This window comes from Phyllostomus hastatus, unplaced genomic scaffold (genome assembly GCF_019186645.2).
Source record: "Phyllostomus hastatus isolate PE091 unplaced genomic scaffold, TTU_PhHast_1.1 phas_contig_64, whole genome shotgun sequence".
Classification (NCBI taxonomy): Eukaryota; Metazoa; Chordata; class Mammalia; order Chiroptera; family Phyllostomidae; genus Phyllostomus; species Phyllostomus hastatus.
Window position 1 is genome coordinate 145,254 of NW_025333928.1, and position 72,089 is coordinate 217,342.

At 39.2% G+C, this 72,089-nt stretch overlaps 2 protein-coding genes across 2 annotated transcripts; one reads left to right on the top strand and one right to left on the bottom strand.

The window, feature by feature from the left end:
• Positions 1–20,211: 20,211 nt before the first annotated feature.
• On the top strand, positions 20,212–29,267 carry THUMPD1 (THUMP domain containing 1). The gene is made up of 5 exons (XM_045849278.1): positions 20,212–20,537; positions 22,151–22,325; positions 23,250–23,498; positions 26,756–27,203; positions 29,164–29,267. The coding sequence occupies exons 1-4, from the start codon at positions 20,304–20,306 to the stop codon at positions 27,175–27,177; spliced, it is 1,080 nt and encodes a 359-aa protein (XP_045705234.1). The 5' UTR covers positions 20,212–20,303; the 3' UTR covers positions 27,178–27,203; positions 29,164–29,267.
• Positions 29,268–31,519: 2,252 nt separating this feature from the next.
• On the bottom strand, positions 31,520–50,981 carry LOC123825613 (acyl-coenzyme A synthetase ACSM4, mitochondrial). Its single transcript, XM_045849169.1, has 13 exons — positions 50,766–50,981; positions 48,623–48,833; positions 46,650–46,857; positions 41,208–41,351; positions 40,298–40,454; positions 38,472–38,551; positions 36,917–37,040; positions 36,173–36,253; positions 35,942–36,043; positions 35,129–35,256; positions 34,937–35,036; positions 32,748–32,867; positions 31,520–31,606 (listed from the first exon to the last, which is right to left on the bottom strand). Exons 1-13 carry the CDS (start codon positions 50,964–50,966, stop codon positions 31,520–31,522), a joined length of 1,743 nt encoding a protein of 580 aa, XP_045705125.1. The 5' UTR covers positions 50,967–50,981.
• Between the last annotated feature and the right edge of the window lie 21,108 nt (positions 50,982–72,089).

Sequence of the window (72,089 nt, forward strand, 5' to 3'; positions counted from 1 at the left end):
ATAGCTTTTTTTTTTTTTTCCTGTCTATTTGCTTGGAAAATTTGTTTCCAGCCCTTCACTTTCAGTCTTTGCAGGTCTTTTGTTCTAAGGTGGGTCTCTTGTAAGCAGCATATGTTTGGATCCTGATTTCTTTTCCAATAAGCTATTCTATGTCTTTTGATTGGAGAATTTAATCCATGTATGGTTTTGATTATTATTGATAGGTACTTATTCACTGCCATTTCTTTTGTACCTGTGTTTCTCTCTCACTCTTTTTCTTCCTTTTTTTAAAGCAATCACCTTAGCCTCTTTTGCAGAGCTGGTTTGGAAGAGGTGTATTCTTTTAGACTTGTTTTGTCTGAGGAACTGCTCATTTGGCCTTTTATTTTGATTGACAGCCTTGCTGGATGGAGTAGTCTTAGTTACAGGGTTTTGGTTTTCATTACTTGGAATATTTTTTTTGCCATTCTCTTCTGGCTGGAGAGTTTCCACTGAGAAGTCATCTGCTAGTCTTATTGGGGATTCCTTGTATGTTCCTTCCTGTTTCTCCCTTGCTGCCTTTAAGATTCTTTTTCTTGGAATTTTACCATTTTAATTATGATATGTCTTCAACTGGGCCTCTTTGGGTTCCTCTTGATTGGGACTCTCTTTGTTTCCTGGATTTGTGTAACTTTTTCTCTCACTAAAATAGGGAAGTTTTTCATCATTACTTTTCAAACAGGTTTTCTATCCCTGGCTCTTCTTCTTCTTCTTGTGGTATTTCTAGTATATGGATATTATTACATTTCATGTTGCCTTGCAGTTCTCTCACCATCTATTCATTCTTTCTGAGTCTTTTCCTTTTCTTGTTCTTTCTGGGTGTTTTTCTTTTTCTACCTTGTCCTGCAGCTCACTGATTTGACCATCTGCTTTATCTGGCCTGCTTATAATTCCTTCTAGTGTGTTTTTTATTTCCAAGATTTTATTGTTCAGTTATTCTGGGTGTTTGCTTATAGTTTTTATTTCCTTTTCTTACTGAAAAGGAAGAGTGAAAAAGGAAGTTTTCACTCAGCTCCTGGTAGTTGTCTGTGAGTTCCTTGTGTATCTTTATAACTATTATTTTGAATTCTATATCTGATACTTTGGTTACCTCTATTTTGTTTAGCTCTTTTAGTGGGGTGTCTTCCATGCCTTTTGACTACATGTTGTTTTTTTGTCTCCCCGTTTAGGTGACTCTTTTTGTTGTTTCTATACTTCCTGATGTTTTGCTTTGCTAGCTGTCTTTGGAGGGTCACCTTCTATGGTAGGAATCTTGGAAATTCTATGGGATTCAGTGGTGTGATCTCTTTGATCTCCTTGTCTGGATGCTCTATAGGTTTACCCTTTCTTCTGTTTGTGTGAGCTCTCTTATTGTTCTTGGGTTTTTACCTTTCAGTGGTTCCTTTGTTGGTGGTTTTTCTCCTCCAGTAGGTATACTGATGTTCACAGCTCCCACATATTCTTGCATGTGATCTGTGGCAGGGAGTAGGCAAAATGGATTAAGACAATGAGAGAGTATTTATTTAATGGTATTTAAAGTACCAATTAGTGGAGAAGAGATAGGAGATTCTTTGGATAAGTATGGTATTAACAGTGACATTTCACCCAACTAGCCACTTTCTATAAAAGGTGAAAGAGATAAGACTCTTATTAGAGGGGAGAAGGATTGTAAGCAGAATCCAGAAAACAGAGCACTTGTGCAAGGTGAGATGATGAAATATAGTGAGAGTAAAGGATAAAAAGTAGGTGCAGTGTGTGAGAGAATAGAGTGAACTACAGCAACAATAAATCCCAGGAATAAAGTGAATTGGGCTAAGATCAGGGAGAGTTGCTATGTAGTATTTACAATTGTATGTAACAACAGTTATTTACAATAGTACTGGAACATCAATAAAATGACAAGAAATATATGATTTGGATAACCAGAGTAGAAAATACATGGTCAAAAGTAGTGTGTTAATGGAACATGAGCAAAGTGAAAGAAGGAAAATTAAACTACAGTAAAGAGAGAATATGGAGAACCAGTCAAACAATGCAATTAAATAGAGATTTAAAATGAAGAAAACCTAAAGAAGAGAAGTAGAAAAATACTAATAAAAGAAAGTAGTGAAATAATGAAAAAAATACATATAAACAATAAAGTGCCAGCTCTATGGGATAGCAAAGTGACATTTGTCTCAGTTTCTCAAGTTTTGAAGCTAGCCTTGTGCTCCCCATTTCAATCTGTCTCCGAACCCTTTGTAACTCCGTATCTTATTGTTTCACTTGGGGGCAGATAAAAAAGGAAAATAAAAAGAGAGAGGAAAGAAAAAATAAGCTTCCAGCTGACTTTAAACCCATTGATTGAGTTCTGCTGGTCTTCCTGGATGCCACAGGAAGAATGAGTCTGGGCTTCACTTTTCTCCCTTCCTATGGTTTTGAGAGGATGGGAACCAGATCTGGGCCATAATATTCACAGTTTCCCAGCTTCCATCCCAGGTCCTCTGTGAGCTGCCAGGCTCAAATCAGCCACCCTGTCTCAGGTGCACAGCACATGTCAAGTCCGGATGTGTGGTTCCAATCAGCCACTCAGTCTCTGGGTGTGCAGCATGGGTCAGTCCCCTAAATCACCCTTGGGGCAATCCAGCCACTGCTTGAGAGTTCCTTACAAAGCAGCTTCCTGTAGTTCTTAACAAACACAAGGCTTTTCACACAGCCAAACTTTCTAACCAGTCTAGAGAGTATCCAGGTCAGGGTCTGACATGGCCCAACTCTTCTTCTTTCTCTAGGTGTTGCCCAGCACCCCAATTTCTCTAGTAATGACCTAGCCACAGTGTCCACAGTTCCAGGGAATGTATACTGCTTCTCTGTGTCCCCCACTCTGTCTCTATTCCCCCAAGGACTGCCAGCATCCAGGTCCCTCCTGGTGAAGGCTGCCCTCCCTACTCTGGTAGGGGAGAGATCTGGTGATCTAACTCTCCTCCCCTTATCCTGTGGCGGGCATGGGCTTGGGGCCATAGTGGCCTAGGTCCCTGCGCAGATCCCAGGGACCTTACTGTCCCAGCACAATATCCTCACTTCCTGTTTTTCAATGTCCTCTACAATTTTTGGCCTCCTAATTTCATATAAGCTGGGTTTCTATTGGCTGTTCACTCTGTTCCTCAGAAGATGGGCTAGGTGTCCCAGCTGGGCACAGGGAGAACTGCGCTCCTCTCCCACCTACCTTGCTGCCATCTTCTCATCCAGATTATATATTTCTTATCAACTATTATTATTCCAAATTCCACTCAGCCTCCTTCCCTGGTCTTAAAGCACTTCCCCGTCTCTGAGCTTTATTACTGTTGTTGTAAACTTTTCTTTCTCACACACTATCCCGAGTTGCTTTCCCTTACTATCATTATTTCTCCTCCATCTAACCTCACACAAGCACTCTTCTTTCTTAAGTGGGCTCACATTCTTTTTCTCCTCTTAGAAGAATCTTATTTCTTTTCTACTTTATATACACAGTGGCTACTTAGGTGAAATACCAAGGTTATTGTTGTACTTCTGCAAAGTAACTACTATTTGTTCAGTACTTATTTTGACTTTACATCTCATAGAATACTCTCCTGATGCCTTAATCCATCTTGCCTTCCCCCTCCTTGACCCTGATTGGTTGAATGAGGAATTTTATGTAATTGTTTTTTCTTTCTCTCTGTTTTTTTTTCTTTTTCCCCTTCTCTCAACCTGGGCTTTACTCCTTACTCTTATTACTTTGCTTCCCCCATCCTCTCAGAATCATTTTTCTTTACTATAGATATCTCATATTCATTTTTCACTTCTCTACAATATTATTATTCCCTTTCTATCTTTATTAAACTTCCTTTAACTGTCCTTGCTATCAACTCTGCTATGGTTCTTCTGCAATTTTGTTCCCAATGATCCAGTGCCTTTTCAATTTCACTTCAAACCTCATAGTATACTCTTCCTTCTTCTAACCCCATTGTTATATCACCATTTTGTCTTTTACTTATGTTGTAAATTTTGTTCTCTCCCTTTCTTTGCCTCAGTACTATCCCTACTCTTATCAGTTCTCCTCCCCCTTCCTACTCAACAACATTTTCTCCTCTTTTAGTCATCTCCTATTCCTTTTCTCATATCTTTTAATATACACAATCTCTCTTCATCTTTATTAATCTTAGTTCAATTGCAGTAGATGGCTGATGTGGTGGTGGGGTGATGCAGACACTGGCCTGCAGTGTCCACGGAGTTATGGATGAGACATGAGACATTCACAGGGACTACCTAGTCCTGTGTGTAGGAAAAAGGATGGCATAGCTGCCTTCTCAAGGGGAGGCCGCCCTGATCCTTCCTTCACAGGGTTTTTATTGGCTTTTAATTTGCCCAGGAATACAGGTAAAGTTCATTAGTCAGGTAGTAAGGATCAAACAATAGATAACATACAAAGAACTCTGAGGGCCTTTCTGAGTGAGGGTATATTAGCTAACGGGCTATAGAACTCTGGGAAGCAAACTCATTTCCTGCTCAGACCTTTATCATTTAATAAGAGCATTCTTAGTGAAGCAGGTCGTACAGGAGTATAGGTATTCTTTCTCAGGCCTGATCACATGGGGAAACCAGCCCTTTCCAGCACAGGGCTGCATCACCCTCTGCCATTGTTTTAGGATTAAGTCAGGCTGGGAAAGCAAGGCAGCCAAGAGATAGGAGACTTATTGCAGGCAGAATGAGGACTCAGGCTTTGTCAAAGCCGAGGGGCGAGGGTCCATCACCCCCTTTCTCCATAGTCCCCCCAAGTCCTTCCCTCGGGCCTCTATGTGATTGTGCCTATCTTAGGTTGTTCCCCCCTTGGGGAATATTACCCATCATTGGCTAACTTATCAAGCATTGGGGGCCAGTTATAAAAAGAGGAGTAGAAGTGGTGCTCCTGCCAGGTAGATAAGCTTTGTCTCCTTAGTGGCTTATGGTCTGAAGGTCACTCACTCAGCCTTAGCCATGGGGGGTTATAGCTCCTGAAACCAGGCAGGGTGGTTCCCAATGTGGGGGAGGGGAGTCTTTTCACTGGCATAGGTTTGGTTGTCTGGTAATACTGCTTTGTTAACCAACACCTGTACAGCAATATAGAAGACAAGGTGGGAGTTGTGAATATCAGTTAACCCACTGGAGGGGAGAACCCAACAACAAAGGTGCCACCAATAGGTAAAGTCCAAATACAACAAGAAAGCCCACAAAAATGGAAGAAAGGGCAACCCTAGAGCATCCAGAAAAGGAGATCAAAGAGACTGCACCACTGAGTTGACAGACCCTTACTGCATATGTTTATCCCATGATATCTGCTGGCATAGCACAGCATCTTGAATCACAGAAACAAACAAACAAACAAAAAAACATAGTCAACTAAAATGGGGAGACAAAGAAAGAACCTGCAGTCAAAAGGAATGGAAGATTCCCCAATGAAAGAGTTAAATTAAATGGAGGCAAACAAACTATCAAACAAAGAATTCAAGAGAATAATTATAGGATGCTCAAGGAACTCAGTGATAACTACAAGGAACTGAGTGGAAACAGCAACACTATGAAAAAGAAATAGAAACTATAAACAAGAACCAGGAATAAATTAAGAATACAATATCTGTAATAAAAAATATACTAGAAGGAATTACAAGCAGGCTGCATGAAGCAGAGGACTAAATTAGTGGGCTGGAAGCCAAGGCAGAAAGAAATACCCAGGTAGAGCAGCTGCATGAAAAAAAAAAAAACCTAAAAAAATATGAAGATAGCTTAAGGAAACTACAGGGCAACATGAAACTAACATCTGAATCATACGAATTCCAGAAGGAGAAGAAAAGGAGGAAGGAATAGAAAAAAATGTTTGAAAAAATAATGACAGAAAATGTCTCAAACCTGGAGATTGAAAAAGTCATGCAAGTTTAGGAAGCACACAGGGTCCCAATCAAGATGAATCCAAAGATGCCTACACCAAGACACATCATAATAAAAAAAAAAAATTTTAAAGACAAACAGAGAATTTTAAAGGCAGAAAAGGAGAAACAGGCAGAAACATACAAGGGAGTTCCAATAACACTAGAAGCTGACTTCTCAACAGAAACACTCCAAGACAGAGGACAATGTCAAGAAATATTCCAAGTCATGAATATCAAAGGCCTGCAATCAAGACCACTCTACCTGTTACAGAACACAACAAGGGGGGCCTGGGACAATATACTATTATTTAAAAGGCCCCCAGGTCCGTCATGTCCGCCGCCCTAGGAAAGACGTCTCTCAATGCCAGAGATTCGTGAAAAGGAAAGGAAATGTTTATTTAATGCTATACAGACTTCAAGTAGTGACCTAATGTCTTCATCAAAAATCCTAAAGTCCCTTAAAACACCCACAAACAGACAGTCCTTCCTTCCTTCCCCCTTTGCCCAGTCCAGAGTACCGTATCTCAGGAAAGGAAACAGAAGTCCATGGCTCAGGCAGTCCTCTGGTTCTTCCCAGTTAATACTCCATCTCGACTGGGAGACCTCCCTGGGTTCCCGGCAGCCTCGGCTGAGTCGCCGGGATCTCTGCTAAAACCAGGTGGTGGTTCCCCTTCTAAAGCTGTGGGGGTTCCCCCTCTGTCCAGGCCTTGTGGTTCTCCCTCTCAGGGCTGCGGGAAGGGGTGAGTCCCCACTCTACCAAAGCTGCGTGGTTCTCTCTTCTCTCAGGGCTGCGCATGGCTCTCTTTCTCAAAGCAGCATGGTTCTCCTCCTCAGGGCTGTGCATGGCTCTCCTTCTCAGGGCTGCGCATGGTTCTCCCCCTCTCAAGGCTGCACATGGTTCACCTCCTCAGGGCTGCGCATGGCTCTCCTTTCAATGGCCGAGGTCCTCCTTATTCTGCTAAAGCCACATGGTTCTCTCTCTCTGGGATGTGCATGGCTCTCCTTCTCAGGGCTGTGCATGGTTCACCTCCCAATGGCCGAGGTCCTCCTTATTCTGCTAAAGCCGCATGGTTCTCTCTCTCTGGGATGCGCATGGCTCTCCTTCTCAGGGCTGTGGGAAGGGGAGAGTCCCCACTCTGTCCAGGCCTTGTGGTTCTCCCTCTCAGGGCTGCGGGAAGGGGAGAGTCCCCACTCTGCCAAAGCCGCGTGGTTCTCTTTCTCCTAAAGCAGCACGGTTCTCTCTGGGATGCAGGAGTCTCCACTCCATCAAAGCCGTGTGGTTCTCTCTCAATGGCCGCCAAGTCTTGGTTTTTAAATCCCCGCAGTCAATCTTCCTCTGCAGCCTGATTTCCGACTCCTCCCACACTCAGCTTCACTTGCCAGAATTCATATCCTTCCAGCTTTACTGGGCTGCCATCTTGAGTCTGGGCAGGCGTGGCCCCATGTCCTGGAGCCAATCTTCTCCAAGCTCCCACGCAGGTGCTGTAGCTTGGGGGGATCTTCCCCCAGTCATGTGTTGGTGGGGAAGTTGCTTCCATTCCCCTGGCTCAGAGATGATCACAGCTATTTAACATATCTAAGGGACCAGCCAAAGGCTATAGATATGTTAAATGACCACGCCAGAGGGTAGCTGCAAGGCTGTTGCTATGCAAAACAGCTCTCAATGGCCTTGCTCCATTTGTCCCTTCCCCCAACCCACACCCTGGGTGGGGGGATGGAGACATCTTAAAATCTCCTGGACACCTTAAGTTCTGGACCCCATTTCAAATGCCCATTTGGGGTCCCCCCCTCTTGGCTGCACCCTGTAACATACCCATCAAGGCTCTCAATTAAAATGGAAGGTGAAGTAAGAAGTTTCCCAGACAAAAGAATATGCCTCCACCAAACCAGCACTGCAGTAGATTTTAAAGAAACTGCTTTAAGATGAAGAAAAAAAGTGTGACAGAGAGGAACAAAGGTACAAAGGGGGAAAATGAGTAAGTACCAATCAATAATAATGTTACATAAAATGGATTACATGCTTTAATCAAAAGGCATAGGGTAGCTGAATGGATAAGAAAGTATGACCAGAATATAATGTTGCCTACAAGAAACCCACCTCAGAAAATAGACATATATAAACTGAAAGTGAAGGGTTGGAAAAATATTCCAAGCAAATGGACAAAAAAAAAAAAAAAGGCCAGGGTAGAAATACTTATATCAGACAAAATAGACTTCAAATCAAGGGCCATAAAAAGAGACCCAGGATAATTCATAATTCTCCAGGGAAGAATCCATTAAGAAGACATAAACATTATAAACATATATGTGCCCAACAGAAGAGCACCCAAATATATAAGGAAAATCTTGGGGGACTTCAGAAAGATATAAACAGGAACACTCTTATACTAGGGGTATTAAACACTGCATAGTCAACAATGGATACATCTTCCATACATACAAAATATCAACAAGAAAATTCCAGCATTGAACAATACTCTAAATCAAATGGACTATATATATATATATATATATATATATATATATATATATATATATATATATATATAGAGAGAGAGAGAGAGAGAGAGAGAGAGAGAGAGAACCCTTCATTCCAAAGAAGCAAAATGCACATTCTTTTCAAATGAACATGGTACATTTTCAAAAACAGACCAACATTAGAGCACAACAAGTCTCAACAAATTCAAGATACCTGAAAATATATCAAGCACTTTCTTGGACCATAAGGACCTGAAACTTAAAACCAACCTCAAGGAAAAAAGTAAAAAAAAAATTCAAATTCAAGAAGATTGAATACCAAGCTATTAAATGACAAATGAGTTAATAATGAGAATAAGGAAGAAATAAAAAAAAAATTCTGGAAACAGATGAAAATGAACACACAACAGTCCAAAACCTATGCTGCACAGCAAAGGCAGTCCTAAGAGGGAAGTTCATAGCAATATAGCCCCACCTAAAAGATAGAAATATTTCAAATAAACAACCTAACCCTATACCTACAAGAATTGGAGGAACAACAACAAACAAAGCCCAGAGACAGTAGAATGAAGGATATTACCAAGGTCAGAGCAGAATTAAATGACTTAGAGACTAAAAGAATAATTCAAAGGATCAATAAATCTAGGAGCTGCTTCTTTGAAAAGATAAACAAAATAAAAAAGCCTTTAATCAGATTCATCAAGAAAAAAGAAAGAGGACCCAAATACATAAAATCAGAAATGAAAGAGATTACAACTGATACCACAGAAATACAAAGGACTGTAAGAAAATTCCTAAAAAAAAAAAAACCTGTATGCTGAGAAATTTAAAAACCAGCACGAAATGGACAAAATTCTTGAAAAATATAATCTTCCAAAACTCAATGAAAAAGAAGAAGAAGAAATTCCAATAACAGATAGTGATATTGAAGCAGTAATGAAAAACTCGCAGCATACAAAAGCTCTGGACCGATTGATTTCACAGGAGAATTTCACAAAACATTTAAGGAAGAGCTAACCTCTATCCTTCTCAGATTATTCCAAAAAAATTAGGAATAGGCAAGACTCTCAATTTCTTATTATGAAACCAGCATCATCCTAATCCCAAAACCAGATAAAGACACGACAAAGAAAGAAAACTACAGACCAATATTGTTGATGATAATAGATGCTAAAATCCTCAACAAAATACTGGCAAGCCACACCCAGCAATACATTAAAAAGATCATAAACAAGGATCAAGTGGGATTCAACCCAGGAGTGCAAGGATGGTTCAATATACCCAAATTAATATATGTAATACATCACATAAAAAAAGAAAGACAAAAATCACATGATTATATCAATAAATGGGGGAAAAGCATTTGATAAAGTACAGTACTCATTTATGACAACAACATTCAGCAAGTTGGATTAGAGGGAGCATACCTCAACATAATGAAGGCCATATATCAGAGGCCTACAGCCAACATCATATCCAATGGGCAAAAACTAAACCTTTCCCACTAAGATCAGGCATAAGACAAGGTTTTCCACTTTACTACATCTACTCAACATAGTATTGGAAGTAGTAGCCACACCAATCAGACAAGAAAAAGAAATAAAGGCATCGAAATTGAAAAGGAGGAAGTAAAACTGTCATTGTTTGCAGATGACATGATAGTGTACATAGAAAACCCTATAGAGTTCATCAAAACACTACTCTACCTAATAAGTTAATTTGGCAAAACAGCAGGATACAAAGTCAATATTAAGAAATTGAAGGCATTTTTGTACACCAACAAGCATATATCAGAAAGAGAAATATCAGAGGAAAAAAAAGAAAGATACAAATAAATAGAAGCATATACTGTGTTCATGGATTGAAAGAATTAGCTTCACCAAAATGTTCATACTACTCAAAGCAATTTATAGATTCAATGAAATCCCTATTAAAATACCAATGACATATTTCTCAGATATAGAATATTTCAAAAATTTATGTGAAACCATAAATGACCCTGAATAGTTGTAGCAAGTTTGAGAAAGAACTAAGTAGTAGGGATCACAATGCCTGACAACTACATTACAAAGCCACAGTAATAAAAACAGATAAAACAGAGACATAGATCAATAGAACAGAACAGAAAGCTCAGAAACAAACCCATGTCTGTATGGTCAGTTAATATTTGACAAGGGTGCAGAGGCATAAAATGGAGTAACAATAGCCTCTTCAAAAATGGTTTTGGGACACCTGGACAGTTACATGCAAAACAATGAAACTTGACCACCAACTTACATCATACACAAAATAAATTCAAGATAGATAAAAGAATTAAATATAAGTTATGACACCATACAAGTCCTAGAGTAAAACATAAGCAGGAAAATTTCAGATATTCCATGCAGCAATATTGTCATCAATATGTTCCCTAGAACATGGGACATGAAGGAAAAAAATAAACAAATGGGATTTCTTCAAATTAAAATGCTTCTGCATGACAAAAGAAAACATCGCCAAAATGAAAAGATAATCAACCATATGGGAAAATATATTTGCAAATAATACCTGAGACAAGGGCTTTATCTCCAGAATATATAAAGGACTCACATGACTTCATTCCAGGAAGACAAAAAATCCAATTAAAAAAATGGGCAAAGTACCTGAGGAGACACTTCTGCAAGGAGCATAGAGAGAGGACCCAGAGACATGAAAGAATGCTCAGCACCACTAGCCATCAGAGAGATGCAAATAAAACCAAAATGAAATACCACTTCACACCAGTCAGAATGGCCATGATAAACAAATCAATAAACAATAAGTGCTGAAAAGGTTGTGGAGATAAGGGAACTCTAGTACACTGCTAGTGGGAATGCAGACTAGTGTAGCCACTCTGGGAAACATTATGGACTTTATTCAGAAAACTAAAAATGGAACTGCCTTTTGGCCTGGCAATACCACTGCTGGCATTATACACAAAGAATCCTGAAACACCAAGTCAAAAAAACCTAGGTACCCCAATGTTCATGGCACCACAATTTACAATAGCCAAGTGCTGGAACCAGCCTAAGTGCCCATCAGCAAATGATTGAATCAAAAAATGTGGTACATTGACAGGATGGATTACTACACAGCAGAAACAAAGGAGGACCTACTACCCTTTGCTACAGCATGTATGGAACTGGAGATTATTATTCTAAGTGAAATTAGCCCCATGGTAAAAGATAAATACCATATGATCTCTCCCATAAGTGGGACCTAATCAACACATCAAACAAGCTCAAAAAATGTAACCAGAGACATGGAAATAAAGCACAAACTGACAGTAACTAGGTGAGAGGAGGGAGGGAGAAAGAAGGGGAAAGGTCAACAAGTTACATGTATAAAGGACTCATGGACAAAAATAGAGTGGTAGGATTGAGTGTGGGAGTTGGGGATGGGTGTGGCTGGGGAGAGTGGTGGGAGGAATATGGGGACAATTGTAGTTGAACAACTACAGAAAAAAATCAAAACATAAAAATTAACCATCATGATACACAAGGGAAAAAAGAAAAAGTTGTAGATATGATGGAATATTACTTGGCCATAAAAATGAATGATATCTTACCATTAGTGACTGCATGGGTGGATATAGAAGATGTGCTAAGTGAAACAAGTCAAACAGAAAATGATAAATATCATATCATTTCACTTATATGTGGGATCTAAAGAACAAAATATATGAACAAATAAAATAGACTCATAGACACAGAGTGTGGACTAATGGTTGCCATAGGGGAAAGTAGTTAGGGGATGAGTGAAAGGGGTCAAAGACTTAAGAAGAACAAATTGGCAGTTACAAAATAGTGCCAGAGATGTAAAGTACAACACAGGGAATATCATAGTCAATAATGTTGTAATAGCTATGTATAGTGCCAAGTGGGTACTGGAACTATCAAAGGGAACACTTTGTAAAGTATATGATTGTCTAACCACTATGCTGTACACTTGAAAGGAATATAAAATTATAAGTAAACTGTAATTGAAAAGAAGAAAATACAAATAATAATTTAAAAATACTGGAATAACTATGTCTAGAGCCAGGTAGGTACTTGAACTATCAAAGCAAATACCTTGTAAAGTATTTGTTTAACCACTATGCCATACACTTAAAACTAATACAAAATAATTCTGCATGTAAATTTTAATTGAAAAATTAGAAAAATGAAAAAAATGAGTTACGATAAATCTACTCTGCCTGTGCTCTATAAATGGAACAATAAAGCAAATCTGTTTACAAAAAGGTTTACTGAATATTTTAAGCTCAGTCTTGAGAACTCTGTTAAAAAAAAGATCCCTCTCATATATTACTTATATGAGAAGTATCACACTTTCAAGGCACCTGGTTACTTAAGAGCTCAAAGGAGATGAGATAAATATTGTTTTCATACCTGCTAACACAATACCAATTCTGCAGCCTATAGATCAATTTTGACTTTCAAAAATTAAGAAATACATTTTGTGACACTGAAAGATGGTGGCAGAATAGGTGCCCCAGATTGGGGCAGGAGTCCACTTGCTCCTGCCCCAATCTGGATTTGTAGCTGAACTTCCAAAAAACAATATGAATAGTCAACTGAAACTTAGCTGATATGAAGGTTTAAAGTTGAGGAGTACAGAAGATGCTTTGTAGAGACTGGTAAAAGGGGGTTATAAGCAAAAGGGGAAAGACCCTGTTCATGGCTTCTGTTGCAGCTAAAAGACTGGATGGAAATTGCAACTCCAGAGCTTCCTACCCCCAAGAGCCAGGGGCCTTAATTCCACGCACATCAACAAAAGATCCCTAACATACAACAGAGATGGGGAGAAGGGACTGTATTTTGTCTGTTTGGAGGAAATTTGTGGGAATCCACTGAGCCTGTGAGACTCAGGTTGCATACTTTCAGCATGCATCACTTCCGTTGTTTCAGTGCCAACCAGGAGAGCTCAGGATAGGGGCTGAGACTGCTGAAGAGACCAGGCTGTTCCACCTGGGTTTTGCAGAGAAACCTGTAAACTGTAGCCAGGAATAACTTTGAGGGGTATTCTGTTTTGGGAGGAGGTATTAGCAGAGATCCAGACAGTGACTCAGTTGTGCGCTGTGGGTACTGCACAGAGGCTGATAAGAGGAACTAAAACATGGATGGAGAAGGATCCTGTGCACAGCAACTGTACCAGCTGAGAGACCAGATAGAAATTGCAGCTACAGAGCTTCCTCTTCTTAAGATTGTGAGGCCGGCAATTACCAACCCACAACAATAAAAATGTGAAGAGGAGACTGTGGGGTCTCTGGTGGGAGAAACACTGTGGTTGCACCATACCTGTGAGAAGCAGAGAGCAAACATTCATCTTGAAGTTCCTCTGATGTTTCAGCATCAGGGAATTCATTATACAAGGTCTGTCTGGAAAAAGTTTAGCCGTTGATAGTATCATGAGAACAGTTTTCACAACATTGAGGTAACTAGGTAGCCAAGGAGAATGAACTGGAATGCGCATGAATGAACAATGATGACTGCACGGTATTTATCAGTGGGGGTGGTAGATACCATTGAGGGGGCATGTGTTATGTGTAGCTATTTCATTCAAAATCACTGAGTGAGTAGAGCAATGAATCTGCATCACTTCTTGTGTTAAGCTTGAACATTTCTCCACAGAAACTATGCAGATGATTTAGAAGGGCACAGCTATGGGCAACTAGTGATTGGTAGTTTCATCATGACAGCATGCTCACTCGTGCATCATGTCTTGTTCCAAGTTTTTTAGTGAAATGTCATATCACCAAGGTGAGTCAGCTGCCCTACAGCCCAGATTTGGCACCCTGTGACTTCTGGCTTTTCCCAAAACTAAAATAACTGTTGAAAGAGAAGATATTTCATATGGTAAATGAGATTCAGGAAAATATGACATGGCACCTGATGGTGATTGGGAGAACTGTGTGAGGTCCTACTTTGAAGGGGTTTGAAGTGTCATTGTCCTATGTACAATGTTTCTTATATTTTCTTAAATAAATACCTTTATTTTTTCATATTGCATGGCTGTATACTTTATGGACAGGACTTGTATGACCACAGGCTATGGGAGAAACCATACTGCTGCAATAGTGCCTCTGAGGCACAGGGTAGAGACCCAAACAGAGAACTTTACTAAGTGGGTTGGAAAGAGGACTGGTTTCCCCCTTCATGAGTATGTGGGTAATGCTTTGACCCTCACTGTTGGCCACTCCTGAGTATTGTGGGCAGAGGTGAAAAATTTTTTGGCCTGTTTTGAACTTTCTGCAGCCACATCAAGCCATGCTGAGTCTTTGGGTCCTTTCCCACTAAAACCAGCTGTGTGAAGAGATAAGAAAATTGCACAACAAGGTGTTATGGGACTCGGCCCAGGTCAGTTTGTAGGAAAACTGAGTGCTGCACCAAGCATAAAGTTTCAGACTGTGTCTCCTGAGGAGGCTTCTATTAGGGAGTTAGGCGGGCGAGGGTTGAGTTGTTTTGATACTTCCTAGGGAGGTAAACCCAGCCTCAGGTCACACTATCTTGGGAAGGGTAAAGAGCTGCCTTGCCACTTTTATACAGATTTGCAGGAACAACATTTAATGGAGGAAACTCAGCAGATCAGCCCTGCTAGGTCCCAGATTCCCCAGTTGGGTGCATTACCATAGGGAGAGAAAGAGAAGATGATAATGGAGACTTTCAAAATGTGAGATCCTTGGAGAATATTGTCTGGTAATCAGACAGAGAGCTACAACTTCTAATAGCTTAGAATGAGACAGAGATCTTAGCCTCTACCCATGGGCTGGTCCAACTCCAGTCCCAATGGGAAACTCTTTTAATTTATTCCCTGAAGTCCAGAGCTTCTGAGTTCACTCCTACACAAAGGAAAGTTGAATGTACCCACCCTGAATCAGCATCAAGCCACCCTGAAGAAGCAAGTGCTGGAGTCTCTGGTAGAGATTAAAGGAGTTGGCTTTGAGCAGGGGCTACACTCCCCTCACTCAGCACCCTACAGACTGTATGACCAACAAAGTAGGACACCTGGGGCTCAACCCATGTTCAGGGAACACAGAGAGTCCCAATCAAGATGAACCCAAAGAGACCCACACCAAGACATATCATAATTAAAATGGCAAAGTTTAAAGACATAGAATTTTAAAGGCAGCAAGAGATAGTGACTTACAAGGGAGTTCCCATTAGAAGTTCAGCTGATTTCTCAACAGGAACACTGAGGCCAGAAGGCACTGGTACAAAGTATTCAAAGTGAGGAAAGCTAAGATCATGCAACCTAGATTGATTTACCAAAAAATCCTATCATTTAAAATTGAAGGCCAGACAAAGAGCTTCCCCGGTGACAAAAGGTTAAAGGATTTCATTACCACCAAACCAGCAGAAATGTTAAAGGACCTTCTTTTTTAATATGAAGAAATAGAAAAACATAGGTAGAATAAAAAATAGCAATAAGTAAATACCTATCTCTAATAACCTTAAATGTAAATAGATTAAATGCTCCAATCAAAAGACATAGAGTAGCCAAATGGTTAAGAAAGCATGACCGGTATATATGTTGTCTACAAGCGACCTACATCAGAACAAAAAGTTTCCATAAGCTGAGAGTAAAGGGATGGGGAAAAATCTACCATGAATATGGAAAAAAAAAATAAAGCTGGGGTAGCAATACTTATATTGAACAAAATAGACTTCAAAACAAAAGGTGTAAAAGAGACAAAGGTCACTACATAATACTAAAGGGATCAATCTGACAAGAGGACATACTCTTATAAACATATATACACCCAATACAGGAGCACCTAAATATATTTTAAAAATCTTGGTGGACTTCAAGGAAGATATCAACAATAATACTGTCATAATAGGGGGCTTTAACACACCACTGTCATCAGTGGATAGACTGTCCAGACAAAAGATCAGCAAGGATTTAGTGACATTAAATGACACACGAGAAATAAATGGAAGCATAAATCATGCTTGTGGATAGGAAGAATTAACACATTAAAATGTCCATACTACCAAAGTAATTTATAGATGAAATGCAATTCCTAAGACAATACCAATTGTGCTTTTTCCAGTACTAGAGCAAGTAATCCAAAAATTTATATGTAACCACACAACAGATAGCCTCAGCAATCTTAAGGAAAAAGAACAAAGTTGGAGTATCGTGCTACCTGATATCAAACTATACTACAAGTAATCAAAACAGCATGGTACTGGCATGAAAACAGACATACAGATTGAAGGAGCCAAATAGAGAGCACAGAAGTAAATCCATGCCTATATAGGCAAAGGAGACGAGAACATACAGTGGGGTAAAGGCAGTATATTCATTACGTGGGGTTGGGGAAATTTGACAGATATATGCCAAAAAAATTGAACTAGACCACCTTCTTACACCATATACAAAAATAAACTTTATTTGCATCAGCAAAGTAAAAAGGGAACCAACCATATGGGAAAATATATTTACAAATGATACCTTGTACAAAAGGGTTTGATCTCCAAAATGTATAAAGAACTCACACAACTCTACTCCAGGAAAACAAACAATCCAATTAAAGAAAAATGGGCAAAGTAACTGAATAGACACTTCTGCAAGAAGGATGTGCAGAAGGCCCAGAAACATATGCTCAGCAACACTAGCCATTGGAGAGATGCAAATTAAAACCACAATGAGATACCACTTCACACCAGTCAGAATGGCCATCATATACAAATCAACAAACAATAAATTCTGGCAGGTGATGCAGACCCCGGCTCGTGGGGTCTGTGACATTGTGGATGGGGGAAAGACATTCACACGGACTACTGAGTCCTGTGGAGGAAAATAGCGGGCAGCTTTGCTCTCAAGAGGAGCCAAAAGCTGTGGCCTCTGCCATCACAGGCCTTTATTTCTACCTCTGGGCACATTACCTGATGGTCCTCATTTACTATATCCTGGTTGGCTTTAGGTGGTTACCTTTTTGCAGAAAACAAAGGAGCCAATGTTGCTAATCATATCACAGAAGAGGGATATTTGCAAATGAAAAGGCAAAAGTGGTTGAACCCATTACACTCATCCTTGGAAGGTTTAGCATGGATTTTAGGAAGTTACTTTGCAGTAAATGTCCTCAATTCAGGGTAAGGGAGTTTTTTAGCAAAACCAAGACTCAGAGCAGCCTAGGTACATTGCAGGCCTGGTTCCTCACGGGAGAACCTATCCGTGGGTGTGGGTTCTGTGCATCTCTGAGTGGGAGCTGGGCCCACGCCACGCAGAACGGCCTCCTACAGCAAGGCTGTGGAGAAAAAAGAACCCTACTGCACTGTCAGCGGGAATGCAGACTGGTGTAGCCACTGTGGAAAATAGTATGGAATTTCCTCAGAAAATTAAAAGTGGAACTGTTACTAAACACAAGGGGCCAAGGGTGGGGAGCCTGGAACGATATACTATTACCGAAAGGAACCCCCAGCTTCGTTATGTCTGCCGCCGTATAGGAAAGACATCTCTCAATGACAGAGATTCGTGAAAAGGAAATGTTTATTTAATGCTATACAGACTTAAAGTAGTGACCTAATGTCTTCATCAAAATCCCAAAGTCCCTTAAAACACCCACAAACACACACAGTCCTTCCTTCCCCTTTTACCCAGTCTGGGGTACCATATCTCAGGAAAAGAAATAGAAATCCGAGGCTCAGGCAGCCCCCAGGTCTTCCCAGCAATCCATCTCAGCTGGTAGGCCTCCCTCAGTTCCCAGCATCATCTGCTGTGTCGCCAGATCTCTGCTAAAGCTAGGTGGTGGTTCCCCCTTCTAAAGCTGCAGCGGTCCCCACTCTGGCAAAGCCATATGGTTCTCCCCCCACTGCCACAGCCGTGTTGCCCTCTCAGCACAGTGGCCTCAGGAGTCTCCACTCAGGCAAAACTGCGTGGCTCTCCAGGACAATGGCTGCCGTGTCGAGGCTTAAATCCCCGTGCCAATCTTTCTCTGCAGGCCCTTTCCCGAATCCTACCACAATTGGTTACACTTGCCAGCACTCTCATATCCTTCCAGCTTTACAGGGCTGCCATTGTGAGTCTGGGCAGGCGTGGCCACATGTCATGGAGCCAATCATTTCCAAGGTCCCACGCAGGCGCTGTAATTCGGGGGACCTGCCCCTAGTTACATCTTGGTGTGGAAGTTACTTCCATTCCCCTGGCTCAGAGCATGGCCACAGCTATTTAACATATCTGTGTAACCAGTTAAAGGTTATAAATATGTTAAATGAACACACCAGAGGTGTGTTGCAACATTTTGCAAAGCTGTTGCCATGCAAAACAGCTTTCAATGGCCCTACTCCATGTGTCCCTTCCCCCAACCCACACTTGTGGGGGTGGGGGATGAGGACATCCTAATATTTCCTGGACACCTTGAGTTCTGGACCCCATTTCAAATCCCTATTTGGGGTACCCCCCTCTTGGCTGCACCCTGTTACAAGTGCTGTAAATATTGTGGGGATCACTTCTTAAAGTATATAATTGTCTAACAGTTACAATGTATACCTGAAACTAATGCCAAATAATACTGAAAGTAAATCATAATTGTAAAATAAAATAAAAATTATACTTGGGGTTCAAACTATATATTTTTACTTTTATGTGTATGCTAACCTCTAAAATTCTGGTTCCAGAGGGCAGTGCATGAGCAACTGAAGAGATCCTTTCAGAGATCAATGCCATTTTCTAGCTTCCCTGATGTGGTTTAGTGGGAGTAGGACTCTTCTTAATTTTTCCCTTTGTCATGATTTTTTGTGTTAGTATAATTCAAAAACATTTTTGATCACTTAATATGGACTAGGCACTATACTAGGCACTCAGGATGAAAGAAAAAGTAAAATGAATTTCAGCTAGCTCTTCCCATGCTTCCTGACACCACAGCAATGCTGGCATAACAAGACTGTTCTTCATCACCGAGGACCTCCAGAATTCTGTGCTACCCATCTCCACTGACGTTCTGAAAAGTAAAGGCTGTGCTCACTACATAGGAAGAAGGAAGAAATTAGTGCAGATATACTTTTCTTAAGACTGGTAGATCTCGGGTTGGAACCCAAACCAAAGAACATGACTTCCTGTCCAAATCAAGTGAACTTGGAACAATAATTCACCAAAATGTTAATCACTTGTTATAACATCAGTGTCAGACAAAAATGCATGAAGAATTTAATATGATATTTTGGTATTAATATAAATACATTTTACAAGTTAAAATCTTCCCTTAGAGATAATGTAATGTAATGAAGTTTAACTATGTTTCCTTGTATTGTTTCTCATTGTAATAATCAGGTTTCTGATCTCAATGAATTCCATGTACTTCGTGTTCTGCTTTTCTTTGTACCTCTGGGGTCCTGCAACAAGAGTATTGAAGGAAGTGCATTGAATACATACATTTCAATAAGAGCAAAAAAATATGTAGGATGGTTTGGAAGGCTCCACTGACTTCTAGGAAATATTGACTTCTAAGAGCTATGAGAGTACAAAGTGTGTCTTGCTTTGCTAACAGTCTCAACCTCATTATAGGGCAATTACTAGCACATAGGTGCTTAATAAATTAATATTAATTTAATAAATCAATGATTATGAATAAGTGAAACGGTTCTTCGCAAGCACGGTCTAGATCCAACTAAGCACCAGCATCTAAGTTTACTGGCTGGTTCCTTCCACAGACCACTTCAGGGAAACCACTCCTTCCAGTGGTGAGAACTGTCTGTCAATCCTCGTGAGGACCAGGTAGGTGCAGTAGGCCTTGCGCCACCTGCCAAGATGGAGAAAGACGGGCTTTAGGACCCGGCGACGCACGGAATAAAGCTTGGAGACCGGAGACCGGAATCCGGCAGACCTTCGCGCACCCCTTGACGTAACCAGCCCGCGCCAGCGGAGTAGGGGCGAAGCACGATTTACCCACTGCTGCCACGCACCATGGCGAGCCCAGTTCAGCAACATCCCCAGTCTGGCGGCGGGAAGCGCAAGGTCAAGGCTCAGTACTTGCAGGCCAAGCGTGTTCGGCGCTGCAATGGCGGCGGTGGGCCCCGGCAGTTGGAACCTGGGCTGAAGGGCATTCTCATCACCTGTAACATGAATGAACGCAAGTGCGTAGAGGAAGCCTATATCCTGCTCAACGAATATGGGGACGACTTATATGGCCCAGAGAAGGTACCGGCCCTGGGGCAGGGAGGCCTACTGTAGGTTTTTGAGGGAGGAGTAAAGGCTGCCCACCTTTAGGCGCGTGCGCGAGTTGACCACAAACGCGAACAGGGTGTGGCCTTGCCCTCCCCCGCCCTCCACAACTCCGCCCTCGCGTTGTCTGGTAGCCACCGCCCCCCCTCCTCCCCTCCTCCCCTCCTCCCCTGCTCCCCTCCCCCTCCTCCCTCCTCCTGCCCCTCCCCCCTCCCCCTCTCCCCCTCCCCCCTCCCCCTCCTCCCCCCTCCTCCCCCCTCCCCCTCCTCCCCTTCCTGCTTAGTCTGAGAAAGCTAAGACTTTGAACTCTTTTTCCAATTGTTAATCGCGGTGTTTTCCATCTATAGGTTGCTTCATGTGGTCCAGGCATTGTGTTTCTGAACCTTTTTCAGAAACATTTACTTATTACTTGTAAAGTAACATTCAGGAGGACGTGAGGGTTGAGTAGATTAAGTGGATGGTCCAGTTTCAAAAGAAGTAAACATCATTGGTCCTCACGGTTTTTGCCATATTGTACCAGTATCTGAACGTCATGGCTGGAATAATGTGTTTGTCCTAAGCAGTATCTCTGAAATAGTAAAAATATATTTTCAAAGTAAAAACTTTTGTACCATGTCAAATTGCATGGCCCCATCGCAGTCTGCAAATCTTTGTATTCTTGGTTTGGGATCTGGACTAACACGTGTATGACACCCCAAGAAGGAGGGTTAGTGCAGAAGGGATTTGAATTTAGGCACTATCATTTACTGGCTTTGGGCTTGGGCACGTTATTTGCTTTTGCTAAGCTACATAAAAAAGAAAATAACGATAGTACTTTTTTCTTTAAGATTTTACTTTTTTATAGAGAGGTTTAAAGAGGGAGAAAGAGAGTGAGGAAAATATCAATGTGTGGTTGCCTGTCATGTCTCCCCTACCAGGGGCCTGGCCCACAACCCAGGCATGTGCCCTGACTGGGAATCTAACTGGCATCCTTTTGGATCCCAGGCCAGCCCTCGGTCCACAGAGCCACATCAGCCAGGGCATGATAGTACTTTTTAAGGTTGCCTAGAAAGTTGCTTATATACATGAAATACATCCTTGTATATAATAAAGCCTCCAAAAATATGTACAGTTTTTAGTGCCTGATTGAGATGGGGTGGAGAACTGTACAGCAAGTGCTTGTACTTTCTACAGTGGTGTTTTGAGGAAATTCTTGAACTATTTCTGTTCCCTGTTCCTCAGTGGAACAGAAGTAAGGGTTTTTAATTCAATAATTATTGGTCTAATCTGTTCAAAATGGGAGTGCCATTAAGCACAAAGGTATGTAGTGATGGGACTGAGGTCCATCCTGGAATGATTTATCTGGCGAACACATTTCCCTCTGTCCCAGACTGTCAAAGTGCCTTTGAAAACATTTTGAAATTATATGCTCCAGAGTCTGAGAGAACACCCTCCTTCATCCTCATTTTAGGGAAGTGTAGTCTCAGTCTCTTAATAAAAAGCTTTGTTGTCAATATTGAGCTATTTTCCACTGGGGGTTTCACATAAGTAATTAATTGTAGCTTTTCATATGAGCTGTTACGGTGTTTTTGCTTATTTTATGCAAACAGTTTATAGACAAGGATCAGCAGCCTTCTGGAAGTGAATGCAGAGATGATGATTTGGAAGCTGCCGTGAAGAAAGAAGTTGGTGACATTAAGGCATCTACAGAGATGAGGCTAAGAAGATTCCAGTCAATGGAGAGTGGAGCAAATAATGTAGTCTTCATCAGGACACTTGGGATAGGTGTGTCTGACTAATACACTTTAACATTATTGATCCTGTAATATCTGGACATTTCTCTATCACAAAGAACATTACCTACAAAATGGCTTCATGGTTATGGTTCAGTTTATTATTTGATAGCATCTTCACTACACTGTCTTACCAGTAGGCATACAGAGAGGTAGAATGGGGTGGTAGACATAACAATGACTTAGGAGTGGAAACTTGGTTTTGCTACTTTGTTTATATGCAACTTCAGTTAAAACAATTTCTGTCTAAAAGGAGAAGCTGCTAGTCAGCTCCAAGCTGACTTGGAATGGCTTCAGACTTTAGGGAATGTCCTGGTAGGGCTGACTTTTCTGATTTTTCAAAAGAAGTTGGAAATCTGTAGAAGTTTCTAGGTTTAAATGCAGTTAACTAATTTAAAAGTATTGAAAGCACTGCACAACCCCAGACAGATTTGCATGTTATCAGGATGTGGCCTAAGGACTATACAATAAACTTGTACACTCCATGATTTGGGGCTCCTGCAAATTCTTGTTTGTTTTTATTAAAAAACACATACTTTTGTTAGTTGCTATTTTTAAAGGAAAACAACAGTATGGTTTTATCATTGGCAAAATCAGACATCACAAAAATGTAACTCCACTGTCTTCATGAACAGTTGTTTTTTAGTGAAAGCAGTAATAAGCTGAATAGTTACAATATTAGATAGAGTATTAATATATATTAGGCATTGAAGAAATGTTAGTTGGAAAACATGGTTGGTTAGACTTATTTAAAATTCATTGTGATAATTTCTTCTACTCTATTGTCAACTTAGGTCACTGCCAATGAAAATTCATTTCAGAGAGGTTGGAGAAGCTTTAAATTGTTTGAGAACTTATACTCTCAACTAGTTTGTCCTGCCCTGTTTTGTTTGTTTGTTTGTTTGTTTGTTTTTAGAACCTGAGAAATTGGTGCATCATATTCTCCAGGATATGTACAAAACCAAGAAGAAGAAGACTCGGGCTATTCTGCGAATGTTACCGATCTCAGGCACATGCAAGGCTTTCTTAGAAGATATGAAAAAATATGCAGAAACTTTTTTGGAACCCTGGTTTAAAGCTCCGAATAAAGGGACATTTCAGATTGTATACAAAGCTCGAAATAACAGTCATGTGAATAGAGAAGAAGTTATCAAAGAATTGGCAGGTATGTTTCTCTTAGTGATTTTACATTGGTATCAGTAATAAATACTTGTTCTTATTTTTAAGAAACTTCCACACTTTTCCAAAGAGATTGCACTAGTCTGCATTCCCACCAAGAGTGCACTAGGGTTGCCTTTTCTCCATGTCCTCCCCAGCACTTGTTGTTTGTTAATTAATTAATTTATTAAATATTTTATTTATTTATTTTTAGACAGAGAGGAGAGAGGGGGAAGGAGAGAGAAAAACATCAATGTGTGGTTGCCTCTTACATGCCCCCTACTGGGGACATGGCCCACAACCCAGGCATGTGGGAATTGAACTGGTGACCATTTGGTTCACAGGCTGGTGGTCATTCCACTGAGCCACACCAGCCAGGTGTTTGTTGATTTATTGATGATAGGCATTCTGACAGGTGTGAGGTGGTATCTCATTGTGGCTGTGACTTTGCATTTCTCAGATGGTTAGTGACATTGAGCATCTTTTCATGTGGCTATTGGCCATCTGTATGTCCTTTTTGAAGAAATGTCTATTCAGGTCCTCTGCCCACTTTTTAATTGGATTGTTCATTTTTTTGGTATTGAGTTGTCTGAGTTCTTCATAAATTTTAGATATTAACTCCTTATCAGATGTGTCATTGGCAAATGTTTTCCCTTTTAGTAGGTTGCCTCTTCATTTTTTGATGGCTTCTCTTACTGTACAAAAGCTTTTTTAGTTTACTGTACCCCTATTTGTGTTTTTTTTCTTTTGTTTCCGTTGCCTGAGGAGACATACCAGAAAAAATGTTGCTAAGAGAAATGTCCAAGATTTTACTGCCTATGTTTTCTTCTAGTAGTTTTATGGTTTCAAGTCTTAAATTTAAGTCTTTAATCCAGTTTGAATTTATGCTTGTATATAGTATAAGAAGGTGGTCTTGTTTAACTTTTTTTGTATATATTTTGTCCAGTTTTCGCAGCAACATTCATTGAGTAGACAGACTGTCTTTGTCCCATTATACATTCTTGCTTTCTTTGTCATAGGCTAATTTGATCATATAGGTGTGGGTTCATTTCTGGGTTCTCTGGTTCCATTTATCTGTATGTCTGTTTTTATGCTTGTACCATGCTGTTTTGATTACTGTGGTCTTGTACTAATAGTGTAGTTTGATATCAGGTAGTGTGACACACCTCCCATTTTGTCCTTATTTCTCAAGATTTCTGTTGCTATTTGTGGACTTTTGTATTTCCATTCAAATTTTTGCATCATTTGTTCTAGTTCTGTGAAATATGCCATTGGTATTTTTATAGGAATTGTGTTAACTCTACAGATTGCTTTAAGTACTATGGACATTTTAATAATACTAATTCTTCCTATCCACAAGTATGGTGTATGCTTTATTTATTAGTATCTTCTTTGATTTCTTTCTTCAGTTCTTATAATTTTACTGAGTACATATCTTTTACCTCCTTGGTTTAATTTATTCCTGTGTATTGTTTTTAATGCAATTGTAAAAGGTAGCATTTTCTTAGTGTCTCTTTCTGGAAAGTTCTTCATTGGTATATAAAAATGCAGCTGATTTTTGGATGTTTATTTTATATCCAGCTACTTTACTGAATTTATTTATCAGTTCCAGTAGTTTTTTTGGTGGACTCTTGAGGGTTCTCTATACATAATATCTGCAAATAACAACAGTTTTACTTCTTCCTTTCCAATTTGGATGCCTTTTATTTTTTTCTTATCTGATTGCTATAGCTAGGACTTCTAGTACTATGTTGAATAAGAGTGGAGAAAGCCAACATCCCTGTCTTGTTTCTAATCTTATGGGAACCACTTAGTTTTTCTCCATTGAATATGTTGTTGGTTGTGGGTTTTTCATATATGGACTTTGTTATGTTGTGGTATATTCCCTCTATTTCCACTTTGCTGAGAGTTTTTATCATAAATGAGTACTGGATTTTGTCATGTGCTTGTTCTGCATTTATTGATATAAAGAATTGCCCCATGACCCAGCAATTCCACTTCTGGCAATATATCCAGAGAAACCTAAAATATTAATTAAAAGAATGTATGTATCACTATGTTCATTGTAGCATTTTTACTATAGACCAGATATGGAAGTAACCCAAGTGCCCATCAGTAGACAAGTATATAAAAAAGCTGTGGTATGTATATACCAGTGGAGTACTACTTGGCCATAAAAAGGAATGAAATGTTACCTTTTGTGACAGATAGCATGGATGGATCTAGAGCATATTATGCTAGGTGAAATAAGTCAAACAAGAGAAAGGCAATCTAACTTATATGTCAAAATAAAGAACAAAATAAACAAAATTGAAATAGGCTCATAGGTACAGAGAACAGATTGATGGAGGTGAGAGAATTTGGAGAACTAGGTGAAAAGATGAAGGCATTAAGAAATACAAATTGGTAGTTAAAGAACAGTCACAGAGATGTAAAGTACCACATAGGGAATGTGGTCAATAATATGGTAATAACTGTGAATGGGATCAGGTGAATACTTGAAATATTGGAGGGGACCACTCTGTAAAGTATGTGATTGTCTAACTACTATGCTGTACACCTGAAACTAATATGGAATAATATTGCACATAAACTAATTGAAAAATAAAATAGAATTTTTCTTTTACTTTAGTTTTAAATATAATTATCCTTTATTTTTTCACTGTGATAGTGTGATTTATTTTTTAATTTAACTTATTGGGATGACATTGGTTAATAAAATTATATTGATTTCAGGTGTACAATTCTGTAATACAGCATCTGAATATTGTATTGTGTGTTCACCACCCCAAGTCAAGTCTCCTTCTATCACTATTTATCCCCCCCTTTACCCTCTTCTGTGTCTACCCACTCCCTTTCTCTCTGCACTGTACTAAAATAAAATTTTTAAAAAGTTGTTTTTTAAAGGTGTAAGTCTTACATTTTTAAGTTAGAGCAAATATATTTGCGTTTTTAAAACATCATCAAACCTAACTGGTTTTAATATGTTGGGTATACGAGTTTTCTGGTAGTTAGATATTGTTTTCCAAATCAAGATGAAATTTTTATTTGAAAAAAAAGTACTGTTATTAAATGTCTTAGGATTTCGTTGTATTAATTTTCTGAGAGTTCAGGGTATTTGACTGAGGTCTGTGTAGAAGAGTGGACTTGTATTTGTTTTGGTTAACAAGTCCCAGACCAAAAGAGATGAAAAATTGGTTTATATCCATCAAACTTCAAGATATCCTTCTCAGCCTAGGTGTTTTCCTATTCTTTTTGTTACAGGAATAGTTGGAAGTCTCAATTCAGAAAACAAAGTGGATCTTACCAATCCACAGTACACAGTGGTAGTAGAAATCATTAAAGCTGTCTGTTGTCTGAGTGTTGTGAAAGATTACGTGTTGTTTAGAAAGTATAATCTCCAAGAGGTGGTGAAGAGTGCTAAGGACCCGCCACAACTTAACTCCAAGCAGACTGCACAAGCAGGAAATGGAAAAGAAGCTAAATTGGAAACTGGTGACAGATCAATTCAAAATGACCCAGCAGAAGAAAAAAATAACCAGAAGGTGGTACCAAAGAGTAGTGAGGAACTGGGGCAGACAAAACCAATATCTAAGGTATCAATGGCAAATGAGGGAGGAGCTAAACCTGAACTTGCAAGTCAAGTCACAGAAGCATCTGAGTCAAGTGAAAATGACCTCTCATAGGAAAAAAAAATTGTTTGGTGTTGGAGGTGAGTTTTTCAACTGGGATTCCGTGAACTGTTGGGTAAGGTTCCATATAAAATTGTTGCTGAAAATTTTGGTTTTGAACTTCTAGTTCTACATAACGCTGTGCTCACAGTGCTGAACAGTGACTGAACAGCCCTACTGACAGTTTTCTTAGGTTGTTTCAGCCCTGTCTGGCAGTGTACACTCAGCCCATGTGCATTTGGGTGAGCCAGTGGAAGCTGGATAATTGGGGAACACTCTTATATGTAGGGGAGTGTGGTAGGAGGATGACATTGGCCTCTTCCTCATGATAACTTTCTCTACCCTCCCTTGCACTGCCAACTCACTAAGGGGAGTAAACCAGCTCTGTAAAATATATAAACTTCGAGGAAATTTTCATTCTAATGAAGGAATTTTTGTGTATCTCAACTCAGTTGTCTCCTGCCACTTTATTGTAAACTGTGCAAAAACATGGGTCATGTAGGCTAAAAGTGAATTGTTTTGTGACATTTTAATACTTTTTGTGGTTTCTTGTTTAGCTGTTATACTCTTTGTTATATTTTATTAACATTTGTTGCAAACAAATATGGTGGTCCTGTGCTACAGTTTTTGAAGGCAAGTCTGACATAGAAGAGGACGATGGTAGGCATAGAATACAGACATTTCTGATGTGGTTAGTGATGAAGAATTACAGTCTTCTGAGTTACTTGAAGACATTGGTACAACAAGGGACAGAGAGAGATTCTTACTTTACAATGAAATCTACTTCTCAGTGGTTATATGGATTTATAATCCAGGCTGTCCTGTTCCATTGTATATTGTCTGTGGAATGCAACTTGTAAACCTAGCATTTGGTCCAGTGGTTGTAACTATAACTCATAGCCATTTGGTAAGTAAAGATGTTGATTATTTTAAATGCTTTTTGGAATTTCAAAACAGTAAAGCTTTTGTTAAAAATATTACAATTAATAAAATTTTAGAAAGCAAAATATTTAGTAGCAGAACTTACTCCACAAAATAAAATTTCTCATAGTTGGTAAGTATCTAACAATACCAACATTGAATGCTAGGACAAGAAGTTAAAAAGTTGAAAATACTTTACTCTAATTTAAGAAATTGATATACGTCATATGATGCTAAAAAGTTTTTTTTTGTCATTAACTGCAAAGAAGCAGCTTCTCTATCTGGGTTGAGAGTCAACAGATTTCATGAATATTTAATTTATTTTTTAACTTTTCGATAACAGTTGATATTCAATATTAGTTTTAGGCATACAGTATAGTGGTTAGACATATATATAATTTATGAATATTTGAAATGGTGTAGCATTTGCAAGATTTGTCAATGATGATGACATTCAAGAAAATTTTTCAGCTACTAGGAACCTCCAAAACAAAGACCAATATACATTTAATGGGTCTTTATATCTGAAAACTAAAGGTCTGTCATCTGTACTCTTAGTGGCCCATCAGTGGTTGGCCTCATGACCAGTTTTGCCTCATTTTAAAAGGAAATCCTAATGTTGATGCTTTAGTACACTGCTTTCTTCACAGAGAGGTGCTGATATAAAAAATGGATGAAATGAAAGTGTTAGATGATGCTACAGAAATGGTTATCTCTGTTACAGACAGACATTTATTCAAGAATTTTTTTAAAAATCCAAAAAATAAAACCTGAACAAACAGCATATATCACTTTTACATACAGACCCCAGTAGCTTATTAGAGGGGGATACTGGAGTTGAAAGGTGAATTACCAGAGTACTTACAAGAAAATACTGGGCCAGATTTTGCTGAATGCTATGAAGATGAAGAATGGCTATAGATACTAGTCTACTCAGCAGACATTTCTCATTACATGAATAAATGAACAAGTTCCTGAGAAAATGTTTTTTTTCTTAGAAGTGACAAAATTCTTAGATTAAAAAGAAATGAAGTTTGTAACAATCACCTTACCAAAAGAACTCTTGAAATGTTTCCACAGCCACTTGTTCCTGAGAATGAAGAAAGTAACAAGCCTCAAGCCATTAAAACTCTCCTTGAAGAAGTGCAACACCAAATTAAATAGCATTTCCTTTCTTTTCCTAACACTTGTGTATGACTGGGTGGGGTTGTAGGGGAGCCCAGTCACCTGGGTGATTTGATGTTTTGCCAAAATACTCTGCATGAGATATGATGCAGGAGTGGTCACACTGTCATGATGAAGCTGCCAGTCACCAGCTACCCATAGCTGTGGCTTTCTGATTTATCCGAATACTTTCTATGGAGGAATGTTCAAGCTTAATGCAAAACTTGATGCAGATTCGTTGCTCTGTTTGCTTGGTCATTTTGAATGTGACAGCCACAAAGAACACGTGCTCACTCAATGGTGTCTACCGCCTTCCTGACTAGTACAGTGAAGTCATCATTGTTTAGCATGTGCATTCCAGTTCACTGTCCTTAGCTGCTAGGTTACAATGGTGTCATGCAAACTATTCTCATAATAATGGCTGGACTTTATCTGGACAGACCTTGTACTTAGAATGTTAACTCTTAATAGGTTGGAGTCATCTTGAAAGGATGATAAGACCATTCTAAGTATCATTTTGGGGAACACAGAAGAGGATTTTGATGCCTTACACACTTGCTCCAAGTTAAAGATTACTTTTATTTCAATAGCACAAAACTCTGGGTCTCTGGAAGTAAAATGGGTTTAATGCACACAGAACATAACAGCTCTGTACAACTGGATTCCTTTTACTGTGAGAAAGCTGCCACTTTGGTGCAGTAGTTTGTTTTAATCCCTTTTTGTATTTATTTGTATTCTGTGAGACCTGAGTGTGATGAGCAGTGCTTTCTCAGCTATCAAGTGCTATATTTTGTTGGAATCTGAAATTATTCGGTGAAAGATTTGTTTTCAAGTTTACGAACTGTTTATTTTCAATGACATTTGAGCATGTTTTCTTATAAATGGTGAGTTTCCTGGTTAGAATTGAATGCTTTTGTTTTTCTTTTTCTTTTCAAAAATTTTGTCAGTTTTAAAAAGTCCACCTCAGTGTTTTGGTTCAGTAAACTTGTTTTACTCTATGGAGGGAAGAGTGTTAAACTTGCTACTTTGAAACATGTTTCTCGCCCTGACTGGCGTAGCTCAGTGGATTGAGCGTGGGCTGTGAACCAAAGTGTCACAGGTTCGATGCCCAGTCAGGGTACATGCCTGGGTTGCAGGCCATGACCCCCAGCAACTGCACACTGATGTTTCTCTTTCTATCTCCCTCCCCTCCCTCTCTAAAAATAAATAAATAAAATCTTAAAACCCATGTTTCTCTAAGGTTAAACATGATTTCTAAATGTTATTTTTACCTGTATTGTTTTTGGTATGGCAAAATATTGGGCTTCTTTTTAATAGTTCCTGATATTTTTAGAAAAAAATCAAAATAAATATTCCATAAAGATTGGTGTCCTGTACTTTTCTTTCTTTCTGTCTCTTAGTAAATCTCTTGCACTATAATAAGTAGATATATCTTAAAAGATGTTTCTATGCCAAATTATATATCAATAAAAGTTATTATATTGTACTAAATAGTAAAGATACAAAAAATTTATTAATTGCTCTTGAGTAATTACTTTTAATTCATCCAAGTTTCAGATATTTTATAGTGAATATACTTCAAAATGAGTTATAGTAATATAGTATTTAATTATATTTACTTACTGGTTTCTGAATTATATATATTTCTCATTTTAACATTAATATTTTAACCCATCTTAAAGAATTAGTAATAATAGCCCTGGCTGGTGTGGCTGAGTGGATTGTGTGCTGACCTATGAACCAAAAGGGTCACCAGTTCTATCCTCAGTCAGGGCACATGCCTGGGTTGCAGGCCAGGTCCCCAGTAAGGGGGTGCACGAGAGGCAACCACACATTGATATTTCTCTCCTCTTTCTCCCTTCCCCTCTGTCTAAAATTTAAAAAAATAAAATGTTTTAAAACATGAATTAGTAATATATAAACATGTTAAGCAGAATTCTGTCTTGAACATTTCTAGTAGAATACTTCTGATCTTTATTTTGAATTAAACAAGCACAAAACAAATTCATTGTCCACTGTTTTTACAAGCAATCATTTGACCCCTGCAATTTTAAACCCTACAAGACAATCATTGCCTTTGTCAGTTTAGTCATTATAACAATTATCTTCCCAAGTATTTTTATTATTTTTATTTTTATTTTTTTGACTAACTACAAAACGCAGTCAGTTGAGTTTTCAACCAGGAAAAATCTGAAACATTTTAAGAGTTGTCAGGAAACAGACTAAAAGAAAGTAACTCCGTAAGTTCTTCATGACTCAATTTCCTGTTAGGCTATGTTCTTCCCCATTCGTGATTTCTCAAAATGTTGCGTTTGATTTTCCCAGTGATTGTCTTTGGGAGGTTTTCAACAAATTCCACCTAATTAACAAAAACATATTATGAGACACTTGATTCATTTTTACTTATTCCACTGTCAGTACAATAGGAGAAAGTATTCATGAAACCCTGTCATTAGTTTTACTTAGAGTTATGGGGATTGTCTGAGCCTAAGCTGATTGAATTTGGGAGGCACCAGAAACTTGTTTGTAGAGTAAAGATGACAATGATGCTTCATTATGTTTTTTTTAAGTGACCATTCACTCATGCTTTTCTAAAAGAATGTAATCTTTTACTCCATTGCTTTCTCCCAGTTCAAACTAGACCTAGGCCTCTATTGCCCCAGGCAAATAGAAGCCACATCTAAATGCACAGAGTAATAGCTAATTCTAGGGTTTTGAGCTCTCTTTTAAAAGCTGAGTTCTGAAGGTCCTGCAGGAGTTTTAGAGGTAATTTTAAGTATACACTATTTTCTCCTTGTGCTTTGCTTTGACTTATACTCCCTCGAGATAAGACTTAACTATATTTTAGAATATCCTCACACTTTTCTGAAAATCAACTGGTCACTGAATGAATTTAGTGGAGAAAATGTAACTAGTTCATAGGTTGATATTGACTATCTGCTGAAATGATGCCAGTTGAAATGGTGTTTTCATCATTATCAACCAGTAGGATTCTAGGATTGCAAGGACATTACAGTGCCATTTCTGTGTGTAGAATTATTCTTAAATCCCTTTTTGAAGAATGTTCCAGGAAAGATAACACAGTTTGGATATTTTGTCCTGAGCCTTAAATTTGGTCACAGGAAACTTACAGGCCTGCACTTTGAAGTTATAAGCATATTATGGCCTAAGAGTACTATGGTAGATGAATCATGTACTGTCTTTAAAAACAGTTTGCCACCATTATTTTTCTCAGGTGGTCTGATTTAGTCCTGTGAGGCCTTTTAGTAGTTACTCAGTTTTGCAGAGTTGATCAAAACTTCTAGTTTATCAAGCATTTGTAATATCCTAATATAAAATATTTTAAATCAAAATTCTTATGGCTAAACAAGTTGAAATACATAATCTTCTGTATAGAATGAGCCACCCTAAATTCAAAAGCTAGTAAAATCTATATATTGTACTTACTAGCTTAGACCCTGGTTTGGTCACATACACTTATTTTTGGGCAAAATACTTGCCTTTCTTGGATATTTGTAAGGTGCAGTTGATTTTTTCACATGATTCTGAAGTTCAAGAGTTAATTTCTCTGGGTTGGATGATTTAAAGGGTGCAGATAAGACAACAAAAGCCTTTACTACCTATAAGAGAAGAGTGAACTTATATTAATACATTTGTTTTTAAGACACATCAAGAGTTGGGAACCAATGCTGAACACAGGTACTCATGATTTGTTAATAAATGATGAATGCAAATGACCAGTGATCATCTCTGAATCTCTGAACAAAACTTGGGTGGGTACAAGTGAGATTTTGAGATCTAATTGAAGATGGTGGCTAGTAAGTGTGAGGAGTATAGTGGTTCAATAAAGCTGAGGGTTGAGTTTTATTTATATGTTGCATATATATTTAACATTTCAGTCTGACTCATCCTTTTTATTACACAGGCTGTCCTTGGCTTGCAGATGAACACTTACTCCATCAAACTTGCACTGTTAGGAGCATGTAATAGGGTGACAAATGGAGGTGCTAGAGAATGTGTGGTTTGAAAGGGGCTTGGGGAGGCCTAAAGGAGGATTGTGTATGATGGGAGATGGAATCTCAGGAAAGATTGATGTACCTTTGAAAGGTCTTTCTTTTTTCTTTTTAATCTTCACCTAAGGATATGTTTATTGATTTGACAGAGAGAGAGAGAAGAGAAACATCTTGCCTGATATTTTTTGCTTCTCTTTGTAATGCTATTTAAAACCCATCAGTTAGATAATTCCTGAGGTTAGCAAGTATAGTTTAAATTATTCATATGTTGATTTTAATTTGTGTTTACTTTTGATGTTCAGCTGAAATCAGTTATATTGAAAAGATGGTGGCAGGAGAAAAATATTTTGGAGAATGGACTCTATTAAGCAGGGAAGTAGTACAGGATGTTTGAGTGTGGGATCCATGGGGTCACTGCAGAGGGTCACTGGTGCATGAGAGGAGGGGGAGAGAGATGTGGGAAGATACTGATAGGCAATTGTTTTTGAAAATTTTCCACTTGCTGAGTCTGTAGGGACTTCTATGAGGAAAGGGATCTTTTTCCCTCCATGCTATATAGCTTCCTCCTATAGCTAAAGTATTGCTCTCATTCCCCAAATTTCTTTCTTTTTTTTTTAAAGATAGTTTTTTAAATCTCAGTTTTCTTTTACACTATTTTTTAAAAGATTTTATTTATTTATTTTTAGAGAGGGAAGGGAGGGAGAAAGAGAGAGAGAGAGAAACATCAATGTGCAGTTGCTGGGGGCCCTGGCCTGCAACCCAGGCATGTGCCCGTACTGGGAATTGAACCTGCGACACTTTGGTTCGCAGCCTGCACTCAATCCACTGAGCTACGCCAGCCAGGGCTCATTCCCCAAATTTCATTTCATCAGTCCTGAGGAGGCTTGTGGGACTTGTTTGACAACATGGTCAGTCTCCTGTTTGCATTGTTTCTGTGAGAAAATGTATTCTTAGTTCATGACAATAGTACATACAGTAATACCTGCAGCTTTTGTTTATGCAGTATATGTTATCTTTTTTTTTTTTCTTTTATAACAGTACCCTGACTTTCTTGTGGAGGATTACCCTAACTTCTTCCTGGCAGAATTGACATTGACTCCTACTTCCAATAACCAGCATATGATCCAGTTCTGGCCAGTCAGCATATAGCATTCCCCAGATCACATTGGTTAGAGATGTGATCCAAGATAGGCAAATGCTATTCTGGGAATTGCTTGAAACTTGGAAAGAAAGCTGTCTCTCTGGGGTTGTGAAGCTTGCACATCTGGAGTTGGTTGCTGTGAAGTAGGAATAACCTTCCAAATGGATAGAACATAACAGAAGAGCTACTAAATGGAGAGACTAAGTTTTGCCAACTTTGAGTGAACCCTTGAATGTAGCTGTACCTGTAGACCTCACTAATGGGTGAAATGATACATTCCTTTTTTTGTAAACTTAAGTCAGTTTGAGTTGAATTTTTGTCACTTGCCACCAAAACAATCATAATACATCCCCTTTGGGATACTATGTTTTTTACACAATTCGTGTGTAAAGTTGATTGCCAGTGTACATTTTTGCCACATGTATGCTTCATAATAAGAATTACATAATTACTCTTGATTCACTCTTCAGAGTGGCCACAAGGACAGAACTTGAAAATATAAAATGGCTACTTTAATTAGTGACATTCAAGCTACCTCTCCTCTGATTGGGTCTGGACTGCTGACAACAGCCGATTCAACAACTGCTGGGTGCTCAATCAGTGCACTCTCAACTTCAAATGGCCCAATACGGTAACTAGAAAAAAAGAGGGATTAGATCACTACACCACCAAGTCAGAGATCTCTTCTGGCAAGTTGTTACTTTCTAACAGTGGTTAATGTACGAACCCAGAGGATATGATGACATCATCAGCTCTGCCGACAAACCAGAAATACCCATCGCTATCCATCACACCTCTGTCTCCGGTCACATAAAAATCCCCTCTTATTGTTGCTGTAGTTTTATCTGGGTTGTCCTAGAAATCAAAAGATGACATAGGGAATTAATTTGACCTGAATATAAAAAGGGGTATGGCCTTTGCTGGGTGGCTCAGTTGGAGTGGCATCCATATACCAAAAGTTTATGGGTTTGATTCCCAGTCAGGGCACATACCAAGATGGGTTTGATCCCTGGTCAGGGTGCATATGGGAGGGGAGCAACCAATTGATGTTTCTCACATCAATGTTTCTCCCTTCCTCTCTCTCTCTCTCAAAAAAAAAATCAATAAATATATCCTCAGGTGAGGATTTTTAAAAAAGGAAAGAGGTATGGCACCCATGAAGTGACTAGTACACTGCACATTCTATTTCTAAAAGAAATTGATTTTTTTAAAAAGGTAATTTATAGTACAGAAAACAAAAGACCTGAGAGTATAATAAAAAGTAAATCTTTCACTTCTAGTGCCCTATATAACACCATCTCCCCAGGAGCCTGCTCAGGTGTGAGGACAACCACTGCAACCTGTTTCTAACATAGAATTTAATCTTTACAAAAACTCAGATATTATCCCTTTTTTACAGTTGAGATAGACTTGGATGTTGTGACTTGCCCAAGGTTACAGAGCAAAACATGATGGGTATGAAATTTGGACCCAAATCTGTGTGACTTCCTATACCACTTTTTTCATTAAAGTATAAATAGCACATTCGACATTCTTTTACCACATATTCTGAGAAGAAACAGAAGGGCCGTGTAGACTGTAGTCTGAGGGCAATTTCTCCTTCTTTTCCAGGTGGTAGGATGTTGCCATTTTCATCTATAACCTAATATGAAAGAATCAATGCAGGTTCCTTAAGTTTTCACAAAATGAAAATGGGTTATAAATAGTTATATAATGAATAGCAGAAAACTATATAAAGCATTCTTTATTGAGCCAGGCATATGTTACCCACCTGGACATTGTAGGGTGGTACTCCCTTCCCCATCGAGCCTGGTTTAATTTCTTGTCCTTTCTGATTGGCACAAATTATTCCCTATTGGGAGGGCATGTTTAACATAAATATATAAACATTTATATTCAATAGCAATTTTATTATGACAATGAAACTTGGGATTCAGTTTTGACCAATTTTCTCAGTATGTAAGCTCATATGCTCATATTCTGAAATATTTTAGACCAGTGGTTCTCAAACTTGAATGTTTATCAGAATAACTTTGTTAAAATAGATTGCTGGGCCTTATCCCAGAGTTTCTAACTCAGTAGGCCTGGGGAGGGAGGTTCTGAAAATCTGTATGCCTACCAAATTCTCACAGGCTGCTAATACTGCTGGCTTGAGACCCACAGTTTGAAGATCACTCTTGTAGGCCAAGGGTGCCATTAAGTGCACCTTGGAATACATTTCTTACTGGGGCTCTCTGGGGTCCTTCCCAGTGTAATGGAAAGATGAGCTGCACAATTCTGAACCTCTCCAATCCCAAACCTCTCTGTAACTTCTCCTTTGTGGGGAGGAAACAGGAAGACTAAGGAATAGTCATAATTCCCCTCCAGCAAAACCTAATTAGGTAATTCAGAGGTTTTGGTGACTACTGGCAAGGTAAAGTATCCTGAGAAGCTCCCTAAAAATTTAGAGCATGATGGAGACACTTGGAGACAGTTGACAGTCCTGGGGTTAAAAGGCTTTGCCCATTAAACATACCACTTCCGTCTGTCCATAGCCCTCGTACAGTTCCAGCCCAGTCTGCCCCTTCCACTGTTCCCGCACCTCTGGGTTGAGCGGCTCCCCTCCTGTCAAGCAGTGCCGCAGCTTCTTGAATTTATATCTTGAGAGACAGAGTTGTGTGGGTCTTTAGGGGAGAAATCTGAGTGGCTTTCACTACAAGATAATTGGGATGTTGTAGCAACAAGCAAATGAGCTAGGAGAGGAAAGTCTCAGGAGGGTTACTTAAGAAATATTTGTTGAGCATGTCCAATCTTGTCAGACATTGTTCCAGGCATGCTAGTGATTAAAACAGAGTTTTCTGACAGAGCTTACATTTTAGCAGGTTATTAAAAAGGAGAAAAGGTAGGAGAAAATGCTGATAATGATATTAAGCACTTACAAGTGATATTTTAATAGCTAACATTAGTTGAGCATTTACTATGTTGTAAGAGCTTTAGGAGCATTCTCATAATCCTCACTTTCCTCACTTTACAGGTGAGGAAACTGAAGCTGAGAGAAGTTAAAGAACTTCCACAAGGCCTCACAGTAAAGGGCTGAGCTGGATACTCTGTGCTGTGTGTACATTTAGCACTTGTGAGGTGCCTCACCAAGCATTCTGCTTACACTGAATTCTCACCATAATCCCATGAGGTGCTCTTAATCCTCTTATGGATGGAGTTCAGGGAAGCTTATCAAGGTCATCATGAGTGTCCAAAGTCACACTGTTAGTAAGTAGCAGAGTCTTGCATTTTCGACTTTGGAGCTTGAGTTTTTAACCACAGGCCTCAGGTGAGAAAGGTTGGAACAGCCTTACTCTGATACAGTAAGGTCCTAACTGGATCAGAGGGTGTGGTAGGGCATGAATACTGCCTATTCAAAATAGCCTTTAAGTAGCCCTTGAATTACTCTTGAAATGTGACCAGGGTGCTCACATTTGAGGGCTACAAAGGAATTGACACTGACTAGGATGAGAGAAGATTCATAGCTGCTTTATTCTGTCTCTCACAGTGCTCTCCCTGCTGGGTCTCCACACTTTGGGGGAACAGAGAGTGGGTGAGCCTGCATTCACTATTTAAACTGCTTCTTCTTTCTCTCATGTATTCAGTGTATATGACTCAAAATACATTGAAACTCTACTGGATATTGAGGTGACTTAGCCAAATTGAATAGAATCTTCAAATGATAAGACTTCATTAGTTTCTCTTCAAGGCAGTATAAATGCATTATGCTTGTTTTTTGTGGAGAGGGAGGTGGTGGGAGTTCTGGAACTATAGGACTCAGGTTTTCCCTAGAAAATGTTCAGAGGCTATCTCTGTTATTCTTAAACTGGGGAGAATTTTGCCTCCTTCCCCACCCCTGGAGACTTTAGGAAATATCTGGAGACATTTTTGATCATCACACCTGGTAGAGAGGGAGGTGCTACTGGCATCTAATAGATATATTGCTGCTCAACATCATACAATGCACAGGATGGCCCCCCAGGGCACAGAATATTATTTTCTCCCAGTATAGCTTTTGTTTATAGTTCAAATGAAGATTTCTGCTCATGTACCTCTTTAGGTCTTTTTGCACAAGCATCCGGTACACAGTGGGAGCACTGCACAGGATTGTGATGGGGTAAGTGGTAAGCGTCTGTATAATAGAAAGACACAGGTGTCAAAAGTAGCTCATTAAAGGCCATTACTAGAGCTGATGTCTACAACCCCAGATTCTCTTTTATTTTAATATGTACCCATCTCATAGGGATAAGAAAGCAAATACTTATTAGTTGTCATCCATGACTGTTTGCCTATTGGGAATTTTCAATATATTAGAAGGAATATGTATATGTTACAGTATTAGGCATACACAGTCAAAATTAACAAAAAGTGAATTGTTGAATTTGAGAGCTACCCTAAAGTTTCAACTAGCTTATTCTACTTTGGGGCTGCAAATTACCTATCATGGTGGAATTTTGAAGTACTGACTACTGGATAGTACTGACTCTAACTCTATATACGCTGCTCTACCAAAACCTTTCAAACACTGTTTCTATAAAAGATTTTAGTCCTTTTGAGTAGATTGATGAAATGCATAAATAAGGCACTTTTCATGCCTTTTATTAATTAAGATTCGCAGGACTCATTATACTTCTAACTCTTTAAAATCGAAGGCATCTTAAATCTGGAGAAATAATGTTTTAGAGCTCTTTTTTCTAGACAGATTCTACTATATTACATAATGAATCAACAGTGTGTGTTAAATTTAAGCATATGAGAGATCATTCTAAGACTGCATGTCTAGGTTTTCTGGATTATCATAGGCCAAGTTAACTCTTGATCTGTAAACAAGAATTTCTACTGTGTGTACTTGCTCCCTAGATTCCAACTATTTTCAATTAGTGTAGTGTCTATAACTAAGAATAGTGTGAATCCATAAACATTTTATAGTAATTAAAATATGCATTATGTTTATAAAATTGTATTCTTATTTTAATATATATTATACTAAATAAGAGTAATAATATAAGAATATATCATTACATTTATATATTAATTGGTATTAACAATATAATGTTAATATCTCTTACCTAACATAATAGTAAATTCAATGTTTAGAGGTACCTTAAAATAAAAAAATTAAGTATAAAATATTACATATTTTATAAAAGGATACTTATTTTACAAATGTACATTTTGAAGCTACAGTGTTAACTCATCTGCTTTAGGGAACTTTAAAAGCCTGAAATAGAGATTCCAGTTCTTATGTTACCTGACATTTCTGTTAAGATGTCAGGACATCTTGTCAGGCCACTTAGCAAAATAACAGGATGAGGATAGCTTTTATGGACAGACAAGTGTAGTATTTATTTAATGATATGTATTTTGTTAAACTTAATTGATGTTGCATGGTTGAAAATAATTGGGCTGAATCCCATTTTTCTAAAAGCTAAAGAAATTGGAGCCATTTGATATCTAGCTGTCTTTGGCTGAGAAGGGGGAACATGCTTGGTTTCAAGAATAATGTTGAGTTCTGAGAATTAACAGAGCTTCTCATGGGGAGAATGAGCTGCTCTGGCAGAAAGGTGAATCCACCTTCAGTTTCCTCCACACAGGGTTTCAGATTTACCAGATATTGTCTTGTTTCACTAATCAGATTTGTTTAGACTGGACACTTCTAATTTGTTATTTAGAATTAGATTCCTCAGTCGGTACAGATATAGCGACATTAGCAAATCCTTAACAATTTGAAGCAGAGGTACATTCAAAAGCCCTGAAGAATCTAGGTCTTAAAAAGGGATGATTTCCATAAGTCCAAGAAGTCCTTTGGTCTAAGGATTCATCTCTCTGTGGTTTGCGGGGAAACAAGGGAGAAATGTAGCCAGAAGTTATGACTTACATCTAGGAAGGTATTAGTGTCAAACTGGGCCATCTGATGCACAAAGACACAGGCTCCATGAAGCCAGGAAGAAAACACACTGCCAATGGCAGCTTTGACCCAGCCAGTGTCGGACATGTTCCATATGATATCTGACGACTTCAGATCTAGCCAATACCTAAATGATATGGAGGAAGCAACAGACAGACAAAAACAAAACAAAACAGCCAGGAAAGCAATCAAACTGGTGCCTTTGAGGACTGGCTGGAACCTCAATGGCTATAGAACAGGGTCAAAGGAAGCCTCAAGGCAGCATGAGTGACTCTATTTCCCACTTTTGTTAGAAAACTTTTTCAAAATCCTAGGTAGTCTGAGAGTGGAGTGGGAGGCTGGGTTTGGCATAATTTTCTGAGTTTGTCCTTTGATGCAACAAATATTTATTCAGCAAATATTATATGCTAGGCACTGTTCTACCTAGGATAGTGAGCAACATAGACCAGATACATTCTCATTTTAGGGAGCTCAATAGTGAATAAGCACACAATAAAGTGAATTAATATGTAAATTGATGTTGTAATTTTAAATAGTGATAACTGCTATGAGGAAAATAAAACAAGGTAATGTGATAGTTTGGGGATATCCAGGAAGACTTTTCAGGGTACGTGAATCTACCAGGTAGTGAAGAGAAGGAGCCAGACATGCTCTCGTGGGGGTTTATTCAAGGTTGATTCCTAAGTTCTTGCTTGATCAGTTAGTGAGCTTGTGCCATGTGCTGAGCTAAGGCTGGGCGAGGACATCAAGAGTTTTGTTTTCTAGATGTTGCATGGGAGATGTCTGGTAGTGATGCAAGTAGAGGTGTCATTTAGATGGCTAGATACAGATGTTAACAGCTGAGGAAAGAATTTAGCCAAAACACAGTTTTTTTCCCTACCTTCCACAGAGAGTATACCCAATTCCAAGGCTGCTCTGAGAGTGCTGGGCCATCTTAGGAGAACCTGTGGTCCCACTGGTGAAATAAATGGCCATCGGCTCTTGACTTTCTGTCTCCACACAGGTGTGCTCTGCAGAGGCAGACCTGTAAAATATGGATCGCCAAATGGGGGCTGAAGATGGCAGATCAGTTCAACTGGTGTTTCTTTTGTTCTGCTGCTTATGCCCTCTTGACATGAAAGATAGTTATGAAAACAGAACCTAATCCAAAGCCTCCCTAAGTGGAATTTCCTTATGAAATCTTAGAGGGACTTTGCACATCAGTACTAAGGTTTAACAGCTCACCTCTCTTCTCTCTTTCTCTCAAAAGATTTTTATTTATTTATTTTTTAGAGAGAGGGAAAAGGCAGGAGAAAGAGAAGAAGAAAAACATCAGTGTGAGAGAGAAACAACATTGCCTCTCATATACACCCTGATTGGAGACAGCACCCACAACCCAGGCTTATGCCCTGACCAGGAATCAAACTGATGACCTTTCACTTTGTGGGATGATGCCCATCCAACCTAGTCACACTAGTCAGGGCTCACCTCTCTTTTTTTAGGGTGTATCTCCTCATAGGCCAAAGGGATAGCTAAGATCACTTTCAATTAAAAAAAGAGGTATATTTTATTTATTTAAACATTTTTTCTAAGTGCGTTTTTAATCTATGAATTTTTTAAAATCAGTTTTGCCCTGGCTGGCATAGCTCAGTGGATTGAGCACAGGCTGTGAACCAAAGTGTCGCAGGTTTGATTCCCAGTCAGGGTACATTTCTGGGTTGCAGGCCATGACCCCAGCAACCACACATTGATGTTTCTCTCTCTCTCTCTCTCTCTTTTTCTCCCTCCCTTCCCTCTCTAAAAATAAATAAAATTAAATCTTTAAAAAAATCAGTTTTGAATCTTTGTAAATTATTATTACATTTCAGGAGCTTTTATGATTTAAAGGAAGATCTTTTGGCATTTGAATCAATCTTTTTAATACTTTTTATTTAGTATCTTCAATATCACTGGCAGACACAGTTAGTTGCTTACCAAATAGCATCCCTTCCTTCTTCCTTGCATCAGTAAACTTCTAATTTTGTTCAGGTATCTTGTAGCCATGTGCTTCAGGTGAGGAAACTTCCCTATACAGCTCTGGGAGGTTGGGAGTGGGAGGTCAAAAGTTAATTTTCATTAATCTAAGCCAATCTGGTTTATGGATGACCACATGATGCACTTATGGTCAGCGAGAATGGGAAATATTTCCTTGTTCTAAAAAGAGTCAGGAGGGAAGGATGTTGCCTTCCTTTATCCCATCCATTTTGTTCTCTGGATTTTAGATATTGCTGTGAAAGTGCATGGTGTCTGGAACTACCCAGCCATACTAGGATCATGAGAGGAATTAGCAGACACACCTAAGGTGGCATGGTAGAAAGATGAATGACTGGATTCTTGCTAACTTCATCAAGCCACTAAATTAACCAACTCTCATTCTACTTCTGTACTTCTTATTTGTGGTATAATAAAATTATTGTATTGCTTAAGCCACTTTTGCTTGTGTCTCCTATTGCTAAATTCAAAAGCATTCTGACTGTTAGCACTGTGTAACACTGTCTGCATAGAGACCTCCAACAATTCCTTCCATCCTTGTACAAGCATGTCCTCTGTTCTTAAAAACTGGGCTGGCTTTATGAGTTGGTTGGACCAGTAGAGTGTGGCAGAAGTTCTGTGACTCTTCAGCCTAGTCTTCAAGAGTTGTTGTTGTTTTTTTTTTCCCACTTTCACTGGGAGGAACACATAGCTGTTACATAAAATGTTCAGACTGTCCTACTAGAGATAGAGGCCATGTACAGGAGAAGTGAGGTGCTGCAGCCAACACCAAAGCCTCACACTTGTGAGTGAACACACTTGGATCCTACATTCCCAGTCAAGCAGATGTGGAACAGAGACAAATTGCCTCTGTCAAGGCCTGCACAAACTTCTAACCCACAGAGTTATGAGCAAATAAAATGATTGTTGTTTTACACCACTAAGTTTTGGGATGTTTTGTTACTTAGTGGATAACTGATAAAATGCTCCCAAATTTTTGAGACTCTTATGTAATAGTTTTAATTTCCTGGGATGTAGGAAATAAGGTAAAGGACACCATTTTAGTTCATCTTGATGACAAATAAATAAAATTATCGTTGAAACTGTAAAACAGTGAGGATTAATTATATAAACATATGCTATATTGTCAAAAGTAGTTTCATGAAATATTAATGTTGTTTTTCTTGCTAACTTGCCTCTTCTATTGTATTGATTCAATATATGAATAGAGTGAAGATAGTATGTATTAGGTGGTAGGAAAGAGAATTTCTTCACAGTGTCTGGTACCTGTGAAAGCAAAAAAAAAAATACCTCCTATTTGGATGCTTCTCAAACCTGTATAGAAACCTTTAGCTTTAAGGCTTTTTCATTTTTCTTTTACTAAAAGAACAGATACTACCATCTGTAAGTGGCAAGATTTTCAAGCAGTGGTTCCATTATCTGACTTGTCTCTTTTTCATGGAATATTTGAGCTATGTCTTCATGGATTTTTCAGAATTGATTAAATGTTTATGACTTCCAGAATTGTCTTTATCTACTTGAGTCTGAGACTCATATCTACCACTTGCTAGATATTTGGATATTCACAGACCCCTCAGTCTCAATATGTCCAACTTTGTACTCTTTCTCCAGCTAATAGTAGCCACCCACTCAGTCACCCAAGTTAAAAAGCAGCTCAACTCCTTTCTTCATCTTCAATGTCCAAACTCTGAGTCTTGCCACTTCTTTAGTGTGCCTCCTACTGTCCATCCAATTCATCAGAGCCTGGATTTAGACCCTCATGGTTTCTGCCCTACATTAGACTCCAAGATGGTCTCCCTGATTCCAATTTGGCTCTTCTAAACTTAATTTCCTATACAGCTTTCAGAGAAATCTATTTAAAATTCAGAACTGACCTTGACATTCCCCTTCTTAAAATTCATCATGGCTTTCTTTGATTGTAGTGTAAGTTAAAGATTTAGCATGTATGTGGGGTCTTTATATGAGAGGCTATATTCTGGCTTCCACTGTGACTTCATAACTGCCCATCCCCTGCACACCTTAGGATGTTTTTGCTTCTGTATCTTTGCTCCCATATCTTTGCTCAAGCTATTCCGGTCCACTCAAGACCAGAATTCAAGGTTCTAGATCCACAGGGAAGGGCCATTTTTACTAGGATAGGAAGGGAGAAACATCAGTCTGGCCCATAATTTTGTCATTCTCTGCATCCTATTATAAATATTCTGAAAACTGTTCATGGACTTCTATCCTTGGGAGGCAGAAGGAGGGTGAGAGGTCTTAAAATGAACTCCTTGAATAGAAGATTAACTCCAACAATGTGAAATTAGATCTGATTCTTGCTGTGTGTGAATTTCTGAAAGACTGGCCAACTGTTGACAATGACAGCTCTCCTTTCCTTGGTTTTTAGAGAAAGTCCATGGCACTTTTGGAATTATGATACTCCAAAGTTCTTTTGAAGTGAGGATTCTGTTTATCCTGAAAATACCCCCCCACACATTTGTAAATTTTAATTTTAAATTCACATGAGTTCAAAGACCCTTTTCTTTTGTCAATTTTGTGGCACCTTTAAGGTTTCTTGGGGACCCAGCAGAATGTTGGAGAGTTATTTAGGATGGAGGAGCAGTCTCTGACAAGGGATGCTTGCTGCCCATGGGGTATGCAGTACAACTGGGACAGGGAGGAAAACAAAACTGCAAGCTATATGTATTCTTTTGTTAATCCTTTAAAATGTTTATTTTCTATTTCGATACAATACACAAATGTACATGCATATAATTTATAAATCAGTAAATATACATGTGTCAGGGGAGCATGTTAAAATATTTTACTAATCTAGATGGATACTCAAATAATCTGGATATCACTACCTTAGGGAACCACTGCACTGCTAAAGGACTTCATTAACTTTAAAATAATAGAGGTAGTAATTATAGTTACTCAGAACACTCTGTGCCAGGCATCATGCTAAGCCCTTCCCATGCATTATCACATGTGGGTCTTTTGTACCCCATGAGGGAGATGCTGTCTTTATTGCCATTTTATGGAGAAGATACAGAGTCTCAGAGATGCTACTTGATGTATGCAAAATTACATAGTTTATAAAAGACACAAACAGGATTCACTGGCATGGCCCTTGGGAAAGAATTTTGATATTGGCTAGTAGGATTTGGTTTATATTAATTAGTAGGATAAAATTTCATTCCCACAAAGGAAATTGCTCTACTATTCAGTAGGGATTTCATGTCTTTTTTCTATAAACTTCTCCAGGAGATTTTTTAAAAAAACATAGGCTATTTAACAGCTATTTGAAGGATCATACCATTTAGTAACATTTTGCTTTCTTATAATTTAGGAAGCACTTTCTCACATATTAGCTGATTTTATACTGCATTACTCCTTGATATATGCAGAATAATCATCCCCATTTTACATACAAAGAATACTGAGGTTAAGTGATCTGTTTTGTTGATTCATTGGGTAAATATTTTTAAAGCACCAAATTTATGGTAGGGACTGGGGAGAGAGTGATCTACTAAATAAGCAGGGCCTCTGCTTTTTTGGAGCTTACAGTCTAGGACAGGGACTAGCAAACTTTTTCTGTAATGGACCAGAGAGTCAATATCATAGACTTTGTGGGCCTTGTGATCTCTGTTGCATCTACTCAACCCAGTTCTTGTAAGATGAAAGCAGCCATAGACAACATTTAAACAAATGGGTGTGACTGTGTTCCAATAAAACTTTACTCACAAAGCAGGTGCCTTGCCAGAATTGGCCCATGGGCTCTAATTTTCCAATCCCTGTGGTACAGGAGAAAACCAATAAATAAGGAACAAGTGACTGGGCATGATATTCAGATAGTGTTGAGGGCTATGAATAAAACAACAGCACACAAAGTCCAGAGTGGCTTGGAATTATGCTCTAGATGTGGTGGCCATAGACAGCCTCACTAAGGGAAAATATTCAAGCTGAAATCTGAAGGGAAGGATTAGGGAAGAGCATTCCAGGCAGAGAAACAGCAGGTACAGAGGCTCTGAAGTAGGGCGTGTTTGAGGAATAAGTGGATGGCCAGAGGGAGTAAAGGCAAGGAGAGTGGTCCACAAGTTAGAGAGAAACTATCATGCAGGGTGCTCACCACAGGCCGAGGTGGGACATAGGGCAATGGAAGCAGAGCTGCATTCCTTCCTTCTGTTCTTAAAACCTTTCATTAGGTGATACTTTTCTGGGAAGGATACCAGATCAGCCCAGTATTGCTGAGTCCATGGAGGCAAGGGTACTCTGAATTGTAGCTGTGATGTTATTTCCGCTTCTGACATGGGGCAGGGGAAATACTCACTGAAATAACTCCTGAAAGCTGAGCCACCCCTTACGGCTGTGTGGAGACACCAGGAGTTTGGTCTTCAAATCAGGACACTCTGACATGATGGACTCTACTGCTGGGGCCACCTCCTCACTGGCCACAAGGCACTTGGCCTTGGATGCTTGTATCCGATAGAGGATGTCTTTTGCAGTCAGCTGTGTTGTTCCTGGCATGAAGACAAGCCCTAGAAAGGGGAGAGTACCCTGAGGTAGCAAAACTGTTGTTCCCAGGAGACTTTGTTTATAAAATATATTTTAAAATTTCTTAGATATCATCCTTTCTTGAGAAAACAAATAAATATGTGATGATAAGGAAGTTAACTAAGAAAACACCTTAGAGGATCTCAGATTGTTCACTCAATATAAAAATATAAGATTATTTATTTTGCAAACCACTTGTTCTTATCAGCTTAGAAATTATTAGGACTATTGGTAGATTTGTGGCACGAATGGGTTCAGTGGATAGGTAGCTGGCTTGTAGGTAAAGGAGGAGATTGTCTTCTGTTGGATTGTAGACTGCATGGACTTTATAGCAAAACCAAAATATTTTGTCATATGGTACAAGCACCTCCATATTCACTCAGAAGCCCTAATAATTTTGAATTAGAAAACATTCCCCAGCTGCTTGCTTAACATCTAATTAATTGAATGGTTTTGACTATTCAGCTTGGATGTTTATTTTTAATCTTCACATTTCACAAATTGCATAAATCATGTTAAGTATTATTAAATACATTTTTATGACAAATAAACTACCTTTAACTCCTTCCAACCCAAAATTGGTTTTACTTTTTTGCAAATTCCTTTCTATAGTGAATGTGAAATAAATTTTATATATTGCTGTTTTGATTTAACATGGGCCATAAGAGCATTTTTAACACCATCGAGATATCCTTATAATTGTCTTTTAATGATATCCATCAAATTGAAGCATCATAATTTCAATTAGCAATAAACACAACTCCACTAAAGTTTATTCTTGGGAAAGTTATAATTTATTTGATCATCTTTATATAGTTGTTTCCACTTTTTTTTCTATTTTTGACCCTATTGCAATAGATATCTTTATGTTTTCTACAGAAGTATATTCTTATTTTATTTTTTTTATTTTGTGAGCACTTTTGTTGTAATTCTAGAGCAGGGTTTGGCCAACTTTTCCTGTAAGGGACCAGATAGTAAATATTTTAGGCTTTGTGAGTCATACCATCTCTGTCTCGATTAACAATCCCACTGTTTATAGAACAAAAAGAGCCATAAGCAATGTGTAAATGAATAAGCATGATTGTATTCCAATAAAACCTTAAAACTTTATTTCAAAAATAGATAGCCAATCTGTAGGCCATGGCTTTTGCTGACCTCTGTGCCAGAGGAGAAAAGAATCCTTTGGAAATTGAGGGTACATTATAAATCACTACTTTGGGAGAAAATGTGTCAGTAAGTATATTCATCTTTTTGTCTGGGAAGAGGTGGAAGTTTTCCAACTGGGTCCACAGTCATATTTTTATAAGTTCTTGCATTCTAAAATGCCTTTTCTTCCTTTTGTATTTTCATATAAGGGAGAATCCAAATATATGCAGAGAAGTAACTGCTGCATCACCTGGATAAACACATCACTATCTAGCTTTGCAAAGAGGCATTGGTACCCATACTTGATTTTACAGAACTTAGTGCTTAAATCCCAACTGCATAGCTTTTGAGCTGTATGACTTTTGGCAAGTTATTAACCTCTCTGAACCTCAGTTTCCTCTTTTGAAAAATGAGCATCATAATACTATCTACATTTTAAGGTAGTTTTGAAATTATTATCACATCATGATTGTTCTTAATTTCAACTCTGATTTTGCTGTCATTTGTAAGCATAGCTTCTAGTCAGAACTAACTAGTCAGAACCTCAACTTTTGCTTCTCTCTGTTTCTGCCTGACTTACAAAGGTTAAATATGTACACTGACCTGTTCGCATACAAGCCACGTTGACCAGCCACCACTCGGGGATTCGGGGCAGAATGATGGCCACTCTGTCTCCTCTCTTTAGGCCACAGGGCTCGATGAGCACATTGGCAGCCTTTCGGGACAAGGTGCCCAGTTCTCCAAAGGTCCATTTCACCTCGTTCCCTTTGCCATTCACCCACCAAAGGGCTGGGTTGGCTGGTCTCTCTCCTGTCTGGCCATAGGCACATGGAAGGAGAGAAGAAAGCTTATGGTCACCAAGTAGATGGGGAATCTACCATTGCTTCCTTTCATTACCTGTGCCTATGGATTCAAGTAACAGCACCCCAGATTGTCTTTGAAGGAACTACTCTTCTCCTACTGAATGTAGTCTTGGTGAAACATCACACCCGAGTGCTCTCCCTTCCCTGACCAGTGGGTGGGCATGTGACCCAAGTCAGGCCAACCAGATCTCTCCTGGACCTATCAGCTCTTGGTGCTTATGCATCCTCAGGGAGCTGGCCTAGCTTTTGTCCTTGCTGGGACTGACAGTGCCAGCTTGCAACCCTATTTTTGAGCTCTCTGATATCTTTCCAATAAACTTCTTCCTTGCTTAAGTTAAATTTTACACTATCCAAATAACCCTAATTGATGTCTAAGGTTGATTAAGGACATTATTAGATTGACTAGGAACTTTATTAGGTTGATTAGGAACTTTTGGGTATTTATATCCAAAAGGCTGAGAGTGTGGGTTTCATAGATAACAGGGAGCAGGGTGGAGGGCCGTGGGGGTGGGAATAGGCATCAGAATGATTGCTTGATTTCTGGAGGAAATTTATCACTCATAATTTTATAAAGCAAGTGATATATGCTGCAAAGCCCCCACCGTATACATTACCTGGGTTGGGGGGATTACTCCCTATTCCTTTTGCTATCTGAAATGCTCATTTTACCTTCCCTGGTTGGAAAAGATTTCAAAGCCCAACTTCCACATCACCCTCTGTGAAGCCTTTCTTAGCCTCCTCTTTGCCCACTGACTTCTCTGTGTTCTGCAGCATCATGCTCATATTCCCAGGGACTCCACTTTACTTTCTTGTATCACCGATGCATCCTTTCCCTACAGATGTGAGCTCCATAAGGTCAGGGGTTGGCTCAGGTACCTTTGTAAGTAGCTTAACTTCTGCAAGGTCAAGTTCCTTATCTGCAACACCTATGTGGTTATGGGGATTTGATGAAATAATATAGGTCAGTATTTCTCAATCTTTAGTCATTTGAGCATCACTAATGTTTGCCAAATTTGTTTACATTTGTGCTATTGTTCTTTGTATTTTTATTTACATCAACTCACTTTTACTTGTACATTTTCTTAAAACAGAAAATGTGTTTAATCACCACCATATTGGAAATCACTACCACCTGCTAAAAAGAGTTTACTGTAAAATAAGTACATTGAAAACACAGTGTGCAATTAAATTTTATCTACAAATTATTATATTTTACCTACTCTCTCTGCTCAAAAGAGTTTAGCAAGTGTTAGAGTACTGTTAAAACTTAATGGATTGAAAGAAAGAATCTTTCTTCTAAAAGGAAGAACTGAAACAATGCCAAGGTATGAAACTTGGCACTGTTTCATACCTTGTATATGTAGTACTTAACACCATTTTCTGAATCACAGGTTCTTGCAGTGTGTTTGGTAAGCACCATTAGGTAAAGTGTTCAGCTCAGTGTCTGCCATGGCATGGGGGTCAGGAAGCACAGACCTTGAACTGAGGCTACACTTCAGATACCCTGTAAGAATTGTTGCTTTGTTTTTCTCAACCTCTAATTCTCTTCTAATTACTCCAATGAAAACTATTCATAAAACCAAAGATCAGATTACTGTTTTTTTTGGATAAGCCTGTGACAAGCTCAAGCAAATGAGTGGAGAGCAAAGAGCTTGGAGAAAAATGAAGGAAAAGAGGTATGACTGAGTAACCATGTTGAAGGGGGTTGAGGAGGCTTTGGAGAAAGACACCCATGCATAGCTAAGCTTCAAACATATTCCCTGAGGAGAGAATAGGGCAGTCAGAAAAGAAAGGAAATCAAGAATTGAATTAAGAATGACAAGTGGACCCCAGAACAAGGAAAGGGAAAGTATACCAAGCACCTGAAGCCAATCATTTTATACCTTTTCCTTTTGGGACCACTGGTCCAGCACATCTCCTGCAAAGTTAAAGTTCTTGGGCAATTGTCTCTCACAGCGATTGATGGCTTCACAGTCAGCAAGATTCAGCGGCACCTGAAGCTGGTGATCTCTATGGAAGTGCCGGCCAGCTGGTTTGGCGAGCCAGATGAATCTGAATGCTTGGTAGAGGGAAAAAATCTTCATGTTTCCCAAGGGGGGTTGTTGGCTAACACAGATGTGGAAGTACCACAGAGCCTATGGGAAGAGATGGGTGGGGGTGTTAGTCTCTCTCAATGCCTGTGGTGATATTGGGAAGTAGACATGAGGCTGTGTGCTCCTGGGAAGTTGAGGAACACCTGAAAAACACCCCATTGTTCTTTTGAGCTGCAGCAGATAGCCACAGACTGGCCTCCCTGCCTCTGGGCTCTCTCTCTTCTGTGTGTGAGCAGATTAGCCTTAAAAAATCCCTACAACTATAGAATTGCCAAGCCTGTCTTCTGACTCTACCTTCTGTCCAAACAAAGAATAGACAAAGTATTTGCTGCTTGGATTAACATTCAAGGCTCCCTTCTGTCTGCCTTGTACTCTGTTTGAAGTGTTTTTGCTTACTCCTTTACCTGAATTTCCTCTTCTAGTAAAAGCAGCTCATTCAACTTTCATAAATGTCCATTTCCACAACTGAGATTTAGTCTGCCATTCTCCTTGTGTTTGGCTACTCTGCCTTCCTTTATTACAACTACTTAGAAATCTTGTTTTTGTCCTGGCTAAGCTTCTTTCATGTTGTAAGACTTTGGAAAAATTATTTATCCCTCCTGTACCTCAATTTCTCATCTGTAAAATGGGGAAAGTATACCTCTGTCTTAAGATTATTATGAGGCTTTGTTAAGATAATGCATGTAAAATGCATACCATGTGAAAAGCACATTTAAGTTGTTAACTAATGCTATTGTTAAGATTGTTTTCATTGGTATTATTTGGCATAGTTTCATGAAACAGTCTGATAGTATGAAGCCGGAGACCTGAACTTTACTCCCAGCTCTTTTAAAACTAACTTTGTGACACTGGCAAAGTCACTTTCTTTACAGGACTGTCAACTGTAATCTAACATTTTTTCTAATTTTATGATTGTTTCTTCCTTTGAGTTCCCATAACATACATCAATACTACTCATGTGTCAATCTTGAATTGTTAATTATTGTTTTTAACATATGTGCCCTGTCCCTCTAACCTACCTAGACTGTGTGGGTAGAGGCTATGTGCTGCATCCTTAGCATTGAACATGACTCACAGAGTTTCCTCAGGAATAAAAGCCATTGTTTACTAAGTGCTTGTTGTGGACCAGGCACTGCACATTCCTGAGAGCATTCTGCATTATGGCAAGCTTGTGAGTCCAGTGGTATTGTTATCTCCACTTTACAGATGGGGAGACTGAGGCCCATGTTGATTTAAGTAACTTTCTCAAGGTTATCCATCTCATGATGGCAGAGGCAAGGTTTGAACCTGTATGGTCTTTGCTTTTCAGTCTCCTTGTGTTGTCTTCTTCAATAAATGTTTTTGGTGGAGATATACTCCCTTAGCCTTTCACCCTGCAGTACTACTTATCTGCCTTGCGTGGAATGGGAAAATCTGCAGGTGCAAAGGGTGTCTGAGTCTTCAGCATGGTGAGAACAAATAAAGAGAAGACCAAAGGCTGATGATTTTTTTTTTTTTTTTGCCAAGCCATCTTTGCTGCTCTGATGACATCTAGAAAAGGGAGGAGCCCATTTGGTGCAAATCCAAGTTTTTGGCAATACTGCTGGCTTTGACCTCGGTTACATCAAGATAAAAAGAAGAGGGATAATGCCTTATCTGGGACATTTGCTGGAATTAGGGTGGAGTCATCAAGAGTAAAGAGGAGTGGGAGGAGAGGAGAGAGTCAGTAGAGGCACCTGCCCATAATTTAGCACACTCCTGAAAGTGAGATCTCACCTTCCTCCTAAACATACACATTCACACACATGCACATACACATATCACAAACATCTTGCATCCACACTTGCCTCTCTTGATGACCCTTGCCAAACTGCTTAACATTTGCAAGTGTCATTTCATCTGTGCAAAGAGAGTAATGATAATACTTTCTTCATTAGCTCATTGTGATTTTAAGTGGGCACCTCAGCACAATGCCTGGTACATGTCTAGGATTCCTGCACATTCAAAATCAATCCTCAAAACTCTTTAGGGCAGAATGCTTTAGTTATTCAACATACACAAAAACTAGAAAAGGCATTGGACTGCAGGCACTAATATCTTGGTGGCTTATCTTATTTTTGCCTTTTTCAGTGTCTTGTCACTGTGCTCCAGGCTTTTGGGGCTGAACTCAAGTCTCATCAGTCTGAAGTATTCTAACCCTCATCTCCATCATTGTGACCTTTCTTGGTCCCAGTTAATAATGAATTGGAAAGACTATCAAGACTTGGAGCACCTGAGACATTCTTGCTTCCTAAGGAGAATAGTGCAGGGAATACAGCAGATGGTTTCGAATACAAATCTCTCCATCTTCTCCAAATTAAAAAAAAAAAGATTTTTTTGTGAATATTTCTTATTTCCCATATCTCCATGGACAAATTTTTTATCTCTTAATAAATCATCAAATTAACATACAACATATCTAAAACTAAAGTTTAAAAAAAATAAGCATGCAGCCCTTTATTTTGTTTTGCAAATTCTCTGCTTATAGTTCTGTATATTACATGACTGTATTATAAAATATAGTCATATTTTTTGTTTACAAAACACTCTAGCTGTACAAACTCATTGTTTATAAAGACGTATGGATAGTCTCATTCCTACATATCCCAATTATATTTTTAAAGAATACACAAAAATGAACTTTGATATGGGTAAACTACTCTATGTGCTGTCATAAACAGTATTTTTATGTTTATTTATATATTTATAAAAGTTTATCAGTTTCCGCCCTGGCTGGCGTAGCTCAGTGGATTGAGCGCGGGCTGCGAACGAAAGTGTCACAGGTTCGATTCCCAGCCAGGGTACATGCCTGGGTTGCAGGCCATAACCCCCAGCAACCGTACATTGATGTTTCTCTCTCTCTCTCTCTCCCTCCCTCCCTTCCCTCTCTAAAAATAAATAAACAAAATATTTTAAAAAAAAGTTTATCAGTTTCCAGAACCATACACAACTGTATATTTGAAAATCCATAATGTAATAGTAGAGGTTGCCAGGTCTCAGAAAACAGAGGTAGGGGTCAGGTACTGCAAAGAAAACAACTAGAGTATCCCAATATGTAAAAAGAAAAATATTTCACTTCTGGGAATATATCCTAAGGATCCCAAAACACCAATGCAAAACATATATATGCACCTCTATGTTCATAGCAGTGCTATTTACAATGGCCAAGATCTGGAAACAGTCTAAGTGCCCATCAGTAGAAGAGTGCATAAAAAAGCTGTGGTGCATTTACATAATGGAATACTATACAACGGTAAAATAATAAAGAACTCTTACATTTTGCAACAGTATGGATGAACACGGAGAAAATTATGCTAACTGAATTAAGCCAGTCAGTGAAAGACAAATACCACATTATGTCCCTTATATGTGGAATCTAATTATCGCAATAAACTAACAAAATAGAAACAAAGCATAGATACATGGAACAGACTGACAGCTGCCAGAGGAGAGGTGGAGGGAAAGAATGAAAGATGGTGAAGGGATTAACCAAAGAACCTTTATGCACAACCCAGGGACATAAAAGACATGGGGATTGACTTAGGGAGAGGAAAGGGTGGGGCTGGGTGGAGATGAGGAAAGGGAGAAAAAGCAGGAACAACTGTAATAGCATAAACGATGAAGGAAGGAAGGGAGGAAGGAAGGAAGGAAAGAAAGAAAAGGAAAGGGAAGGGTAGGGAAGGGAAAGGGAAGGGAAAGGGAAGGGAAGGGAAGGGAAGGGAAGGGAAGGGAAGGGAAGGGAAGGAAAGGAAAGGAAAGGAAAGGAAAGGAAAGGAAAGGAAAGGAAAGGAAAGGAAAGGAAAGGAAAGGAAAGGAAAGGAAAGGAAAGGAAAGGAAAGGAAAGGAAAGGAAAGGAAAGGAGAGGAAGAAAAAAAAGAAAGGCAAGGAAAACTAACTTGTTGGGTTGGCAAATTATAACACATAATTTTCATGGCAATGAAATTAGTTTGGTAAATTGCTTGCTATGTAGGCCCCTGGGTTGGCCTGTGTATTGGCTAACACACTACTTTCAAATGCACAATACTATAGTATCAAATGTTTTTGACAAAGAAGAAATTCACAATAAAGCTAAGTAACATTAAAATAAAGGGAAATATTATAGTATCTGTTTTGCAGTTTGTATAGTCACACTTGTATGTTTCTATGTTCACTTCTAGTCTCCATAAAGAAAAACATTTTTATACTAAAAACATACTAAAATTTTATAAACTGAAATAATCTGAATATATATTTAGCATTTTCTGTGTTATGTGAAATGGGTCTTGCATATGCAAACATAATCTTTAATAATAAAATAAAAACCAAAATATCACACAGTATAATTTTTCAATTTAACTTATATATTTTTTGCCAGTAACTTTCCTTTTTATCTCTTTGGTGTACTTTTGATTTTCTGAAAGTCCTCTTCATACAGATAGATAGACCTTTAAAGGAGATCACAAAACTCTCAAGAGTCATCCTTTTGCTTTAAACAGTCATTTCCTGATTTGGGATTTTGTGGGAAGTCCATATTACTCTAAGGTTAAATCTGATGATCAGTAACCATTTTAGGTCACAAAATTATCTTAATAGAAATCTCTATATATATGTATATAGATAGATATAGATGATAGATATAGATATATAGATATAGATATAGATATAGATATAAAACAAAATATCTCCCAAAGGTATGTGTAGAAGTAAGAGTTGAACTAGGTAATTTCTAAAGTCTTAGTGATTTCCAGATTTAATTTTAAGGGAAACCTTAATAGTGAAAAGACATTTGAACAATTGGTGTACACTCAGAACTGCATTATTTTTGTGCAAAATCTTGTTTAATTCTCTCCGCAGCCCTTTGAGGCCAGTATTTTATTTTATACATAAGGTGATTGAGGCCCTGAGAAGTGAGTAATTTACCAAAGGCCATTCATGTAGCAAGTGGCACAAATCCCAGACTGCATTTTTTGTGTCCAAAGCCAATCCAAGGAAACACTATCACAGGTTTTTGCTATATTTCTACCAATGCTCATAAAGTAGAACAATGCATTTTCCTGTCAAAGGGACATCTGTCCAGGGTTGTCTTCAGTTATCCAATTATGGCATGGCAATGTGACTCTCCTCCTACTGCTGCCCTATAAGTTTAAATACACTCTTACAACTTCTCATTCACTAGAACCACTTCCATGTTACCACATGCATTTTTTCCTTACCAGAAAATGGTGTTATGGGTGCAGAAGGACCTTCAGCTCCTTCACAAAGAATCAGCTGTGAGCCTGCCAGGAAGTTGGTTCATTTCTTCCATTCTTTTCATAGAACCTATGCATCAGAGCCCTAGGTCTCTGGTGTGCAGTCAGAAGGATAATAATCCCCAGGGAGGTCTATTGTTTCTCTGGACAACCTGTCGTTAAAGGGACAGCAGCTTATAAGACACAGCTCTAGGGGGTAGTGTAGAGGAAATGCAGGAGCAACCTCCTCTCATGATTCATTGCCCAACAATGGCTAAGCCTCAGCACATTAGTGGATTATTGTTGTCCATGGGGTTGATATCAAGGTTCATACTGCTCATGTGGCCTGTTATCAGAGCCTCCTTGACAAGATTAAAAAATAGCCCAGGACATTGGCAGGCTTGGTTATGATGGCAAAACTGGATCTGGCCTGGCAGATTTGTTAAAAGAATCATATCTGAATTCTCAATTTACTGAGTAGAGGAGAATAAAAGAAACCCTCTGAACTCCTGGCTTTCAATAAGCACTGACTGTGTGCTAGCCACTATTAGGTGTCTGTACTGAACTTTATTTTATTTGGTTATTACTTTGTGACAATGTTGCTGAATGGTTTGAACATAAACTTTCCCTGACTGTGCCCTTGTGAATGTCAGTTTTTGGTGACAGGAATTGAGTTTCATGAAGTCTGTGCCCAACTATGGCTTGCTGGTGACAGTGATGGGGACAGTGGTCAGACAGTGGCAATCTTTTTTAAAGGTTTGTTTGTTCATTTGTTTATTTATTTATTTATTTATTGAGAGAGAGGAAGAGTGGGAGAAAGAGAGGGAGAGAAACATCACTGTGTGGTTGCCTCTCATGTACCCCTCATGGGGGCCTGGCCCACAACCCAGCATGTGTCCGGACTAGGAATCAAATCAGTGACCATGTGGTTCACAGGCCATCACTCAATCCACTGAGCCACACCATCCATGGCAGACAGTGGCAATCTTCACCTTAAGAGTTCACTGTCACCTCAAATGAGATCCAGAAAAGAGCATCTCTTATGTGCTCAGACATGAAGAGGGCAAAAATAAATGAAGTCCAAAGCTAAGCCCAGTGAGGTAGACTAAATAAAGGCCCCTCAAAGATGTCCATGTTCTAACTCCCAGAACCTGTGATATGTTGTTACCTTGTGTAGCAAATGGAACTTTGCAGATATAATTAAGGATATTTTTTAAAGTATACTTTATGGATTATTCTATTACACTTGTCCCAATTTTTCTCACTTCACCACCCTACACCCAGTAACCCCCTTTCCTTCAGCAATAGCCCTCCTTAGTTTGTGTCCATGGGTCCTGTATATAAGTTCTTTGGCTTCCCCATTTATGATACTATTCTTGACATCCCCCTGTCTATTTTATACCTACCAGTTATGCTTTTGAATCCCTCCACCTTTCCCCCCATTCTCTTCTCCCTCCTCCCCCCAATGGATTAACCTCCAAATGATCTCCATTTCTGTGATTCTGATCCTGTTCTGGCTGTTTGCTTAGGGTTTTTTTTTTCCTGTTGTTGTTTGTTTGTTTGTTTGTTTTTAGATTCAGTTGTTGATAGTTGTGAATTTGTTGCATTTTTAATGTTCATAGGTTTGATGTTCTTTTTCTTAAATAAGTCCCTTTAACATTTCATGTCATAATGGCTTGGATGATGAATTCCTTTAGCTTTACCTTGTCAGAGAAGCACTTTATCTGCTGTTCCATTCTAAATGATAGCTTTGCTGGATAGAGTAATCTAGTTTGTAGGTCCTTGCTTTCCATCACTTTGAATACTTATTTCTAGCCCCTCTTGCCCATAAGTTTTCTTTTGAGAAATCAGTTGATAGTTTCATGGGAATTCCTTTGTAGGTAACTCTCTGCTTTTTCTCTTGCTGCTTTTAAGATGATCTCTTTATCCTTAACCTTTGGCATTTTAATTATTTAATTATGATGTGTCTTGATGTGGTCCTCTTTGAGTCCAACTTGTTTGGGACTCTGTACTTCCCAGACTTATATATCTATTTCCTTCACCAAATTAGGGAAGTTTTCTTTCATTATTTTTTCAAATAAGTTTTCAATTTCTTGCTGTCTCTCTTTTCCTTCTGGCACCTCTTTGATTTGGATGTTGCTATGTTTAAAGTTGTCTCAGAGGTTCCTAAATCTATCCTTGTTTGTTTGTTTTTTTAATTCTTTTTCCTTCCTGCTGTTCTGATTGAATGCTTTTTCCTTCCATGTGTTAAAAATCATTGGTTTGATTCTCGACTTCATCCTCTCCACTGTTGATTCCCTGTAGATTTTTCTTTATTTCACTTGGTGTAGCCTTCATTTATTCCCTTATGTTTTTGCTATACTCAGTGAGTTCTCTGAGCATTCTAATAACCAGTGTTTTGATCTCTACATCTGATAGGTTGGCTATCTCCATTTTGTTTAGTTCTTTTTCTGGGTTTTATTCTGTTCTTTCATTTGGGCCATATTTTTTGTCTCCTCAATTCAGCAGCCACCTTATGTTTGTTTCTGTATATTAAGTAGAGCTGCTTTGACTCCCAGTAAAAGGCACCTGTAAATTGGATGGCGCAGAGTCTTAGGTAATCGCCAGGGTGGGATAACCTACTTCACCATTTTGTGGCTCTGTGTGGAGGGAGGGCTCAGAGAGGGGAAAATTCCACTGCCTGGCTTTTAGAGGCCTGCCCGGCACTTGCCCCATTTTTAGTCACTTCATCCATTTAACAAGCATCCTTCCAGCTGCAGCCCCAGTTGTAAACTCCAGAATGGGTAGATTTACATATATTTTAAGTCCATGTGGGCCCTTTAAATGAATTGTCCTGAAAATCAAGCAGTTTCTTCCACCACCCCAACTGCCACTGATTTTTACAGCCAGAAGTTTTAGAGAATTATCTTCCTGGTGCTGGAGCCTTGGGCTATGTGTTCTGGCCTGTGGCTGACACCACTCATTCTGCTGCCACTGCTACCTCTCTGCACTACACCACCTCTCCACCCATCTCTGCAACTCCACCCATCTTTGTGACTCCACTCCTCCTACCCTTCAGGTTGAATGTGCCTTCTTTAAATCCTTGGTTGTCAGACTTCCATACAGCTTGGTTTTTTGACAGTTCTGATTGTTTTTTGTTTTGAGAAATAGTTGTAATTCTCTGTGTGGTTGCACTTGGAGGCAAAGCATGCATACCTATGCCTCCATCTTAATTGGAAGTCTAAGTCAAGAATCTTGAATGGGGAGATTATCCTAGATTATTTCAGTGGGCCTGACCTAATCACAAGGGTTCTTGTAAGAGGAAGGCAGCACTTTGTATAACACCTGGTAAATAGTACAGGCCTGACCAATGGTAGTCGAGATCATTCCACCCCTGCCCATTCCCCTATAGGAGCTCAGAAACAGCAGAGATAACTGTGGTCCAAGCTGGTATGGGTGGGGGGTTTCTTGGACCAGATGAAATTTGAATTGGGCTTTGGAGGATAGCACAACTATGAGTAGGTGGAAAGAGAGCTATTAGGTAACTCAGAAAGGACCAAAGGAGCTCTGGCTGGTGTGGCTCAGTGGACTGAGTACCAGCCTATGAATCAAAGGGTCATTGGATCGATTCCCAGTCTAGGGCACATGCCTAGGTTGCTGGCCAGGTCCCTAGTACAGGTATTACAAGAGGCAACCACACATTGATATTTCGCTCCCTCCCTTTCCCTCTCTTAAAAAATAAATAAAATCTTCTCTTTTTTAAAAGAAAGGACCAAAGGATGGAGGAAATCATGAAAGTAGTAATGAGTAGGCTTGGCTAGGGATGATAGATGACCCAGTCTCTAGAGAAGAGCTCTGTGTTGGGGGATGATGGATGATAAAGTTGAAAAGACAGGTTATGGAGGACCTTAGGTGCTAGGCAAAGAATTTCTGACTTTACTCTGTGATTAATAGGGGGACTCTGATGGTTTTGAACTTTTGATCAATAGTGGTGACAACAATAATTTATTAATTTATTTTTAGTCTATGTGAACAAAACATGATAAAACTGAATGAAATTAAAATGAGTAAGTTAGTAAAACACTATATACAGAATTTTATATGCAATCTTGAGCTAGACTGGGCTGGCTGTAGGGTTGAGGTTGGATCATAGTGACAACTCAGATAGAGCTAAAGTTACTTTCACTTTGCTTTGCTATAGAACCAAGAAACAAGCAATGCAAAGAATATACCAAGATCAAGGACCCACAGAGGTGCATCACAGCAAAAATAATGGATGATGAGATAGTGGAGGACATGTCAGCACTCAGGGCAGTGAAGTGCTGGTAAATGTTTAGCAACTGGCCTACTGAGAAAATGAAATCCTTGATTGTGGCATTTGCCAATTTCTTTGTGTAAATATTTCCATAATGGCTGATTTCATGTGGCATTTTCACCCATTAGGGTATGTCACTGAAAACAGCTGGGAAGAGATGTGTACATGTGTCTCTGGTGAGTTTTTAAAAGCCCACTAGAGCAAATCATTGCTAAGAATCCTTTCTTATCATAAAAAGAAATTCTTGGCATGCTGCAGTGCATGTACCTATGTTTTATATCTTGCTGTGCCTTTGGGCTTCCTTAAGTTTTAATGTAACAGGATTGGCAATAGTCTGACACAATAAGATCCCAATTATGTGAAAAAATATGCAGATGAATTAAAAATGGCCAGACACATGCAGTGTCCATAAGGAGAATATAGACCTATTGCCTAGAAAATTCCCACTGTTTAAAAAGTTTTTTATTATTATTTTTTTAATCATTGTTCAAATACAGTTTTCTCCTTTTTACTCCCAATCCAGTCCCCCCTCCCACCCTCCCCACTTCTCTCCCATTACCACCCTCCCCTTAGTCTATGACCATGTGTCCTTTAAGTTTGTTCCTGTGAACCCTTCCCACTTTCCCCTTAAATTCCCTTCTCTCCCCTCTGGTCACCATCAGCCTGTCCTCTATTTCAGTATTTTTGGTTATATTTTGCTTGTTTCTTTGTTTTGTTATTTAGGTTCCATTAAAGGTGAGATCATATGGTATTTGCATTTCACTGTCTGGCTGTTTCGCTTAGCATAATGTTTTCCAGCTCCATCCACGCTGTTGCAAAGGGTAGGAGCTCCTTCTTTCTTTCTGCTGCATAGAATTCCATTGTGTAAATGTACCATAGTTTTTTGATCCATTCATTTACTGATGGGCATCTTGGTTGCTTCCAGCATCTAGCTATTATAAATTGTGCTGCTATGCACATTGGGATGCATAGGTTCTTTTGAATTGGTGTTTTAGTGTTCTTAGGATATAGTCCCAGCAGTGGAATTGCAGGGTCAAAAGGCAGATCCATTTTTAGTTTTCTGAGGAAGTTCCATACTGCTTTCCATAGTGGTTGTACCAGTCTGCAGTCCCACCAGCAGTGCACTAGGATCCCCTTTACTCCACAACCTCTCCAACACTTGTTTGTTGCTTTGTTTATGATGCCCATTCTGTCTGGTGTGAAGTGGTATCTCATTGTGGTTTTAATTTGCATCTCTCTGATAGCTACCGATATTGAACATCGTTTCATGTGTCTTTGGATTTTCTGTATGTCCTCCTTGGAGAAGTGTCTGTTCAAGTCCTTTTCCCACTTTTTAATTGGATTCCTTGTCTTCTTAGAGTGCAGTCGTGTAAGTTCTCTATATATTTTGGAGATTAAACCCTTGTCTGAGGTGTCATTGGCAAATATGTTTTCCCATACAGTTGGTTCTCTTTTAATTTTGATACTGTTTTCGTTAGCTGTGCAGAAACTTTTAATTTTGATGAGGTCCCATTTGTTTATTCTTCCCTTTATGTCCCTTGCTCTAGGGGACACGTCAGCAAAAAAGTTTCTTCGTGAAATATCTGAGATTTTCCTACCTACGTTCTCCTCTAGGACTTTAATGGTGTCTTGATTTATATTTAAGTCTTTTATCTACCTTGAAATTATTTTTGTATAAGGTGTAAGTTGGTGCTCAAGTTTCATTTTTTTGCACGTGGCTGTCCAGTTCTCCCAACACCATTTGTTGAAGAGGCTATTTTTATTCCATTTTATGTTGCTGCCTCCTTTGTCAAATATTAATCGACCATAGAGACTTGGGCTTATTTCTGGGCTCTCTGTTCTGTTCCATTGGTCTATGTGCCTGTTTTTATGCCAGTACCAGGCTGTTTTGATTACAGTGGCCTTGTAGTATAGTTTAGTGTCGGGTATTGTGATCCCTCCTACTTTACTCTTCTTTCTCAAAATTGCAGCAGCTATTCGGGGTCGTTTATAATTCCATATAAAGTTTGAAGTGTTTGTTCTATGTCTGTGAAATATGCCATTGGTACTTTAATAGGTATTGCATTGAATGTGTAAATTGCTTTGGGTAGTATGGACATTTTGATGATATTAATTCTTCCAATCCATGAACATGGTATATGTTTCCATTTGTTTGTGTCTTCCTTGATTTCTTTCTTCAGTGTTATGTAGTTTTCTGAATACAGGTCTTTTACCTCTTTGGTTAGGTTTATTCCTAGATATTTTATTTTTCTTTTTGCTATTTCAAATGGGATTTTTTCCTTGATCTCTGCTTCTGCTGTTTCATTGTTGGTGTACAGAAATGCCTTTGATTTCTGGATGTTGACTTTGTATCCCGCTGTTTTGCCAAATTCATTTATTAGGTCAAGCACTTTTTGGTAGAGTCTATAGGATTTTCTATGTATACTATCATGTCATCTGCAAACAATGACAGTTTTGTTTCCTCCTTACCAATTTGAATGCCTTTTATTTCTTTCTCTTGTCTGACTGTTGTGGCTAAAACTTCCAGTACTATATTGAACAGAAGTGGTGAAAGTGGACAGCCTTGTCTTGTTCCTGATCTTAATGGAAAAGGTTTTAATTTTTGCCCATTGAGAATGATGTTGGCTGAAGGTCTCTCATATATGGCCTTTATTATGTTGAGGAATGCTCCCTCTATTCCCACTTTGCTGAGTGTTTTTATCATGAATGGGTGCTGTACCTTATCAAATACTTTTTCTGCATCAATTGATATGATCATGTGGTTTTTGTCTTTGCTTTTGTTTATGTGATGTATTACATTTACTGACTTGTGAATATTGAACCATCCTTGCATCCCTGGAATGAATCCCACTTGGTCATGGTGTATGATCTTTTTAATGTATTGTTGGATGCGGTTTGCCAGTATTTTGTTGAGGACTTTAGCGCCAATGTTCATCAGTGACATTGGCCTGAAGTTTTCTTTCTTTGTTGTGTCTTTATTTGGTTTTGGAATTAGGATGATGTTGGCCTCATAAAAAGAGTTTGGGAGACTCCCATCTTTTTGGATTTTTTGGAATAGTCTGTGAAGGATGGGGGTTAGCTCTTCCTTAAATGCTTTGTAGAATTCTCCTGTGAAATGATCTGGTCCCAGGCTTTTGTGTGTTGGGAGTTTTTTGATTACTGCTTCAATTTCTTTTGTTGTTATTGGTCTGTTCAGACTTTCTGCTTCTTTTTCATTGAGTTTTGGAAGATTATATTTTTCTAGAAAGTTGTCCATTTCACCTAGGTTTTCAAATTTCTTGGCATACAGCTCTTTGTAGTAATTTCTTACAATCCTTTGTATTTCTGTGGTATCTGTTGTAATCTCTCCTCTTTCATTTCTGATTGTGTTTATTTGGGTCTTCCTCTTTTTTTCTTGATGAGTCTGCTTAAAGGCTTGTGGATTTTGTTTATCTTTTCAAAGAACCAGCTCTTGGATTCATTGATCCTTAGAATTGTGCTTTTAGTCTCTATGTCATTTAATTCTGCTCTGATCTTGGTTATTTCCTTCCTTCTGCTTGGTCTGGGCTGCCTTTGTTGTTGTTCCTCGAGTTCTTGTAGACGTAGGGTTAGGTTGTTTGTGTGGAATGTTTCTAACCTTTTTAGGTGGGCCTGAATTGCTATGAACTTCCCTCTCAGGACTGCCTTGGCTGTGCCCCCATAAGTTTTGGGTTGTTGTGAGTTCGTTTTCATTTTTTTCCAGAAACCTTTTGATTTCTTCCCTAATATCATTCTTGACCCATTCATTGTTTAATAGCATGCTATTTAATCTCCATGATTTTGAGTGTTTTTGTTTTTTTTTCTCTCGGGTTGGTTTCTAGCTTCAGTCCCTTGTGGTCTGAGAAAATGCTTGGTATGATTTCAATTTTCTTGAAATTCTTGAGGCTTGTTTTGTATCCTATCATGTGGTCTATCTTTGAGAATGTTCCGTGTACATTTGAAAAGAGTGTATATTTAGCTTCTTTTGGATGGGGGGCTCTGTATGTATCAGTAAAGTCCATTTCATCAAGGGTATTGTTCAATGCCACAATATCTTTGTTGATATTTTGTTTAGAAGATCTGTCCATTTTTGATAGTGGGGTGTTAAAATCTCCCACTATAATTGTGTTGCTGTCCATATCTTTCTTGAAGTCCTCTAAGATTTTCTTTATGTATTTGGGTGTTCCTATATTGTGTGCATATATATTTACAATATTTATGTCTGCTTGATGGATTCTTCCCTTGAGTATTATGAAGTGACCTTCTGGGTCTCTCTTCATGGACCTTTTTTGGAAGTCTATTTTGTCTGATATGAGTATTGCTACCCTGGCTTTTTTTTTCCTGTCCATTTGCTTGGAAGATTTGTTTCCAGACCTTCACTTTCAGCCTGTGTAGGTCTTTTATCCTGAGGTGGGTCTCTTGTAGACAACAGATATGTGGGTCATTTTTTCTTATCCAATCAGCTATTCTATGTCTTTTGATTGGAGCATTTAATCCATTTACGTTTAAGGTTATTATTGATAGGTACTTATTTATTGTCTTTTATGTATGTGCGTTCCTCTCTCTCTCTTTTCCCTCCCTTCCTTAAAGCAGTCTTTTTAGAATCTCTTGCAGATCTGGTTTGGTCGAGGTGTATTCTTTTAGACTTCTTTTGTCTGGGAAGCTTCTTATTTGGCCTTCTATCTTGATTGAGAGCCTTGCTGGATATAGTAGCCTTGGTTGCAGACCTCTGGCTCTCATTACCTGAAGTATTTCTTACCATTCTCTTCTGGCTTGAAGTGTTTCCATTGAGAAGTCAGCTGTTAGCCTTATTGGGGCTCCCTTGTATATTACTTCCACTTTCTCCCTTTAAGATTCTCTCTTTGTCTTGAAATTTTGTCATTTTAATTATGATGTGCCTTGGGGTGGGTCTCTTTGGGTTCCTCTTGATTGGGACTCTCTGTGTTTCCTGGATTTGTGTGCCTTTTTCTCTCATCAAATTAGGGAAGTTCTCCTTCATTACTTGTCCAATTAGATTTTCCATCCCTTGCTCTTCTTCTTCTCCTTCTGGCATCCCTATTATGCGGATATTATTACATTTCATATTGTCTTGCATTTCTCTTAATCCCTCTTTATTCTTTCTGAGCCTCTTTTCCTTTTCTTGCTCTTTCTGGATGCTGTTTTCTACTTTGTCCTCCAGCTCGCTAATCCGATCTGCTTCATCAATCCTGCTTTTCATTCCTTCTACTGTGTTCTTCAGTTCAGAAATTGTATTCTTCATTTCCTCTTGACCTTTGTTGAGAGTTTCTGTTTCCTTTTTCTTGTTTATATAGTTTGCAGTGAGATTGATATAGTTTCCCTCTAATTTCTGAAAGCTCATTGTGAGTTCATTGAACTTCCTGGTAATCATTGTTTTGAACTCACTATCTGATAGTTGAGTTGCCTCTATTTCATTTCGCATTTTTCCTGAGGCTTCCTCGGTTCCCTTCAATTGGGGGTTGTTTCTTTGTTTTCTCATTGTTCGTGGGTTTCTTCTTTTTTCTTCTTGCTTGTTAATTTGAACTGTTCTGATTCCCTGTAATTATGGTGTGAACTTCTGTGGTAGAATATTTGTGTGTTTCAGCGGTGCTGTTGGGAACCGCCCTGACTGGTATCAGAAACTGAAACCCCCGCCTAGGCTAGGCTAAGGGAACGCCCTTGGAACCATGAGCCGGCAAGGAGACAAAAGCTTATCTCCCTGGCAGTAATGCTGTTTCTGCTGCCGAACCCCAAAAAGCTTGGTCGGTTAGCCAAAGACGGGTAAGATTCCCCACGGGGGAACAACCCAAGCCAGGCACGATCACTTTTGGGAGGCCCCCCAAAAGAAGGACTTGGGGGGCTGCAGCAAAAGGGGTTGATGGACCCTCACTCCTCGGCTTTGACAAAGTCTGAGTTCTCAGCGTCCGGAAGAAAATCTCCTTATCTCTCGGTGGCCTTAGTTCCCGCACTCCACCTAAGCCTGAAACAATGACGGGGAAGTACAGCTCGGTACTGGGAAGTGCGGATTTCCCGGGGTGATCAGGCCTAAGAAAGAACATGTAAATTACTGTGAAACCTTCTTTGTTCAAGAATGCTCTCAGTTGAATGAGAAGGGTCTTAGGAGGAAGCTAGTTTGTTCCTCAGCCTTACAGCTCTTTGACCCCCAACTCAATAGACCGGCAGAGTTCTTTGTTTCCTATATTCCTTACTTCCCCTAATGAGTATTGTACGTTACCTGAGTTATTATGCAAAATAAGCCTAATAAAAGCAGGTATGGACGGTAAATCAGCGCGCTCCCCACTAGGGGGGGTGGCCATTCTGTCCCTACTTCCCCACAGAAACTAGTTTGTCTCTGTGCATGTGTGTTTTTTCTCGCGTATTGTCGAGCCATCCACAGTGTGCCGTGGTCACTGCTAGCCGGTGACCCACGCGCAACACGGTGCAATATCCTTCGTGTATCCTGGTGTTCACAGCTTCCCCCTACTCTTTTTGGGGATCAATTGGAAGAGTAAGGCAAAATGGTTTAAAACAGCAATACAGTATACTATGATATTTACTTTAGCAGACAGTAGAGAAGAGATGGGTTATCCTTTGCCTCCTTATAGTGTTAACCATGATCCTCCACCTCACTATCCACGTTTTAGAAAGGATGGAAAGAAGGTAAGACTCTTATTGGGGCCGAGAGGATTGTTAGTTGTATCTAGAAAGCTGTGAGGCTTTGGGAGGTCAGCTTCTAAGGTAGGGTTGGACTAAAGATTAGTATATAGGAGTAGTGAATAAAAGAATAGAGACAACCCCCACAATAGTATAGTTCAGAAAATTGCAAAGTGGGCTGAGATCAGGTAGGGGTATTGAGAAGCATTTACAATTGTATAGACTAGGTCTTACTAGCAGTAATAGTGAAGTGACAGTCTTGTGGCAGAATCGATGAGGTCTAGATAACAAGAATAAAGAGTATAGAACCTTGAGATGTGTATTAATGGAACACAGATATAGGATAGTAACTTATCAACACCTTGTGACTGAGATACCAGGGGGAACCTATGAAATGACAGTATAACCAGCCAAGCAACTACGATTATATAGAAAGAAAAAGAATACCAAAATATTATTAAAATAAAAAATGTCAGAAAAGTGAGAAAAAGATAATACAAATTTACAGTAACTTGCAAGATTAAAAAAAAAGGAAAGAAAAGCAGAAGATGTGGTGCAGGAGAGATAAATTTGGAGTGGAAAGAATTATATTAGGTTGAATGGAAGAGAAACATAAGGGATAGCGAGATAAAAATAATAAGAATTGAAAAAAAAAGTCACATAAAACACAAGATAAAATCAATCAACCAACAACAGCCAGAGAAACCAAACAAAACCAAACAAAACCAAAAAACAAACAAACAAAAACCAAAAACCAAAAAACAAACAAACAAACAAACAAACAAACAAAACCTCTTGTTGATTTCTAACTGGCCAGACCAGTTTTTCTGATCTTGCTGGCTTCAGCTGGCTGAGGGGCCTTTGAAATGCTTCTCTCTCTCCCAGCCAGATCTCAGCAAGTCTGTCTGGTACCCTGGGCGCTCCTGAACACACTGGCGCGCAAGAATCAGTCTTCCCTAAGACGGTGCGCGAGCCCTGCCATTTCCAGCTCAGTGTTCCCCACTGAACCGCACTCGGACCAGGTGTTGGTGCCTTTGCTGGCTCCCCTGGTCAGGCTGGCTGGAAATCTCTGAGCCACCACTGCAGGAACGCACCCAGCACCACGTCCTTCCCGGGATCGAAGCACGAGATTCCGGGATCGCAGCGCGCGATTCTGGCCTCCCTATGGGGCACGAGCCGAGCGCGGCCGGCTGGTACTCTACACTGATCTGCACTTCCACCATACTAAAGATGCCCCTGGTCCTGTCCGCTAGAGGCTCTCACTTCTCCCTGGTCTCTGGGCGGGTGTTCATTTTCCCTGGGCGATTTTTTCTCAGTCCAACTGGCCAATCTGTTACTTCTAGCAACCTGTTCTCCCCTGGAGTTGCTACCCCTGTATTCGGGGGAGGGAGGGAGCAGTGGCTTCCCTCTCTCGGGAGCCCTGGGGTAGAGCCCAGAGCACCAGGAGGGCCTGGGGTCTGCGTACCCCCAAACCTCGTGCTGATCCCTGGGCCCCTTTTGTCCTGTATCAGACTCCTTACCATCTGGTTTTCCAGTGAGTGCAATAATTTCTGATGTCCTGCTTTCAAAAGTGATTCGGCAACCCAGTCCACTTGCTCTGCCTCTCCACCAATCCGCGAGTTTCCCCCCTCTTCACAGAAGCCGAGAAAAACGCTGCCTATAGTAAAGCTGCCATCTTCCCTCTCCGAAGGCATTTGTAGGTCTGTTTAGCACCCTTCCTTCCCCTTCATCCGAAAATTCCCACTTTTTTCTGTATTTTAGACCAGAGTGAAACTTTTCTCCTGCACTGTACCATCACCATCATCTCCAATAAATTCAGCAGCAAGTGTTTCTTTAATTCATTTCTGTACCCAAGCTGAGAACATCTCATTAATATATAATTTGATGAAAACAAATTCTATCTAGGGTTGGGACCAGAGAATAAGAGGTAGGAATTGGATTGATATCTTCTTCAAACGGTTGAGAACCCTGTTAAGGACCATATGCCACATAGAAACAGGCTAGGGGAGCACAAAATCAATATACAACTACAATATTTCAGTCCATACACTAGGAACTGGGGTATCACAGATGAGGAAGATACAGTGCATGTCCTGGAGGGCTTTACATTCTGGTTGGGGAGATATATGTAAAGCATTTAGTGCACTAAAGTGTTGCATGGGACATGTGAATGGGTTTAAGGAGGGAGTGGTTGATTATCCCCTGGGTGTGTTGGGAAAGATGTAGGAGTCAGGAAATGTTTTATAAATAAGAAATATTTAGGATGGTTAGTTACTCTGGTGATGTTCTAGTGGATGTGTAGGAAGTAAAGATTCTAAGTGAACATAAAAGTTTGGAGGTGTTCCAGAGGAGAAATAAAAAGATTGGTTGGATACTGAAGTCTGTTTCTGGCCCACATGAAACTGGAAGAACCAATACTACATTATTTGAGACTCTTAGGGGTGTAAATGACAGAGTCCAAATCTATAGAGCTTGAGGGGAGAGAAAGGACTTACTAGTTTGCTGAATCAAGAATGTGTGGATTGGCCCTGGCTGGTGTAGCTCAGTGGATTGAGCATAGGCTTCAAACCAAAGGGTTGCTGGTTTGATTCCCAGTCAGGGCACATGCTTGGGTTGTGGGCCAGGTCCCCAGTGGGGGCCAAGTGGGAGGCAACCACACATTGATGTTTCTCTCCCTCTCTTTCTCCCTCTCTTTCCTTCTCTCTAAAAATAAATAAATAAAATCTTTAAAAAAAGAATGTGTGGAGCACCCTGGTTGGTGTGGCTCATCATGGTTAGTGTGGATCAGTGGATTGAGCACCAGTCTGCAAACATGCACATCAATCTTTTTCTCCTTTTCTTCCTCCCACACCCTGTAACACACTAAAAATAAGTAAATAAAATTTGCTTTAAAATAAAAAAATGTGTTGATCAGCCAAACCATAAGAAGTGCAGGGTACAGCTGGTCCTTAAAAAACAAGGGTCTCAGACATGATCATTGTGGCCTGTTTTTCTGTATGGGTTGACTTTCTTTCCCTGGGAATTGGCTTTCTCCACATGGTAGAAAACATGAGTCTTTGTTAATTCCTAGGTTTTTCATTTTAAAACCCCTGGTACTTAAGTTAGACTATTTTACTTCTACCTTGAAAAATTCTGGAGAAGAGCTTTGGTTTAGGTTAAGGATCAATCAACAGAAGCCAAGGTGGGGACAGGGGTCAAGAAGAAACATGGAAGCTATCAGGATAGCCCTTTGGTTGAGGTGAAAGGCTATTCTAAGACATTGGTTTCTGGGTAGACACTTCTAGATACCTATTTCACTTATTAAATGCTTCTTATACACCTGTCTCAGGTTTAGGATCTGAGGGTGTGAGACAGTACTCAATCTTCCCTCTCAGGGATGTAGTGATAAAGAAAAACCACAAATTCCTGGACAAGCTGAATTACACTTCTCAGAAGTTCTCTCTCCTTAGTGCTTACATCCAACATTTGGGGCAGAATCTTCCAGCAACAGTCACTTGGAATCCATTTGGTTCTTTGAGCATCTCTGCAGACTTCAAGTGCTTCATTTGGATGTAAGGGCTGAACAGTCCCTCCCCCAAGGAACAGTACATATTATATATTTTCTTACTTGGTTCTATAGGTGTTCTGTGGGAGCCTCTTGCTTAAACTAGGGAGGTAAGAAAACATATCACCACCATTAGATTGTCACGAGCCCTCTATTGGTTCTTTTGGAAGAGCCAAGATTTCTTCCAGTGATAATAAGCACCATGGACCTTGTTATGCAGGAGACACCAGAGAGTATATGGACATATAGCTTGGACCATTAGCTGGGCCTTTAGGGAGCATTTTCCATCCCTGGTGAGTGAGGAACTACAGTAATATAACCCAGCATAACCTTCAAAGAGGAGATTGCCAATCATATCAGAATAGAGAATCTACACTTAACCCCTTAGATTAGCTGTTTGGATCAGAAGCCAAGAATGTTGAATCACTCCTTAGGGACTTATAAATACACTGATCCAGAAGCTAGGAGTTTAAAAATCCTCGGAGATCTGTTTTGGCTTGGAAACAGTACAAATAATAATTACAGGTATCCTTTATATGCATATAGTACTTAGTAATTTACTAGATCCTATATGTTATTATTTCATGTAACCCTCACAAAAATATAAAGTAAGCAGCACTAATCATCATTTCATAAAAGAAGCAACTGGAACTCTGGGCAGTTAAGTAGTTGCCCAAGGCCAAGTCTCATTTTATTTATTTTATTTTTTATTAAATACTTTAGAATTTTATTCTTGTTCAAGTACAGTTTTCTGCCTTTCCCCCCCACCCCTCCTTACTGTCCCAGCTATCCCTCCCTCCCTCCCCCTGTTTTCACCCCTCCTTGTTTTTGTTCATGGGTCCTGTATAGTTGTTCCTGTAAACCATTCACCCTTTCCCCCACATTATTCCCTACTCTCTCCCCTCTGATTACTGACAGTTTGTCCTTACTTCAAGGCCTTTGGTTATATTTTGCATGGTTGTTTGTTTTGTTGATTCAGTTTCAGTTAAACATAAGATTATATGGTATTTATCTTTCACACCTTGGCTTTATTGCACTTAGCATAATGCTCTCCAGTTACATCCAAGCTGTTGCAAAGGGTAGGAGCTCTTTTTTTCATTCTGCTGAGTGAAATTCCATTGTGTAAATATACCATAGTTTTTTATCCATTTATTTATTGAGGGGCATTTAGGTCGCTTCCAGTACTTGGCCACTATAAATTGTGCTGCTATGAACATTGGGGTGCATAGATTCTTTTGGATTGGTGTTTCAGGGTTCTTAGGATATAATTCCAACAGTGGAATTGACATGTCAAATGGCAGTTCCATTTTTTTGTTTTCTGAGGAAATTCCATACCATTTTCAAAGTGGCTGCACCAGTCTGCAATCCCACCAACAGTGCACTAGGCTTCCCTTTTATCCACA

Excerpts from the sequence above, each read along its gene's own strand:
- LOC123825613 (XM_045849169.1), bottom strand. The coding sequence starts at position 50,966 with ATGAAGATTTTTTCCCTCTACCAAGCATTCAGATTCATCTGGCTCGCC. Across the intron at positions 46,858-48,622 it reads CGTGGCTTGTATGCGAACAG|GGCTTGTCTTCATGCCAGGA; the intron begins GTCAGTGTACAT and ends TCCCCTTTCTAG. Across the intron at positions 41,352-46,649 it reads AGCTTTCAGGAGTTATTTCA|GTCTGCCTCTGCAGAGCACA; the intron begins GTGAGTATTTCC and ends CATATTTTACAG.
- THUMPD1 (XM_045849278.1), top strand. The coding sequence starts at position 20,304 with ATGGCGAGCCCAGTTCAGCAACATCCCCAGTCTGGCGGCGGGAAGCGC. Across the intron at positions 20,538-22,150 it reads ACTTATATGGCCCAGAGAAG|TTTATAGACAAGGATCAGCA; the intron begins GTACCGGCCCTG and ends TTATGCAAACAG. Across the intron at positions 23,499-26,755 it reads AGTTATCAAAGAATTGGCAG|GAATAGTTGGAAGTCTCAAT; the intron begins GTATGTTTCTCT and ends TTTTTGTTACAG.